This window comes from Photinus pyralis, unplaced genomic scaffold (assembly GCF_008802855.1).
Source record: "Photinus pyralis isolate 1611_PpyrPB1 unplaced genomic scaffold, Ppyr1.3 Ppyr1.4_LG2, whole genome shotgun sequence".
Classification (NCBI taxonomy): Eukaryota; Metazoa; Arthropoda; class Insecta; order Coleoptera; family Lampyridae; genus Photinus; species Photinus pyralis.
In genome coordinates this window covers 14856122-14917069 of record NW_022170403.1, presented here as the reverse complement: position 1 = coordinate 14917069, position 60948 = coordinate 14856122, and the positions used below count along the sequence as shown (strand labels likewise).

General features: G+C 35.8%; 4 protein-coding genes and 1 long non-coding RNA gene across 9 annotated transcripts in view; 2 read left to right on the top strand and 3 right to left on the bottom strand.

The window, feature by feature from the left end:
• The first annotated feature begins 2630 nt into the window (after nucleotides 1–2630).
• Nucleotides 2631–47808, top strand: LOC116164505 (acyl-CoA Delta(11) desaturase-like). Of its 2 annotated transcripts, XM_031478699.1 has the most exons (7): nucleotides 2631–2708; nucleotides 2763–2974; nucleotides 34125–34363; nucleotides 38434–38564; nucleotides 45929–46134; nucleotides 46179–46364; nucleotides 46413–47808. In XM_031478699.1, the coding sequence occupies exons 3-7, from the start codon at nucleotides 34126–34128 to the stop codon at nucleotides 46738–46740; spliced, it is 1089 nt and encodes a 362-aa protein (XP_031334559.1). In that variant the 5' UTR covers nucleotides 2631–2708; nucleotides 2763–2974; nucleotide 34125; the 3' UTR covers nucleotides 46741–47808. The 2 variants fall into 2 exon arrangements, with proteins under 2 accessions (XP_031334559.1, XP_031334560.1); XM_031478700.1 differs by lacking the exons at nucleotides 2631–2708; nucleotides 46179–46364 and having other exon boundaries at nucleotides 2719–2974.
• Nucleotides 19324–26612, bottom strand: LOC116164503 (ABC transporter G family member 23-like). Of its 2 annotated transcripts, none has more exons than XM_031478692.1 (8): nucleotides 26164–26612; nucleotides 25932–26103; nucleotides 21047–21403; nucleotides 20543–21001; nucleotides 20314–20491; nucleotides 20149–20264; nucleotides 19764–20100; nucleotides 19324–19718 (listed from the first exon to the last, which is right to left on the bottom strand). In XM_031478692.1, the coding sequence occupies exons 1-8, from the start codon at nucleotides 26313–26315 to the stop codon at nucleotides 19417–19419; spliced, it is 2073 nt and encodes a 690-aa protein (XP_031334552.1). In that variant the 5' UTR covers nucleotides 26316–26612; the 3' UTR covers nucleotides 19324–19416. The 2 variants fall into 2 exon arrangements, with proteins under 2 accessions (XP_031334552.1, XP_031334553.1); XM_031478693.1 differs by having other exon boundaries at nucleotides 25944–26103.
• Nucleotides 34413–35010, bottom strand: LOC116164507. The gene is made up of 2 exons (XR_004143919.1): nucleotides 34745–35010; nucleotides 34413–34694 (listed from the first exon to the last, which is right to left on the bottom strand). It is a non-coding gene; the product is annotated as an uncharacterized LOC116164507 (long non-coding RNA).
• A 7380-nt stretch (nucleotides 47809–55188) lies between the features above and the next one.
• On the bottom strand, nucleotides 55189–58067 carry LOC116163051 (zinc finger protein 2 homolog). Of its 3 annotated transcripts, none has more exons than XM_031476890.1 (6): nucleotides 57043–57806; nucleotides 56831–56930; nucleotides 56528–56782; nucleotides 56333–56482; nucleotides 56156–56283; nucleotides 55189–55842 (listed from the first exon to the last, which is right to left on the bottom strand). In XM_031476890.1, the coding sequence occupies exons 2-6, from the start codon at nucleotides 56858–56860 to the stop codon at nucleotides 55263–55265; spliced, it is 1143 nt and encodes a 380-aa protein (XP_031332750.1). In that variant the 5' UTR covers nucleotides 56861–56930; nucleotides 57043–57806; the 3' UTR covers nucleotides 55189–55262. The 3 variants fall into 3 exon arrangements, with proteins under 3 accessions (XP_031332750.1, XP_031332751.1, XP_031332749.1); XM_031476891.1 differs by lacking the exon at nucleotides 57043–57806 and having other exon boundaries at nucleotides 56528–56705; nucleotides 56758–56782; nucleotides 56831–56945; XM_031476889.1 differs by having other exon boundaries at nucleotides 56831–58067.
• A 2104-nt stretch (nucleotides 58068–60171) lies between these two features.
• The window catches only part of LOC116163050 (alpha-aminoadipic semialdehyde dehydrogenase), a 3015-nt gene continuing 2238 nt past the window's right edge, over nucleotides 60172–60948 (top strand). Inside the window, exons 1-3 of the mRNA XM_031476888.1 lie at nucleotides 60172–60405; nucleotides 60507–60723; nucleotides 60786–60948. The exon at nucleotides 60786–60948 is cut by the window's right edge and continues 55 nt beyond it. Of these exons, the coding sequence (XP_031332748.1) occupies nucleotides 60226–60405; nucleotides 60507–60723; nucleotides 60786–60948 (560 nt within the window). The 5' untranslated portion in view covers nucleotides 60172–60225. The remainder of the gene's footprint in view (nucleotides 60406–60506; nucleotides 60724–60785) is intronic.

Sequence of the window (60948 nt, the reverse complement as noted above, 5' to 3'; positions counted from 1 at the left end):
CACGAAAGTGACAAGTGCCTGTGACAGATGACGCAAGTTATAAATGCCATTCTCCTGCAATATTGCCAAGTCGTTATGTCATCGGAATGGTTCTAGGAGCTGATTGATCGGGCTTATTACGTCACAGAGCCCGCCATAATCATATCGTTTTGAATAAACCTGTAAAACCGCACATGTTCATTATTTTTTGCTAATCACCCTATATTTTTAAATAAACTTTTACTGTCCAAAAAAATGTTTCATGGTTTCAGGTACACGCTTATTAAATTAGAACTGCGGAATTCAACTATACTGTCTGACTATCACTTTCAGATTCAGCGGATATTTTTACATATAATACAGTTGATTTCGTTGAGTGAGATGACAACACCCAGCCCAATCTGCCCAAATCGTAATTTGACTGGACTGGACTAAGTACTTTTAATATTGACACAATTAAATGCGATCGCGTGGCATTTGACGTCACTTTCATTCGTCCAATACTGATGCGTTTCGCAAACTTGAATTTCGTTTGCTTATTTTGCACTTTTGAATTAACATTTTTTGCAATTACTTAAAAATAAACTAAATAACAAAATGATGGTTTAAGTATAATGCCAGGACAATCAATATTCGCGGGAGAAAGAATCAAATACATTTAAACCACATGCATATTCCCTGTTAGTTTATTCAACGTAATTCGCCAGCAAAAAGTGTAAAAATATAAAAAAAGTTAATGATGAGAAAATAAGATAAGGCTGCTGGGAAAAGAACAAACACTGATAATATTTCTAAATAATTCATAAATTATACAATAATACGCGAAAAAAGAGGATACATAAATCAAAGGAACTCCCCTTGAGTTCAATTATATGTATACAAAGAGTTAGCCAACTTGGGCATTTCACATAAGCGCATCCACTGCCGCCCCAAGCGATATTGCACACTTCATATGGGATTTATTACATAAGTATGAGGGAAATATTCCAATTAATATATTATTTATTACTCCGTTGAAAATAAAACAACAGCATGGATCTTGTACATTATTAAGCGGTAGAGCGAAGTGATGCAAGCTTTATAGGGGAGTCGACGGAGTCCCTCTGTCCGTCGGTCCGTGAACACGATAACTGTCAAACGGTTGAACCGATTTGGTTCAAACTTTGCACAGATGACAGGACACAAGTAATAAGCCATTTGAAAATGAGTCAAATCCAATGATCCCTTCGGGTCACGCCTCTCTGTCTCTACCAAACGCTTGAACCTATTCAGTTCAAACTTTGCACAGTTGACCTGCATGCCACATGTATTAAGCCTATTGAAATGGGTCAAATCTAGAGTCAAATCAAATGACCCCGTGGGGTCACGTTTCTCTGTCCCTGCCAAACGCTTGAACCTATTCGGTTCAAACTTTGCACAGTAGACTATGCCACATGCCAATTGAAAATGGGTGAAATCCCATGATCCCGTAGGTTCACACCGAGATGCTCTGTCGCTTTTTAGATGCTCTTTAGGGGTTTATTTTAGGTCAAACTGCAAAATATCGGCAGCATTTGAGTTTAATCAACAGACACCAGCGATATTGCCAAAATTATAACCTCCATTGTTATGTGGTTGTAAACAAGCGCGGATTCAGGTAAATGCATTTTGTGCGCATGTCCGTGTTGGACGAAATTTGCACGATGACGTCCGTCATATTTTTTACTGCATCCAACTCCCCCCTTTTGTAGAAGCTGGATCCGCGCTTAGTTGTAAATCATAATTTGTATGTCGATTTCTTTGTTGTGGTGTACCTAAGGGTTGAATTCCCTTGTATTCTCCAATCCAAACTAATTGTAGATTTGTCGCATAGCGAATTATGGCCCACTGTTTGTAATAAGCAACAATGATAATATGTTAAATTTCGTCTTATTGCTACGGTCATTGCGCTCTTGTTTTTAATCAATTATCCCCATTATCCGCAATTTTTAATCGATGGCAAATTTCCATTATCGGGCGATCTCGATTTGTCATCAAACCTCGCTATTGTCATTCATTCTTATCCATGTTACAAATTGCATGAAGTGGTTCACTTTGAAATGAACACCCCGTACACCAACCATTAAAGGGAAACAAAACCTGGCTAATGGCTACTGCATTAATGATCGATTAATGAATAAACGTGTAGGTTTGGTCAATAATCCCTTCAAGCGGTAATTAAGTGAAATTATTTCCCACATTATTATTTAATAACCCTTCGACCTTTATGGTTGTATATCTTTTAATTGGTAAATTAACTGTGCGGAACAAGAATGTTATTTTTTGTTTAAATAGTAATTATATTGGAGTCTTATGCAACGGCCACGTTTGCGTGATGTTTTTAAATTGTACTATTATATTCCTTACAAAATGTAATGTTTTGCTCGGTTACGCAGCAAAATATTAAGCAAAATGCGTTTTAGGATTTATACACATTAAGAAATAAGAGGGTAGCTTAGAAAAGAACGAATATTTTATGCTTTGTGGATGCACACACCTTTTTGTGTGCTCTCCAAACACCTTATGCAGATATACCCACGCGCTAGGAAATGATGCTGACCCCTACGGCCATGGTCGAACGACTTCATACATCCATTTCTAAACGTGACGGTACGTTTATTAATGAAAATACGGGTTACGCATGTTTCAAGATCATCATCCACAGGTTGCGTAAATAATTTGAAAGGCGTGGAATGGTCCTACGCATACGCGTAAGTAAGGGGTAATAGGCGACAGTCAGTCGCATTTGAAGCACCCTATTTCAGGCGCCTATCCTACAACTTGCGTCGCGGCGTTTCTCGAGAACGTCGCGTCTAAATAGTTTAGGCGCGTATTAAAGAAACGGGGATCAATTCGGAATTTTTTATTCGAGATGCTGTTTCATTGCAACATTGACTTGGAGTGAAAATTATACCTACGTGCAAATTGTGTGACTATGTGCAAGAATTGATAAAGATTGTGAGGGGTAATTAAACAGGTGAGTGTTAATAAACATCACTTCTAGCCCAAATATCGAAGTTTTCCGCTCTAGTGAAGTGCGCGAAAACATTAAATTCTCTAATTTGTCTATCTATTACATAATCCAATGCTCGAGGACAGTGTTATAGCACCAGAAATGTCTTTGTTATGTGGGTATATTACGTCATTTCAGTGGAATTAGATTTTCCGCGCGGAGAGTGAAAAACAGATTAATCACTCGAACTTCTATTGGAAATAACGCCTTTTGACATTCAATTAATGTTAATATTTTTACTGCTGTAAACTAAACAAATTGCGGCCTGACCTATATTAATAGGACCTAATTGCTGTGTTTCATTTGACCATGGAAAAAATTGTAATGGATGGTTAAATCTAAATGCAATATAAAAATTACGTGTGTGAAGTAAACTGAGGATTTGGATTCGTTTTTTAGACTTCATTCCAAACATAATTTTTGCAGAGTGCGAAGTTAGCTTGGGATTCGCAATTGTTGAAGTTAAGCAAGCCTTTTCTCACAGTAAATGAATTATGGCACATCCTTGTTACTAAGCAGTAAAAAACCTCGGTATATTTCTACTTACCAGGTGGTAGACAGAACGCCCTGTATTTTATTTTTATCGCATTCTCGAAATTTACATAATAGTATATTAAGAAACAAGTGTATAATCAAGTCTTTAAAGCACACGCAACAAGTTTAAGGGCACGACGCGCAGCGGAGTGCCTTTAAACGTTGCAAGTGCTTTAAAGACCAATTATACACGCGTTTCTTATGGTATTTTTTGTTATACCGGCAATATAATTTAAAAATAAGAGAAATAAAATGAAATCATATTGATGTTATACTGGAATACATGTCTAATTAAGTGGGCTGATTATTTGTCATTCCATGATTGCCATGGAAATGTCACTTGACATTCGCGTATAATAAAAATCACCATCTTTGTAAATAAAATGACTTCGGTTGAAGAAGACAATACACCGTCTATTCGGTGGCTTATTGCTGCAGCAGAAGAACCTGTAAAATCAAAATGCAAAAGCCATTTTATAAAGAATATATGAAAAACTGTTGGCGTGGATTAATAGGAAGCATCTTTCAAACATGGTCTTAAATGCATCGTTCATGCTGTCATATATGAAGGAAACGTCAAAGGTCGGTATTTAACTCTTCTACCCTTCGGGGCATTCATTCAAAACTTCAATCAATACTGCGATTAGAAAATGCAAGAAAAGATTTGGCAGCATACCTACTCTAAACCACGTGCGTTTGTGAAAGCTTCCCACACAGGATACGAGCCAAAGACACTTTTTTCATTTGTAAAAAGCGATCCGAGAGGATATTTTATTTCAATCTGAAATTACAAATATAGTTTCATATGTCATATTTGAAGTAACGTTACTTATCAACCTTTAAAGCTCTGCGTGTTTTAACCGCCTCTTTACGCACGCTCAGGGCGTGTTTTAAAAAGCGATTCTTATGCAGGTAGGTATAATAAAAAAAATAGTAGTCTTCCAAAATCTACAATGCTGGCTTGATGCTACATGAGAATGATTTAAATTTTGATCGTCCTTTTCAGGGTGTTTTAATTAATGGTAAATTTGAATAACTTCAAACCTTAAATGCGTCTTTTAAAAAAATCATCCTTTTTTCCAGTGCTTATACAATTAGAGAATTAGAAGCAAGATAAAAAGAGTCGCATATTATTTTCAGTAGGGGATCTGACATTCCGAAGCAGATCTTTTAGTTCGGCTCATATTCAATAGCATTGATCCTTGAAGTCGTAGAAATCGATCGGGGAATGTTTGACATCGCTTTTCGTTCTGGAGGAAAAAACAGACAGACGGACAAAACCATCACATAAGGGTAATTTTTTTCTTTCGAAAAATTCCCCTAAAAATGTATGGCAATGTTACGTACAGGCTCCTAATTTTTATATCCTCTGTACTGATGAAACAATTCAGTTTAATGCATCTTCCAACGTCCCCAGCTATTCCCAGAACTTTGACGATTGATGACATTGAGACAATACATGTAGTACAGAGAAACATAAAGAGATTATTCCTTCCCGTTTTCAAAACTTTTGCGGATTGATGACGCCTGGACCACGTGGATAAGAAAAACACATAAAAAATTAGAGTAGCATATATCATTTTTCCCACGTGTTTATAGGCTGTTTGAAAATAATTGTAAAATGTTTCTCATTACCTTCATAACTTTTGCTGATATCTGTCAGTGCACCACCAGGTAAGTAGAAATATCATTTTTTCTCGATCTGTTTATATAAGAGGAAGTGCAATTTTCTCACATTCCACATATTGTGCGAATAGATTTAAATACGATTGTGAATTTTTTTAATACACGAACCGCCAGTTTGTAAGCACCGAAATGCTGTAAAAAAAAGCAACAGTAATTTGTGGCTATTGTTGTCTATACAGGCTGAGTCAAATTCGAGGGTACCATGGATATCTCGGAAACTGTAAGAGGTAGTTTAAATTTGGCGAAGTTGTGTATTTTGATGCTTAACAAAATACCGTTTTGAAACTGAAAACATTTCGATTACTTTCGGAAAAAAAGGAAAATTTGCAAAATCGTTTTTATTTTTTACCGCAGATATTAAAAAAATATATTTCAAAATAAATGACACGTTATTATGGCCGCACTTTTTTCCCTCTACAAGATGCTAATTTTAAATTTTATGTCTGACGTTTCGCCTCCGGTTAACCATCATCAACTTTGTTTTTCTTATAGAATCGATAAAATAGAAGTCAAAAACGTATTTCACAAAACTCTTCACCCTTCAACTATCAACGCAACGGTCGCGGCTGACACTTTCTGTTGTTTAGTGTCCCCCTACGACACGCAGTGCCCTCTGCGGTAGGGTTATTGTTTCCCGCCCTACACATGTAGTGTATGTATGTATGTATAAAATCGAAAAAAATTAGGGCCATACTGAAAAGTACGATTACTTCATATAAAATGAAGTCATTCAAAATCGGGAGAGCTTGAGAAGCTACCGTTTGCGTTGTAGCATCTGAGCTGCCACTATCAGCAAGCAATAAAATGGTTTTGAAGAGCCGCGCACTCGGGACAAACGAAGCGAATAAGGTACACTGTCGGGTATAAATAAGAACATAATATTACATCATAAAGATCTATTTTTATTTTTATTTTATTTTTTGATTTGTGAATTGGGTAGTTAGTTGGTTGTCTTTTCGACTCTTATAGATCTTGAATAAAAATTCTTTTTGTAGAAAATCGACATCTTAGTCAATTAGGTACCTTGACGGGCTTTACTTACCCATACAATCGGCATGTTGTATACGAGCACTACGTTTATGTTACACTAATAAGTGGATAGCAAAAAATATGTATACGGTTTTTTCTGATGGGCGAAAGGTAAAAAATACGTGTGCATTTTGCTTTCGCCTTTTTACCCGTGCATTTGTCAACAAATGAAATAAATACATAGTTTTCATGCCGACTTTTTTGCGAAGGGCGTCGGTACAGTGATCGATTTCAAGGCGCCAAGAAATTATATGTCCCGGTAATTGAAACAGTTTCTTCTAGATACAGAATTCATGGTAGTTAAAACACCTGTGGAACCTAATAGTAACTAAACATTGGCCGGGGTAAGTGAATTTTTAATTCATTAAAATGAAACATGAATACCTACTTCGAAAATTGGGAAAGGGACAAACAAGATCTATGTATTAAAGAAATATTAGGCTTATAAGATGAAACTGAATATTGCCAACTATTCAAAATGGTGTGTGGACAATTTGCGCCCGGAATTCGCTCCAGGACAATTCGCTCCCATAACAATGCGCTCTCGGAAAATTCGCTCCCGGAAAAAATGCGTGTTGAGACGAAATGGTTTGTGAGATATTGAAAAAACAAAAGTTGGAAACTGTTGGTTCCAACAGGGTGGTGCATCCGCGCACAACGTGCGAGAAATACCTATCGCACAAATTTCCTGGAAAATGGAATGTCCGATTGGCGCGATGTGTGCGTGTGCACAATCCTGTTGCATCAACAGCTTTTGTTTTCTTTGTATGCCGTATATTGTGTTGTATTCGTAATAAAAAATTGCTACTCAATACAGTGTGTACTTTTTTTACCGGGCTATATAAAAAAGTATTGATGATTTCTCTGAAATGAAACGTTGAATTGAAAATCTCTCAACGCTGTCTTGTAGAGCTCAAGAAGTGGGACTAAGAAAGTTTTTTAATTTTCTGTTAATAACACTAGAAAAAAAAATAAAAAAGAAATCGGGAATTTTCGGGTTTTCTTTTAGCAAAATAATAACCGTTTCTCTAATTTGACCATGTCGTATCTTCTATTATTTGGAAGATCCCAATGATTTTTAAATGATCCTTAAAATCCGAATCATCAAAGAGCTCGCGCCAAGTGAGTAAAAAACTAATAGTTACGTATATCTTGCAGAAAGTTGCAGTTATCACTGGTAGCGGTTTCAAATCGAATACAGGGGTAATTCAGAAACCAGTAAAAATGTCAACTTGACAAATTCAAACTGTCAGTATTCTCCACATGCTCTACATTCCAAATTTCCTATAGGTTCTGATTTAAGAACATACCTTGACGAGCACGAAGAAATGCAAAATTTCATCGTAATCGGTCCATCCGTTCTCTTTTAAATCGATGGACATGAAGCCATTGAGCGAGCAAGCGATCGTACGATTGGAAGAAAGCTAAACCGCCTCGTTTAAAATTCGACCATTGAATAGCAAAAGGTAAGTATATGGAACAATAGGCAAATATTTAATAATCATAACGAATAACTTATTCGTTTTTCACCATCTTAGGACGGTAATTATTTATTATATTATTACAACATGTACTGTAAACCATATTTTCAGCACGGCCTGATGATGAGCAATATGCCCGAAATCGATCGCCATTAAAGAACTTTTTAAATATTTGCCTATTCTTCCATATACTTACCTTAGATAATGTAATTGTTTAAGTCCTCATACGATAGGTAGATAGATATACTATTAATGGCAAATGATATAAACTAAAACAAGCTTGTGGCTTCAGTGTCGAATATATGTAAGTACAAACGATGAAATTGAAAAAAATTTGTAGGTATGCCAGAGAAGGGAGACATTTATCATAGTGTGTCAGTTGCCTTTCCATGTCGTTAAAAAAATAAGGAGTTGTTGCTCAAGTGATTTCGGTTTCAATGTGTTTCAAATGTGTGCTATCACAAATATTGATACATTTTTAAAAATAATAAACCAGAAAAATAATCGCGCCTCACCATTAAATTTTCACGTTTGACTTTAATTTTAAGAGCCTTTGGCAGCTGTTTCTGTAAAGCTTTTATTTGTATATACTTACAAATATTAACGTTTTGTCTGTTTTTAAAAGCTTTTATGCAAATGCATTGATAAATAAATTGAAATTAAACAAACGGTCTCTACGTGGCACGGAGCACGCTATTCTCAACAATTAATTGTGGCAAGTGGCAAATCGACTGTAATTATAGCGACTTATAACAGGGTTCATAAGGAAACATCACGGTTTATTGACATGTGTATAAGTTTAAGGTTAAGTGGGTACAATTAACTATATTCGTGCTTATATACGACGTTATTACTTATAGCAAACAACAATCGCATCGATTTTCTAACTATACATACCTGTCTCGAGACAATGTTTGCTATATATCACAAACACCCACAGTTATTTGTCATACAGAAAACGCGTACAAGGGTCTATTTGAAATTTGGCAATCTTAATAGGTCATTTTTCTTCAATATCGTGCCTATCGTAAAGTACTAAAAACTGTTTCGGTAGTATTTGTAAGAGAAATCAAATTAAAGTTTTTTTATTAAATTATAAACCTCTCTTAGCATGAATTTCTTTATTTAAAGGTTATAATTTTTCAGATTTCAAGATTGATCATTATAATTATGAAGTTTTTATTTTCACTTTGGAACCGATTAACTAATGTGAAGTGGCCACCACTGACAGATCAATATTGTTAACGACTAGGCCAAGGTCAGAGGTGTAGTTAGAACAAAGTTTGGGGGGCACTCGCAAAACTCCAATGATGTCAGTAAACTTGTTTTGAAGATAATAATATTTTTCCCTTGTGGGTGGTAAGGGTGGAATTGGCCCATCACCCTCCTGGAGATCGCAAAAGGCGATCGACTCCTGCTTATCCCTCTTTCCTTGACTAATACTGGTGATAGTAATGGAAGAGGACTTTGCTATGGGTTCGGGATTTTCGAAAACGAACCTTACGATGCAGGGTTTAGGATGGTCCCCAGTGCGGGTCGACACAGCGCTGCGAAGCGGGAGACCTCACCCAAACGTTATAAAACGGCGGCTGGGAGTCGATGTTAGGTAGCCAGGAAAAGGGGACTCCTTAGCCTAGGTTCTTAGACTTCCACTTCGATGAAGTCAGTCCATTTTTTCATTTCGAAAGTATTGTTTGGTGTTATTGGTGAAATTAAAAGTATAAGAAAGTGGTAGTGGTAAATGCAAATCAAGACCCCAATCTAACAGGCTAGTGAATAGAAAAATTGCATTTCTATCGGTGATTGTTACTTTATATTTCTAATCCCTTTTAACTTCCTCACGGTTAAATAATATACCTACCAACTTGGGTAGTTATAATTGAAACAGATATTTCCTTCCAATGCAAAAACACATACAGTGTATCCCAGGTAGAACGCATCATAGGGAAACGGCAATGTATTTTTTGCGAACGATCCACGAGGCCTTTGGAATTAGCGTTTACCATACTACTCCAATCTTTTTTATGCGAGATTTGGTTTCGGGATATTAGAGAGGTAAAGCGTACCGCTCAAATGATAGTTTTTTCCCAAGTTTAGAATAAGGAAGACTAACCATTTTGTTCCCAGATCACTAGAGCGAAAACTGCTTCGGGCATAATAAATCAATTTCTGATTTCGAGTACTTTTTTATCGAAACGGAAATATTCACGCGAGGTTCGTTATATAGGTAAAAAAAAGGAATACCTATAAGCGATTTAGTTTTATCCACGCAGAAAGAAAAAAGGATGATCGTGAAATTACAAGGAATTTAATAACTTATAACGTCGAGTAAAAATCGGTTCGCCGGAGAAATTACCACAGCCATACTCGGTCAAGGATAAATTAATTAAGCGCGCCTATATATTTTTACGCTACAAAGAACTATTGTTAGAATTCAGTGTTAAATTATCTCAACGCTAGTGAAACCAAAGGGAAATAAATTCTGTCAGAAATCGTGACGATAAGATGGTGATACTTGATTCGTTCAAATTTCAAGAAAGGAAATCTCCAAGCAATGAATCCATTCTGATCTGTAAGGTGAATTGTGTATTAAAATATTGCTCCGTAGACTGTTATTAGGTTTGATATCGAATTATGGGTAGTTAAAAAGATCGGGGCCACGAAATTCATAGCGGATACATTTTATTATTAATTTTTTCAATATGTTCAAACCATTATAGCAATTTTGCATTTAATTTTGCTAGCAAGAAGGTTACAAAATCAATTATTAAAATCCATTTTCAGGAAGTAAAAAGACGAACATTTTCATTCAACCCAACAACATAAAATTTAAGTAAAGGGTTAGCCGTGGATCAGAAAAATGTTGCTGAAAAACATCAACTTCATCTATTTCAAAGAAGGGGGGATCAACTCCCTTAAAATGCAACCCCGTTGTAGGATCCCAATCGGGACGCATACCTACATTCAAGGTGCGCGAAGTGTAGGGATGCCTTTGATTAGCGGACTTTTACCGCATGCAGTGCAATTCTGCAGTGGAAACATCCTGTCCCCGTTTCCACACAGGGTTGGACTGGAGATTTTAACCCCTGCAAAAGAAAAAAATTCACAAATTTCGCAATCCATGCAACCATCGGAGACATTTTAAATGATAACCGCGGTATACCGCCATATGTAAAACGCAAATAACTCTTATTCAATCAAATCACACGTCACCCTTCTGAGTAATAGGCGTCGTATACATACTCACATACAGTGAATTTTTTTAAATGCGAACATAGGAGTTTGTATGCAATGTAATTTCCCTATGTTCGATTTTAAAAAAAACACATCAATCTATTGAGTAGTTCAAATGAGTAGTAGATACAATTGACAGCTGTCACATTTTTAAAAATACCGCCGTCCAATTTAATTACGAAATCGGTTAGGTTATTGCTTAGAATGTCAAGGAGGACACTTCGAACATTTATTGTAATTGTTTTCGTTACTTATTTTCTTCATTTATGTATTGAATAGATCAAATTAGTAGAATACCAGGTGCACATGACCTACAAATAATTGAAGGTTGGTTCACAATCAGTTGTCGTGTCAGTGCGTGGCCTATGAGGTCAAGTTATCGTAAGTTTAAGAAAAATGTATCCTAAAGTTGCTATGGCCTCACATGGCCTCTTTAAAAAAATCTTACCGAGTGCTCTTCATCATAAAGATTATAGAGTTGCTGTTCATAGTCACACAAGTTGCGCGTTTTGGGAATGTGAACCGCGCACATCTCATGGATTGATGTGTTTTTTTTAAAATCGAACATAGGGAAATTACATTGCATGCAAACTCCTATGTTCGCATTTAAAAAAAATTCACTGTATATCACGGGAGATGTGCGAGAATGTTAGATTGGAATTAACAAAACAATTGGAAGTAGGTACCGATACCGTATGGACAGTATAGGTACGTGACTTTTCTCTCACCTACCGATCACGGTCGAGTGCAATTGTCACTTGATGCGACACCAAGGGGGAGAGAACATCCCCCCCCCCCCAACTTATTGATGATTTTTTATGTGTAATAAATAATTGAAAGGCTTTAGGTATTATGCCTAAGAGATCGACATCGTCTAATTTCACATTCACTCAGTTTATATCGGAAGCCATGGACATTAACAAGCAGGTTGGCTTTATTTTCACGGATTGAACAAAAGCACTCGACTGTATACATATAAGTGAACACATGTGATACGAATGTTCCGAGTTTAAGCCCGTAAGAATGAATTTCAGACGAAACGAATGAATATACGAAAATGCCAATTTGATGAATTAAATGGACAGAGCACTTTTTGAACAATCCTGAAAGATCGTTTGGTTTTGGCAAGTTTTTTTTTCGATTATCATTTATTACACTAACCTCGAATCTTGCATCGGTTCCAATCAGGGTTCCAATACATGAAGATTTTTTCCAAATGTAATTTTCCCTAATTTCGCTATTTGTTTCAAGTAACCAATTAACAGTATTTTTGCTACGCGGCCCCGAATATAATTTTTTCGTTGTTGATAATGCCATTAATTTTTTCGTCGGAATTATTTTCTTTTCCTAGCTTCGCCTAAACATCGTATAAAATCATTATGGCGCCGTTCGTGTTTTGGAATGCGGCTATCTAAACCGTCATCTTTCAGCGTCTCGCTATTTTTGTTTTATTTATATCATCAATTCCACTTGTGGATAGTGGATTTTTTACTCTAAGGTTTATTATTTGGTTCTTTTTGTAGTCGACCTCGAACTTCGATTAGTTATGTTAGACGGTGATGGTTGCTACTTAACGTTTTAACTTTAGAATTTTGTCAGGAAAGGAGATCGACGATACACGAAATTAACTCTTTATTATTAAGTACCTAATTAATTTCGTGTATCGTTAACCTCCTTACCTAACAAAATTCTGAAGTTAATCCAGTAAGAGATATGGAAAAATTTGACACAATTTTGATTAAACCTCTCGCCAGGAAAGATTGCCGGTCATAGAACACTTGATCCCGGTCTACAATCTATGTTTTTCTAAAGATGTGAGCGACTTCCGGGATAGTATCGTGTCAATGTTGAATAAAAGGACTTTTCGTTCAACATTGGCATGATCCTATTCCGGAAGTCGCTCGCATTTTAACAAAAACTTAGACTGTAAATCGACACAAGGTGTGCTGTGACCGGCAATCTTTCCTGGCGAGAGTTATATTTACCTTATTTTAGGATGTTTAAATGTTTGATAAAATAATGAGAAATGCAACTGAAACAGAACTAATTCGCATTTGATAGATGAGAAAAAAATCTTCTTTCGATTGGGGTCATTTCAAACCCTCTAAGTTAACCGGGGGAGCAACGATCTGCAAAAAAACCTTTTTCCCATGTTAAATGCCTATGTTCGGTTTTGAAATATTCACCCGGTATACATATTATAATTACATCAATACATATAGCAATAGCATGAAGACTGAGGGCATAATGGGATGGCAATCCTTTACCTATCCCCCCCTCTCATTACACCCTCGGACGTCGTGGACTGCTTTATATGTCTCATATGACAGATATATAATTGGCCAAAATAACGCAGTGCCAAGAATAAAAAATAAAGGATCTTAGTAGCTTCTGTACTAAAATTTACGACAACCCCTTAATTTTAGCAGAAAATTTCTCGTTATGTAATGAACTTTTTTTCTACTCATATTAAATAATAGGTAGAATACTGATGGGCTTTTAATTGAGAAAGTTATCCATTATTCAATATATTTTCATTGTGTTTCATGACTGTTGTCAGTCAATCGTATTCCGAATTTGTCATTACTCTTCAGGTCACATTGTAGGGTTGCCTTGGAAACATGTATTTAACAAAAATCAGGATCTCGGATCCCCATAAATTCAGTTGTCAAACATTAATGTCAATCAAACAAATTACGAGAAATCAGTTTTGTGAAAATGGACAGTAGTGTAATCATGATGAGCAGTGAGGGCAATATAATTCTAACTCCTCCGGATGTTGAAAAAACGGCAAAGCACATTACCCTTAATTTACTTCCTGAAAAATGTCGCAAGAAATATGAAATGGTGTACAAAACATTTATGGATTGGAGCAACACAAAATCGATAAGTTCGCTTTCAGAAAATGTGCTTCTAGTATATTTTGGCGAATTAGCCGAAAAATACAAATCTTCATCTTTATGGGCCCGTTGCGTGTTGAGAAGCACCATTAGCATTCATAATAATAGTGTGAACATCGATAGCTATGCAAGATTGCGCACCCTTTTAAAACGAAAATCTGAAGGTTTTCAAGTTTCAACCCAAAAAATCAAAAACGTTCACTCCTGAGCAAATTAACACATTTTTACGTCAAGATTTATCTTCGTGAATAATTGCTAACTTTCTCACTCATTGAATAATATACTATTTTTTTCACTACTAGCGTCTGATGACATGATTATTAACCTTTTTTCCACTTGTAAAGTAGGCTTTCTCGGCATTTGTTCAAAGTGGTTAATAATGTGGACATTATTAACTAGTAGTCAATAATGAGAACTGTCACGCTGTCACTTTTAGAAAACACAACCCGAAATTTCGCTCAATAAACGTTTAGACAAGTTCTCAAAAATGAATAATTGCCACCATCCGGCATTTCCAGAGTAATTACATACCTAAAATTATCACATTTTGAAAAAATTCGAACGAAATTACTCTTTGAAAATATCTCAATGACAGAACAAAATACGGCCTGTTTGACTTGTACTTCCACGTACTTGATTGACATGTTAAATTAAGAAACAAACAATTCTGTCCAACCGTTAACTCTATTATCAATATAATATGTTAATTTAGAGGATTTCAAGTGCTAGTAGTGAAAAAAATAGTATATATACCACGGTAGAGAAGTCTATTATTGCCTTCGCACCTTACACCCCTCGGCGCAAGCGCCTCGAGATGTAATCTTGGTGATCAAGCAATAATACTGTATGTGACGTAAGCGACTACTAGAATTAGAATGTTTATGTAGATTGACAGATAATTTTGATTAACGTATGTATTTCATTACATACATTACATATTTAACTCTTAATACGCTTTTATTTAATATCTACGTTCATTATTCTACATGGTGGCAGCATGAGTCGTAAGAAAAATAAGAAGAATATTGATGAATCATTTGGTGAATTGCAAGATAATTCATCGGTCGGCCGTCGACACATCACGTTTCAACCACCGGCTCAATTTGACTTCCAGTGCCCAGAAAAATGGGAAAAATGGTTTAAAAGATTCGAAAGATACTGGATGGCGTCGGGGCTTGATCAGGAACCAGAAGAAAAACAAGTGACTTCTTTAATTTATTGTATGGGGGAGAATGCTGAAGATATATTGACTCGCTCCCAACTTCCTGAAAAAAACTTAACTCCTATAAAACTGTAAAGGCCGCATTTGACGAAGCTTTTATAGGGAAGCGGAATGTAATTTATGAGCGTGCTAAATTTAATTCTCGAAACCAGAAAAAAGGGGAGATCTTTGAACAGTTTCTCACCGATATCAGCTTGATGGCCGAACGTTGTGCTTTCCGGGATCTTAGAGATGAACTTGTTCGTGACCGTATAGTTGTCGGTATTTTAGATAAGACTTTATCCTTACAACTACAAGAGGATGCTGACCTAACTTTGGAGAAAGCTATACAAAAGGCAAAACGGTAGTTTACGACTATGTGTAGACTATACAGATTTGAATAAGAATGTGAAACGCCCAAAAATCATATTACCAGATGTTGAAGAAACCTTAGGCCAGATTGGAAGCTCTAGAATATTTTCAAAATTGGATGCGCAATCTGGGTTTTGGCAGATAAAAATGTCACCTGATACTGCTAAATTAACAACATTTATTACACCATTTGGAAGATTTTTCTTTAAACGTCTACCTTTTGGAATCACATCAGCCCCAGAATTTTTTTCTGCTCAAATATCTAAACTATTGGAGGGACTAGAGGGAGTCTTATGTCTAATGGATGACCTACTTATTCATGGGAAGACGCCAGAAGAACATGATTATCGATTAACTCAAGTTTTGAATAGACTGAAAGATGCTAATGTAGTTTTAAACAAAGAAAAATGCTCTTTTTCACAAACATCAGTGAAATTTCTGGGTAATATAATTGATTCTCAAGGAATAAGGGTTGATCCTGATCGTGTGCGAGCCTTAGAAGATTTACCTACTCCAAAAGACATATCAGGAATTCGTCGTCTGAATGGCATGCTAAATCAACTCAACAAGTTTGTTCCAAACCTTGCAGGGAAAACGGAGGCTTTTCGTGAACTTACGAAGAAAAATAGAAAGTTTTGTTGGACCCAAGATCATCAGAAAATTCTTTCAGAAATAATTGAATTAGTTAAGAAATCAATTTGTTTGACACGGTATGATGTAACAGCAAAAGCAACTGTTATGGCTGATGCATCAGCTTACGGACTGGGCGCAATTTTACTACAGAATGAACATGATAAACTACGAATTGTAATGTGCGCATCTAGATCGCTTCAATCAGCTGAAAAAAGGTATGCCCAAATAGAAAAAGAAGCTATTGCAATCGCTTGGGCAGCGGAAAAATTCTCTAAATTTCTAATGGGGAAGAAGTTCACAATTCTAACTGACCATAAACCCCTTGTTCCATTATTAGGCAGTAAAGACCTGGATAGCATACCTATACGAATTCAACGATTTAAGATGAGGCTAATGAAATTCGATTACACCATTGAGCACATTCCAGGAAAAGAAATGTTTACAGCAGATACTTTGAGCCGAGCACCTCTTTCTGATTCGGAGGATGATTTCACTGCAAAAGTCGAAGCTCATATCAAGGTGGTTTCTTCGGGATTCCCAACAACTCCATCCAGACTCGAGGAAATTAAAAACGCCCAAAGTCAGAATCGTGAATGTCAACTGTTAGTCGAGTATGTTGAGAACGGTTGGCCAGATCACAAAAAGATGTACAGGAGTTGATGAAGCGATGGTTCGCATTCCGTAATGGTATCACAATTATTGATGGTCTAGTCTGCTACAATGAAAGAATGATTATACCAGCAGAGCTACGTGAAGAAATAAAGGAAAAACTGCATGACGGTCATTTCGGGATAAACCGTACACTCCTGAGGGCTAAACAATCTGTTTTTTGGCCAGGTATCACTGAAGAATTAAGTAATGTGGTAGAAAATTGTAACATTTGCGCCAAGCATAGACGCCAATATACCGAGAAGATGATCCCTTCTCCTACTCCTTTGTACCCATGGCAAAAAATAGCTGTAGATTATTTCGAATTCCAAAAATGTACTTATCTGGCTGTGGTGGACTACTATTCGAGGTATTTGGATATTATCAATGTCACAACTATGTCTGTGACAGAACTAATAAAAAAAATGAAGAGTTGTTTTGCCCGCTTTGGGATTCCAGAAGTCGTAGTCTCCGACTCTGGATCCCAATTTACAAGCGAAGAATGGAAAACATTTGCAAAAAATTATGATTTCAAGATTGTGACGAGCAGCCCCTTATATCATCAGTCGAATGGAGAAGCGGAGCGATCAGTCCAAACTCTCAAGAAGATTCTTTGCAAGAATAAGGATCCCACTCTCGCCTTGCTAGAATATAGGGCCACTCCCGGGCTTTCTGGATACAGCCCAGCAGAACTCCTGATGGGAAGGAAGTTGCGCACTCGGATTCCTCTCCTGACCAAAGAACTTATTCCAAAAAACGTGAACTATAAACAATTTCGTGAGTGGGACAAGTGCTATCGTAGTGAATAGGCAGAATACTTCGACCAACGTCATCGATCGAAAGAAGAAGTTCCTCTTGAGATTGGTTCCTCAGTATTCATCCCTGATAGGCAAGAAGAGGGAACAATTGTAGAGAACGTAGCTCCGAGATCCTATACCGTAGCTACAAAGGAAGGATTATATCGTCGAAATAAAACTATGTTGAGACCACTTTCTTCTTCGGATAACCCTACATCAACAATTTCCTCTAGACGCGCTATCAAAGCACCACAAAGACTAAACTTGTGATTGTGATGAAAAGGGAAACCCGGGAAGAGGAGATGTGACGTAAGCGACTACTAGAATTAGAATGTTTATGTAGATTGACAGATAATTTTGATTAACGTATGTATTTCATTACATACATTACATATTTAACTCTTAATACGCTTTTATTTAATATCTACGTTCATTATTCTACACTGTACTTCTCTACCTTGATATATAATGTACTATTATTACACCTTTTAAACACTCAAATGTGTGCGAAAATAGTTATTTGTATACTTAGGCCGCGAAGTCATTCTTTAACGTACCGAAAAGAAGATTGACGCCGAGGCCGCTTGCGGCCGAGGCAAGGCAACTTTGAGGGCGTTAAAGAATGACGCGGCCGTGGTATACACAACATTTTTTGTGCAATTGCGTAGAATCGTCAATAATAAAAATGAGATTTCAAAAATAATAATTTTCTTCGCAAATAGAAAGACGGCCAGTTTTCATTTTACCATGGAAATGAGATAAACAATGAATAATTTTTCGTGAAAGAAAAGTCAAAATGTGTGACTTCGAAAGTGATTCTTCGATATCCGGAACTCCTCCGGAAATAAAACTTGTTGTGAATTCTGCTGTGTTGCAGTTATGAGTTAGTACCTGAAAAATCGAAGCGGCAGTACGAAAAATGCTACAAGGACTTCAAGTGTACCTGTCAGTTTGAGTTCTAATGAAAATCAAAATGTTACAGTTTCAAAGTATAACGCTTCTAACACTTTAGACTTTATTTCAGGAGTAAGTATAAGTAACAATACGAACTGTAGGCTTAATATTAACATTTATCCAAAAGATTTGTAATTGCCTACATGCTGATTGTCAAAATATATGTGACATTGTCTTACTTTAACGGCCGTCGCTATGACAGCGGCCGCGAAAGTGAATTTCGCGGCCGCCATGGCGAACGCGAAGTTGTTGTTTCGCGTCCAATTGCACAAAAAAGGCTTTTAAGTGCTTTAAAGTTGCTAGGTAATGATACTTCAAGTATGACTTTTGACGAGACTTTTGAAATTGTCATCTGGGTGAAATAAAAAATCCTCTTAGGTCGCTTTCTGTAAATGCAGAACACTTCTTTGGCTTTTGCCTATCCTTTGGTTGAAGCTTGCACAAACGCGCGTAATTTAGGGTATGCTTCAAAATCTGTTCCACTTTTTAATCGCAGCCTTGTTTGAAGTTTTGAATGAATGCACCAAAAGATAAAAGCTTTAAATACCTTTGACATTTCCTTCATATATGCCAGCATTATCGATGCATTTAAGACTTTATTCGTAAGTAACTTCCTATTCATCCATGGAAATAACTTTTCATATTCTTTATAATAGACTTTACTGAATTTGGATTTTAGACCTACCAACGTTTGTTTAAATTCTACAATAAGCGATTTAAAGTAGTTAGAGCGCGTTCGGCTGAAGTCGAGTCATGTACTCGGCCTACCTATTACTTACGGTAAACGTCCCCAAAAAAATGTTGTTATGAAGGAAATGGAAGATCCGGAGAACCGGATCTAAAATTGTAATATTTGTATTTATAATTTTTTTCTTTCCACTGCACAGATGGTAAGTTTCGCCTTAGTAGCGTCAATACATACTTTTCAAGAATTTATTTAGTATTTCTTTAGTCTTACTGCTATTGTACTGAAAATTAAAAATATGATAATCCAAGTTATAACACATATCACAGTTGTATATAATTGTGGATTGCTTAAATCCCAGCCTCTGTGTAAAATACTTCTCGCACTATCGGAAATTCCAGCGAATGGTAGCACCTTGGCGATGTATTGTATAACTTTAGGCATGGCTTCAACTGGCCAAATTAAACCACCTAAGATACCGGCCGGAAAAAAGGAACCCAATATCATGTAAGTGGCTGCTGCATCAGTAGGGCATAGTGTCGCCATTGTGAGCCCTGAAATTCAAACTTTACTTAGTCGTAATATACCGTCTTACTAACCGAAGCATAACCCCCACAGCGACATTAGCAGACACATCAGAATTATAAGGAGTATTGATCCATGCAATGGCATATCCATAACTAAAACTACACAAATAATAACAGCCACTATGTGGCCGACTGTCAAAACAAATTCGGTAATAAAGTGAGCTATCAACAGATAAAGACGGTCTACTCCCATCACCAATGACCGTTCAGTTACTCCAGATTGAAATTCCGTTAATATTGACGAGGCCATTGCAATAGCAGAAAAAAAACCTATAGCAGTCAAGACGAGAGCTGGTATTGCAAACTGTGTAAAATCGGGTAATTCCTTTCCGTAAATGTGCTCGTTCCACTAAAAACACATATTTTCTAAACTTTGTTTTAGGACCCTGCAAGATACCTTAAATGGTAACGATATGAGTGTTCGTCTATATCCACATGATTCGAAATAGTCGCCGATAAATCTATTAAAATTGTTCATAATTTCTTTTTGTACAAACATTGGCTTATTATATGCTAAAATCGGTAAAATATTCAAATTGTTCTGCATTGCCTACTTACAGACTTGATAAATCTCGTAGAATTTCGATAGTTGAATTGGATGCATCCCAGTCATCTAAAGTACGCGATAATTTGAGACGTTTCTTCAAAGTCGACGTGTAATAAGGGCTGAACACGATCGACGCATCAGCGTTACCCCTAAACACTGCTTCAAGAGCATCATCCATGTTATCGTAATACAACTAAAAGGCTTAAAGTTTTCACCAACGTATAAAGATGTTCTTGTGAGTTACCAAAGTAACCGCTGGAGTTTGAAGATAATGAAGAAAGTTGCAACTGAGCTGATCACTCTCGCATGTCGGTACGCTGCAGTTTGTGAGATTAGTCTCATAGTTCGCTACTGCAAAGGTTAGACTGACAGGGTCATGGCCTATTGCAAATTGAAATAGAATCACTTGCAAAATGGGAATAATTATGCTAAAAAGTAGTAATCCTGGATTTTTTAGCAACCAATGAGCATTCTTGCGCAGAAGTGGTGATAAATGACTATGTTTTATTTTGGCCTTCTTCAATACGGTTTGCTGAATATTAATCGGTCCCTCAACACTGCTTTTGACATCATAGCCGCTACATTTGCATTGAGCCACACTTAACGTTAGAAAGGCCTCTTCCAAAGTTGCAACCGATAACCTCGATAACAATGCATCTGGTGCTTCTTCCGAAAGAAGAACTCCCTCGCGAAGTAGTGCAACCTTAAATTCAATATAACATATTTCATTTATTAGTATTTCACTTACTGTATTAGCTTGACGAGCTTCATCAATGTAGTGAGTTGTCAGTATAACTGTTGTGTTAGATTTGCACGAAAGTTCCAAAAGATAATTCCAAATACTTTCTCTCAAGAGTGGATCTAACCCCACGGTGGGCTCGTCGAGAATAAGTAGCTCGGGATCGTGCATTAAAGCTACCGCGAAAGATATTCTTCTTCGTTCGCCCCCACTTAAGTTTTCTAGGGGTGTATCTACATCTGGTAACATTAGCAACTGCTTGAGGAAACAAATCTTTTCGTTAATTTTCTTAAAGCTTAGTCCTGCAATTGCTCCAAAATATCGCATTGTTTCAGCCGTTGTAAATTCCAGCTGCACTCCAACTGTCTGTAAATTATATATAGGTTACAGTACGTAATGTCCAATGCATCGTTTTAATGAAGATTTACTTGAAAAAAGAGTGCGCCTTATCAATGATGTTTTGCGAATTCGGATCTTAACGATTTAATTACAAAAATGTGGGTTCATCTTTGTATACGTAAAACTATGCACCTCCGACTACATGTCAATGCACTTTTATGTATTTTTGTACACCAATAGTACAGCAAAGGAATGGTGCGCGTGTGCTTACAATAGTAGATACTTGGCAAAATGTATTATGAACATAAATATCATCACAGGCGAAAATCAATTAAAAGTTGTACATTGTACTCGTATGTATATAATGATGGTGTGATGGACACGAGATTTACATTTGGTAATTTGGTATTGAGAACTAATTACCCATTTAACTTGCTAATAACTTGTTCTATGCTAATAATTACCTATGTAGAAATTGTCATTCAGCGTTTGTTAACTTTTTATATCCAAAGTCCAATGCACGTCTTTAACCGAGTAATTCTCACTTCTGTAAATATGTACCATGTATTGTGCAAATCGTAACGACTGCGCTTGAATGATTCATTGATTGATTATTTATTTATTTATTTATTTATTCATTCATTCATTCATTTATTTAATTTTGATCCCTCTCTTGTTCTGAGCCCTCAACAGGCTTGCGCCAAATTACAGAGTGACCCGCATAATGCTTTTTTGGAGGTACCCCTGCAGAAGGTCTGAAGTTCTTCAATACTACTCCGGTATTTACCTTACGGATTAGGAAAACTGCAGGAAAACCTAATTTGGAGTAGTCGGCAGAATCCTCGAAACTGGTCTAAGGTAATTCCCATCTCTGCCACGCCACAGATGAAAAATTCACCTCAACCCAGGTTCGAACACCCGACCTCCGGATTTATAGTCCAACGCTCTATCACTAAACCATAAAGCTAACTAATAAATCTAATTGCTCTTCTAATTGACTGCGCGATTTCCGATGGTTGCGCTAACTGAGGATGACTGCACGCTTAGAGCTGGCGATTTACATTGAATGCATAGCAATTGCGTGGATTGCACATTGATTACGAACAACTGAGCTACTTAATTATGTCCGTGTATGAAATATCCAACGTTCAGTCTTTCCTTGCACAAATATAAATATGTAAAAATGACAAAAGCGCTTATTGGCGACCTAATGTATAAATTTTCAGGAATATTCAGGAATTGTGTGTGCAATTTCCTTGAATATTAAAGAAATCAACATAATATTTTTCGGGATTCATGAAAAAATAGTTCATCTCATAGGCAACACGATACGAAGAATGGAATACGATTTTACGTAGGGAAATTCATTGCTACTCAGTTCGCAACCAGACTTTTAAGCCGGCTTATATTCAATAGCACTGATCCTTGAACTCGTAGACATCGATGGGAGAAGGTTTGACATCGCCGTCTCTATTCGTTGTTGAGTTAGACGAGAAACAGACGGACAGACGATCAAACCATCACATAAGGGGAATTTTTTTCGTTGGAAAAATTCTTCTTAAAAGTATTATGTGTACATATTGCCATATGGAAAGAATATTCTCAATTTAAAAGTAACAATTTTAGAATTTTATTTTTATTTTTTGGATCTATTTTGATTCTGGTAGAATTCGGTGTAGTGGTGCAATCACATTATTGGTGGCGCATTGGCCGATGCGTGCCAGGATGCACGCGCAACTCGCTTCTCGTCCTCACTCGCACTAACACACGGAAATGCTGACTTGGTTACCTCTTTGTACGTAACGTCATTGATTATGTGTATAAATAATAATCAATGGTAACGTCAAATACGAAGGGACCGTCGTTTTATCCACGACTTCATAGTAAATGACTGCACGAATATTCAAGGATTTCATAGATTACAGAATGATTTCTCTGATTGCACAGATTGAGCTGACTGCACAACACACAGTGTACACGTATTGCGCAAGTGAATAACCCCTCGGGTTAAGTAAACGTAATCGGTATTGATAATTAGCAGTTCTTCAGTACCTAGTAGTAATAACTTCAGGCAGATGTAAGACGTAAATTAAATTATATGACCGGAGAAAGAATGGTTCTTTAATGGAACACAAGTTTATTGCAATGGAACGAGATAAATGCAAAAGCCGAAGTAGAATCGGAAGGAGAATCACATCACAGATCACAATATTAACCTTTTTTTCGAAAAAATTCAAAAACCAGTCGATTTTTATTCCGATGGGGCCAATTATTGTGCAAAAATAATTCTTGAAATTTTAATCGTGTGTGCTAGAGATTGCAACTCCCCACAAATTTTTAAATGGGACGATGCTTCAAATGACCAATACTTTGGCAGGTGTTTTCTTTGCGTTTATTTTTATTTTTTAATCGATCGACCACTTGTGTAAAAATGGCACTTTAAAGTTTCAAAGTTTAAAAACTAATAAAATCCCCCAGAAAATGTATTCGTCGAAATGACCTCCATTATCTTCTATAGTTCTATAAAATAATAAAACCTTTATTTAAACCCATATCTTAAGGTTCTCAATACCTCGGAAGTTATTCGCCGGCATGCGGCTACAATTCTTTGAGGTAGTTCTACAAATTCACATTGGGATACCTTGTGTATACATTTATTATTATTATTATCGATATAGGTAAATATGTGTACCTGTACCCATAAAAGAATGACACTGGTCATGGTATATTATTGTACCGTATCTCACACTGCATAATTCAACAAATTAAGGATGCAGCACCTCACACGTTAAAATCCCAGACTATTGTGCATCTTTTTTCGTAGAATATATGAGTTAATTTCCAAACAAACAAATACATGAAAGGTATTTACCATTTTTTGCATATTACAAAAATATAATGAGGTTGTTTCCCTTTCATCAAAACCGCATTACCATGTTTTTACCCTTGTCGCTATACATTTTCTGATTTTCTGATATCGTTGTCTGGTATCATTTCTGATACTAGATGGTGATTTCTTAAATCAGAAACAATACAAGGAAATGTCTCCGTGACATTCTGTTCTACAAGAGGTAGACAGAAAACATGTCATTAAATAATATTTCACGTTGTGTTCGTACGCGTTTGCGTTATGAAAATATCATGCCCCGGATTAGAAATCAGGTATTGGAGTTATATGAATACCATAAGTAGTGCATAAGTTAGCACAGTGCAAAAATAGACACGCTAGGCCTTAATGCCTAGAAGGTGTTGCCAAACAGTTGCGATTTGCGAACAGCAGATGTTCTATTTCAAAAATCAATAACGCCAGTAGTTGAAGCAAGGGGTAGACATTTTTAGTGGAAAGAACATTTTATGATGAAACCTGGTAATTTTACACAAAGTACCAAACGTCGAGATCCAGAGATCTTTGGTATGTGTAGCTCCTTTCTTTATGAGAAATGTAAAAACCATAACAATTGGAAACGAAGGTAATGAACCACTTCCCAGCTCGGCATGCAATCTACTATTCCGTGACAGTAGCAGTAACACTTTCCCTGCCTCCTATCACATTACCAGACTCTTGTCAAAACTGACACACTATTAATATTAATAATAAAAAGTTCTATATGAAAATTGAAATGTTATATTAAAAAAGACGATTTCGGGTAATACAAAACCGTCAGCAAAATGACACTATACCACTATACGGCAGCGGCAGCGTCATACCTGCCAATAATATACCGGGGCGCTTTTATTAATAATAACTAAAGTAGGAGACGATACAAAAAAATCATGTGAAAATACATTTAAATTTTTGTTTTGTAAGTAACGACGATGACCATCGACGGACTTGAAGATGCTTTATCTAACAAAAACTGAGGCGAAAATACATGACGAAGAAACTTCTGTTCCCAATACTCCAATCTTTTAAATGCAATGCCTATCAAGCAATTCAAATATCATTATCTTCTTTGATTCTTGCGTTTCTAGGTTCGACTTCGGAAGCAGTGTTGGGCCTTTTTATTGTATTACAAAAAAAAATTGAAAAATTAATAAACGATAGGGAACTAAAAATGTTCACCAGCTCCTAAAATATGTATATAGGGCGGCAAACCCTGATCGCGCCCCGAGCGCCAATGTGCTACGCTACGCCACTATATGTATATCATTCTTTATGGCACAATTACATTAGAACTACACAGATAAAGCAATCAGTTGACCTTTTCCATTAGAATGGCATGATGCCCTCTACTTAATAAATATAGATGGGGGCGTAATACTCTTGCACAAATTTTATCAGTGTGCGATAAATTTGCCCCGGAATATACGCTCCCGGAAGATTCGGATCCGGAAAGTTCACCACTAAAATATTCGACCCCACCGAAATATATCCTCGCCAGTAACTAGCATCAATGGAAATTCACGTTCAGGAAAGGCAGACCTCTGGAATATTCACCTCCGCAAGATTTGCCCCCAAAGATTTTCCCCCGAACATGGTTTTGGAACCGGAATATTCCCCGTAGTAGGCAGATCTTTTTCATAAGAGTTGCAAATCAACAACCTGTGGTTTTACCTGTGGCTTTACCTGTGGCATGTATCCAATTTTTGTACCTGGAACTTGACTGTCTTTTGTACCCGGCGATCCTCCCATTACCCACATTTTTCCCGAATTTAACTTTTTCATTCCAACAATACATTTTATTAAAGTAGTTTTTCCACAGCCGCTGGAACCTAATAATCCATATCTAAAATTGTAAGTGAAGATGTAAAGATGGTTAGACGTTAGAGGAATAGGAATCACTTACATTGCTCCTTTTGGTACAGTCATGTTGAGATTTTGTAGGATATGAACCATTTCCTTTCCAGAACCATAATATTTGCACGCATTTCTTACTATTACGCTTGCTTCTTGTGCGTTAACGCAGAAGATGGTTTCACTTTCACTTATATTATTCATATATGCTTGAGTTTTCAACTTCTGGTCACGAAAGTTGAAATTTGCGGTAATTTATCACGGGTATACAGGTATACGTGATGTTAATTTACGAAGTTAAGATTGAGTTTAATAGCTGTGAATTCTTTTTACTAACTAATCGTGTGGAGAAACAAGTTTCTATAGCAAGGTGAACCAACTCATTTTAAGCACGTATTATTATAATATGATATAGGTACTGTCTCATATTTGAAATGTAAATGGAATTCAATAATATGCATAAGTGGAAATAAACGCGTAGCATTTAATACAGACTTGCGATAACGGGAGCAATTATTAAATAAATAATTACCAATATTAACAGTACTAAGATAATATCTCTCTTTCTCTCTCTCTATCTCTCTCCATAATGTGTTCAGAATAATTACAAGTGTTATTGCCTATTTTACAAAACTTTCCCGAGTTCAAGGTGACTATATTAAAATCAGTATCTATTATTTACAAAAGCATACTGTTTACATTCCTTTTCTATTTAACGTTACAAAAAGAAAATGCGACTATTAATTGTTTGGTATTTCTAAAGTAATAGAAATCCTCATTTTAACACTAATTGAATTTACCAACAAATTAATGTTCTCTGAAAATTGTATCCTAAAGCCCTAAAGGTAGCAAAGGTATGCGTCCTCTAACGCTAACCTACTGTGAGGATTCCCCATTAGCCGCGACAACATTTTACGACACCATGAATTTCCGACATCAACTGGTGATCGGTCGATTTTTAGAGATTTTTACTCAGCTTCTTATTACAGAAGTAGGTACTGGTTTGATTTGGGATGAGAAAGCGATAATCCTATTATACTCCTACTATTGCTCTTCTAGTATAAAAACAGTAAGTCAGTAACGTCAATCATAGCACGTGGTGTGCACAAATTATGCTATAACATTTTCATCTATATCTAGCCTATACGAAGAAAAAGACATAAGTTTTGCAGTGGGTGGCTACCAGGGGGTCGATTTTTGGCCGTTCGTTTCCTTAAAACGTATACGTATTCGTAAAAAAACGTTTATTTGCAATTTTTGACCATACGTTCATATTGCGTATACGTTCAATTGTGTTCGTTTTTCTGCGAGCGGGTAAATGGCGTTCGCAAACGCTCGCAACTGACGTTTTGTGAGTTATGTATCGGTTAGTGTTGAAGTTTTGACTCTTGAGACTTGAGAGGTACTTTTGCGTGGTATTGCACCCTCGCTTTGGCGTGTCCATCGTGTTTTGGGTATTTATGCTAATCAGCGCCTAAAATATTATTATTCTTTAATTTGAAATGACTGAGCAATATCTTCACTTCACCACCTAAGCTCAAACCCAAACGTCAAATAGTCCGCTTTAGTTCTAATCGAGCAACAAAGGCGACGTTGTCATATGCACTGTACGTTTCGGTTCCAGGCAGTTACGAACAGTAGTCAAAAATTGCATTTGGAAAACGTATACCTTTTTTAAGTCTTCGCATTTAAGCGTTTAGATGCGACTGGTTTCTAAAATCGACCCCCTGATACCGTTGTTATACTATATAGAATATAAACGACGTATAAGTGTTTGGGTTTGTCAAACCAAAGTTTTAAATGTTGGGAAAAGGGGAATGTAATACATATATCACACTCGCTATGGATGCGTATTGTATTTATTATTGTACAGGGTCCGGCAAAATGATCTCCCACATTTTGCACCGCCACAGTGCCAGAATCACTGAAGAGAGGGGGAGCTTAGTGTAGTCGGTTGGTAGCTCTGGCCTTGCCATTTCAGTTGTCAGTCATGAATTGGACGGGTGAGCATCGTGCCTTTGTTATTGAAACGTTTATGAAAAGTAACGAATCTGTGATTACGACGCAAAGAACATTTCGTACTCACTTCGCGCTTGGTAGACATGGTCCAGTTCCAGATCGCAAAACAATACTGTTGTGGGTTTAAAATTTTAGAGTTACAGGTTCAGCCTTAAAAAGAAAATCAACTGGTAGACCCAGAAGTGTCCGGACACCTGAAATTGAAATTGAGTGATGGAAACTTTCAGAAATCAGCTTCGAATGTGTATCGAAAAAAATGGTCGCCATTTGGACTCTGTAATTTTCAAAACTTAATAAAAACAAATGGCATAGCATACATTTTCAGTTAATAAAGACAAAATCTATATAACATTTACAATGGCGTTTTTATTACAGATTAAAATGTGGGAGATCATTTTGCCGGACCCTGTATTATTGTATTGTCATGCGGTTGTAATAGTGCGTATTACATGTGAGTAGAAAAATTGCACACTATCCCGCGAAGCTGTACGAGCCACAGTAAATTTTTACCACCCGCACGTAAGCACCAGGAATCCGAGTCAAAAATTCTAGATGATGTCGGTCCGTCTGTACTCTCATTTCCGGAGAAACGGCTGAACCGATTGGAACCAAATTCTTAGACATAAAAGAAAGGGCTGAAAATCATTTGGACAGAACGCGTATGCGCAGGTGTGCGTGTGGTATCTGTGCTAGCCATAGCAAATTATTTCATTACGCACGGGTGTAGGTAATGGGTACTACTATATCATGCCTCTAAATAATACGTTATGATCTCATTTTCAGGGAGGTCGTAGAAAAAACTATTTTCTGTCTGCTCTATCATTATACCTACTGTACTACACCTTATAATTTTCTTGTAATTTTAAACCACCTGGTACCTATCATTGGCTATAGAAACTCAATTAAGCAATTAATTAGTTAAAGCATTTTATTAATCTATAACTGCAACACAATATTGAACTTTGCTTCTAAATATATCTATCTGGACACGTACCTAGTAATGATTCCTTAATGTTTAAAGATCAAGTATTGTCTTGATGGATCCGCATGTAAGAAATGTAAAATTTCCAATTAAAAAACAACCCTGAGTTTTAAGTGGGAATCCTTGTATGACATTTAAAATAGGTAGGTAACCTCTAACCATTGAATTAGCACTATTCTTAGAGTACTATCCGATCAAAAATGAGTTGCTGTCGAGTCACCTTTGGAATTTTTGTTTCAATGGGAAATCGTACCTAACTTGAACTTCCAAAGGCGACTCGACAGCAACTTATATTTGATCGCCCATTATAAGAAATAAAGATAGAGGATGAACACGCTATTCTAACACGAACGTTTGTTTTGATCCAACATAACCCACAGTTTCACAGCTGAGAGAACGAAAGGCAAAGATTAGTAACTGTACTAATTCCACAAACAGTACACTCTTTCCCTATGTCAAAGGGTGCTGATAAATTAATAAACGCAATGGAATAAATTTTAATCTATAAAATGAGCTAAAAATGCAGAGATTACGTTTTGTGGAAATAAACAGAAATCGTCTCATCCATGGCACAATAGCCCTCATCTGTCAAATCGCTACACCGTTACCGTCGTGGCACACTAAAAAAATCCATTTAGATCCTTTCAAATATATGTGTTATTAATTTTCTCTTAAACATCATCTCGCGAAATGTGACTAGTTCGCTTCCTGCAATGTTTATAAACACGACGAGATGATGGACGTTTTGATAAGCAAGCAAGGCATCTCTACCTTTATTTCTTACTCTGAGGCATTATTCAATGCTGTAACCTTAAACTTATTTCACGCAATTTTCCTAACCCTTTATTGGCACATGTTACCCATATAGTTCCGGAGCATTCGCCAGTCTAAAGTAGCAGAAGCATCGGCTGAAGCAACGGAAAACGGGCAGAGATATTTTGTTTTACAATACTCATTTCTTTTGTAATATTCACAAAATTACAGATCAATATAATAGCACTTTCCCGTAAAAAGTAGCCTAAGACACGGACACCCCACCCGGAGGAATAGATGGGCGAAGATATTTTATCGTCTAGGAGTCTTTGCGATAACGTATTTCCTACAAAAATTTTAGATCAATCAATGACTCTCTCCTGTAAAGAACTAGTTCAAGGAACGGGCATAGGTACGGAGAGATTGTTCAAAATACTTACTTTTCCAAATCCAGGCAAGCGCTAAAAACGATGCATGCATTTGGCTGATACCATCACAAATACGCTAAGAGGAAGGATATTCAAGCTGGTTCATTAAGGTTGTGCTGCCTTATTCAGGAAAGTTATGGCGTATCCTGGCGAAAAGAGCACTATAAGATCACTGAACCGGATCACTGAAATTCACCCGACTTAATTATGCATCCTCTATATCATCAGCATAAAGTTTGTGAAGTTCCAGATGCGTTCTTTATCGTCTAAAAGGACATTTATTGTTTGGTTATACGGGATGTCAATTTTAAAACTTGCAGTCGGCCATATTTTCCAAACTAAAGAAGATATTGAAAATCGCGCAAAACTGTTTCGGGGGTATCAAGGGGGAATCAGAATGACGTTATGAAAGATCTCAAACTACTCATCCGAACGCTGTCGAGCATTCTAGAACATTCTCGAACAAACGTTATATTTCTAGGAAAGATTGCGTCACATCCGCCTTCGTTTGATGACTAATCGTTCATGGCGCCTCGATGTCTATGGCCTACTTACACACAAAATTTCATTTAAATATACATACAGACAGACAAACGGACAAACAGACAGACATACAGACAGACACAGACCGAGAGACAAACGGACAATACTGTCAGGTGGACAGACAGACAGACAGACAGGCAGGCAGCAATACAAAATTATAAACGATTTCGAGGCGAAAAAATCGGGTCTCTTAAGATTTAACAACGGACAGAGGACACATCGACCTAAGTCATAGACGAAATGCTTTCTGCGAAAGTACTGGGGTATTATGTATTTAACGATAGTCTCGATTGGAAAGACCGCTTCAACATTATAATTTCAAAACTTAATATTGTATGACACACAGTACGTGTGTTCAAGTAATTGATATCGACACAATTTTACTTTTTTTAAACTGCAATCCCTACTAGATTATAGACCCATCCACCGCCGTACACGGAGAAAAATGGATTGTTAAAATCATATAGTAAAAATTATATTGTAAACAGTACGAGAAGCTATTATTAAATCAAACAAACCTTGAATTCTATACCACTTATAATCATGAGTGATGTTCCAGAGATTTTGAGGGTTGGGCCAATACAATATGGCAGTATAAGTGCAACAAAACTGTATTATATTGATTATTATACCTTATTGTTGCAAATATATCATGATTTTTGAATTTATAATTGTAGGTATATATTCGAAACCAATATGTGTGTATCCTGATTTTTGGTTAAAAAGGAAGGTTTTACACTGCCTTTTTTTGAGCCCGGAAAAAAAATTGTCTCAGATCGACCCGGAAAAAAAATTTTCTTATAGAATGTGGCCTGTAGAATCCATAATTTTAAACAGTTCCAAGATTGGGCTACTAGTTCAAAAGTTACAGCCCTTTGAATTTTCTTTCGAAATTGGTTTCTGGTCTATAACTTTTGATTGAGAAGTCTGATCGAAAAAGTACGAATTGTTTTGGATTCTACGCACCAAAATTAATAAGAATTCCCGAAATTTTGGTGCAGGGTGTGTATATTAATTAGTTGCAATAATCTAAGTTACTTATTAATACAAAGCGGAGATGTTAATTCAACTACTCCCGTATTACAAAAGCATGCATATGAGACGGTTGCCGTTACATACAGTTTTTTTGTATTGGTTAAAACAATTAGTCAAACTAGCTATACACTTGCAACAATATGTATATGATAAATTTTATAATTCTTCATAGCTATCCCTATACGTATTATATTTTTTATTATACCTGAATCACAATCTCCGTTTTAAACACTCAAATGCGTGCGAAAAAGGGCCTTTAAAACACACGTGCTTTAAAGTTGCTAAGTAACGATACTTCAAGTATGACTTTTGAAACTGTCATCTGAATGAAATAAAAAATCCTCTTAGGTCGCTTTCTGTAAATGCAGAACATTTCTTTGGCTTTTGTACCTATCCTTTGGTTGAAGCTTTCACAAACGCGCGTCATTTAGGGTATGCTTCCAAATCTGTTCCACTTTTTAATCGCAGCATTGTTTTAAAGTTTTGAATGAATGCACCAAAATATAGAAGATTTAAATACCTTTGACATTTCCTTCACATATGTCAGCATTATGGATGCATTTAAGACTGTATTCGTAAGTAACTTCCTATTCATCCATGGAAACAACTTATTCTTTATAATAGGCTTTACTGGATTTGGATTTTATACACCTACCAACGTTTGTTTAGATTTTACAACAATCGATTTAATGGACGGTGTATTATCTTTTTCAACGGAAATCGTTTAATTCACAAAGACGATGATTTTTATAAACAAACGTCAAGTGACATTTCCATGGCAAACGTGAAATTACGAACACCCAGCCCACTTAATTAGACATGTATTCGAGTATAACGTCAATATGACTTCATTGTATTTCATATTTTTAAATTATACTGCAGGTATAATAATAATACATTATATATCAAGGTAGAGAAGTACAGTATTATTGCCTGAGCACCAAGATTACATCTCGAGGCGCTTGCGCCGAGGGGTGCAAGGTGCGAAGGCAATAATAGACTTCTCTACCGTGGTATATATACTATTTTTTTCACTACTAGCACTTGAAATCCTCTAAATTAACATATTATATTGATAAGAAAATGAACGGTTGGACAGAATTTTTTGTTTATTAATTTAACATGTCAATCAAGTACGTAGAAGTACAAGTCAAACAGGCCGTATTTTGTTCTGTCATTGAGATATTTTCAAAGAGTAATTTCGTTCGAATTTTTCCAAAATGTGATAATTTTAGGTATGTAATTTCTCTGAAAATGGCGGATGGTGGCAATTATTCATTTTAGAGAACTTGTCCAAACGTTTATTGAGCGAAATTTCGGGTTGTTTTTTCTAAAAGTGACAGCGTGACAGTTCTCATTATTGACTACTAGTTAATAATGTCCACATTATTAACCACTTTGAACAAATGCCGAGAAAGCCTACTTTACAAGTGGAAAAAAGGTTAATAATGATGTCATCAGACGCTAGTAGTGAAAAAAAAATACTATAAGATACACGTGTATAATTGGTCTTTAAAGCACTTGCAACGTTAAAGGCACTCCGCTTTGCGTCGTGCCCTTAAACTCGTTGCGCGTGCTTTAAAGACTTGATTATACACTTGTATCTTAATATACTATTTTGATAGCTATTATTATATTTTTAATTACCTTTAACATACATTTTTCTCCGTGTACGAGTTCTTATACCGAAAGTATTAATAGCTCAAAAAAGAATGATTAGAGCGGTGGTGTACTCCCGCCCTCTCGAATCTTGTCGCACGCATTTTAAGAATCTTAAAATAAAAACTGTGCGGAATCCATATGTTAGAACTATTAGTATACGTTTTTCAACAAACATAAACTGATAGTGGAAAAGGACACAAATTATTGAGATCACTGAATATCTAGAATCTACTCCAACATTTGAATCTAACTAACAATCTCCACAAGTACAAGGAATCGAACTTTTTAATAAAAGAAAATGTGATAGTTTAGTTCAATTAAAAATACCTAAAGTGTGGAAATAAAAAAATGTCCTTATATAGTATGGTCGAGTTTTAATAAGGTAAAGTCAATGTTTTAAGTTTATACGAGTATAATATTAATATTTTATATAAACACACGTATTTCGTTATATAGGTACCACGACGGAATTTTTAGTAGTATTTAGACCTAATAAAGAATGTAATATAGGTAATGTATAATCTTTATAATCTTTCCGTACCCGTAGTGCCTCACTCATGAAAGCCATTTACATTTTTCTCTTGGTTTCAGAATGACAGATGACACTGATGATTTGAAAGAAGGAGTGCATTCAATTAAAACTACAAGTTCTAATGGGTTCCTTCGTGCCATTCCAAAGCAAGACCAATTTAATTCCAAAGTACCGAACGAAGAATTTGTACCGAATATTAAATGGCCAGACTTGATAGCTCAGTTGTTTATTCACGGTGGCTGCATTTATGGAGTGGTTCTTATGTTTAGTTCAGCAAAGCTACTTACTAGTTTATTTGGTAAGTTATACCATTAGGTACATCTATGAATTCAGGAGCTACACGTCTATTAATCTTTACAATTTATTATATCCACGAATGTTGACTAATGATGAATTATATCAGGTTACATAATAAACTAATAATAATAATAAAATACCCATATTCACTAGGTATGGCGAGTCCAGTCAGTTGGGGTCAAATAAGGCCTTTGCACTGCAAAGGGTGGTGTAGTAGTAATTTTTCAATATGTTGTTGAGATCTGGGCATTGGAAAAAAACATGTTTTCGACCTTGGCGGATGAAAAGGTACAGAAAATAGTGTTTTTCCAAATAACTCCGCAGCAGTTGATCTTACGAAAAAAGAGTTCAAATAAAAGTTAAAGAAGGAAAAATTTCTCACATTTTTTGTAAAACTTTCTTTTGTACCTCAATATGTTCCGATTTGCAGCGGCAGAAATATGAACATGTTTGTAAAACCCACAATTTTGGATGGTAAATTTCGTGAGAGCACTTATTTTTAATGATTTTCCCGCACCGCAATTAAAGCCCCTCTAATTTCGTTACTGACAAAAGAAATGGAACAGGCTGCTGTAACTGTTGAGTAAACAGAAGAAGATGTGCTGATTGTCAGGTCCGCGGTGTACTGTTACTCAATATTTGATGCTGTTTTCGTAGTTGACCAACGCGTTAAGCTGCTTGTATTGTCAGAAGCACTCAAAATGATGACAATCATGACGGCAACATAAACTGGCCAGGACGATCAAGGAAAGGAAAACGCTGATAATATAATCGCGTGGTTCAAGGGTCATTTCACGACGTTGTGGAATTTACAAAATTGTTATAATTAGGTAATGATGAGTAAATGATGAGTTTTACAATTTGTTGAGGAAAAATGTTCATATTTCCGCCGCTATAACGCGGAACATATTAGCAGTACAAGAAATGTCGGGAATTATGTCTTCTTTATACTTTTTATTTGAACCTTTTTTCGTAAGACCAACCTCTGCGGAGTTATTTTGAAAAATCCGATTTGTTATACTTTGTATCCAAGATGGCGGCGTGAAAGGTGCTCCCCCAACCAAAGTCGAAAACGACGTTTTTTTCAAGACCTCAACAACAACAAGTTAAAAAGTAATCGTAAACGATTTACAAAAAGTGCATTTCCACTTGCATTCATTTCCCACATGTAAGATGCAACTTCTGTTATAATCGTAAAAATCCGGCCACAAATGTGAAAGATTGCGTTGCAAATGTGTAATCCATTTTTGACGTGCTAATTCAATTTCAGTTTATAAGAAGAATTTCATTTCAATGCTTTTCTAAATAAGAAAATCTAAATTTTGAAACTAACGTTAGATTTTCCTTTGTTCCAAGCGCCTATGCATCAAATTTCGTTTAAATTCTTCCATAAATAAAAAAGTTGGCACTGCGCATGCGCAAAACCAAATTTTGAAACTGGCGTTTGATTTTCCTTTATTCGAAGTGCCTATGTATCAAATTTCATTCAAATACTTGTATAAATATTCGACTCAACTTTTGGCATTGCGTATTATAGGGCTAAAGTTATGCCCATATTGAATTTCATGCAATTCAGTTCATAACTAACGGAGATGTAAAAGCGATCGAACATTTCTAAACAAAGTTATCGTTCACACGGACAGATAGATGGACAGACAAAGGAACAGACGGAGAGATCAACCGGCAGGCGAGAGATAGCAATGCAAAATTATAAACGATCTCTAGGATCGTTAATAAACGGCAAAAGTGTAAAATTATGGAACATGTAAAAAACCGTTTTTTGTTTTTTTTACAATAACTTTTTTTGTAAGCGGCACAGAAAAAATTCCTTCCTTGGTGCAAGCCTCGACACCATAACGAACCAAATAGCGAAAAAAGTGGCCACAATACCTCTTAAGATAAAGAACTAGTAGCGTCTAGAAACGAGCGGAGGGACAAAGTGGCCACAATAGCGCATTTTTTTTTATATTGTGGAAATGCGCTAAAAATTACTACTACACCACCTTTTGTAGGGTAAAAATTGCTACTGATGGATGATAATACGTTCCGATACGTCATACGGCATACCTACTATATCCCTACTTGTCCAAAATCGCCAGGCATTATCTAGTGAATGTCTAATTCAAACGTCAAACAATTGTTACACGCACGGCGACATATTTATAGTATTTTACATTATTAGCCAGGTAAGTAAGTTTTTACTGGCGATAGGAGAAGTTCATCTCCTAGAGCCAGTAAAAACTATTACCTGGCGTATAATGTACAATATTTTATTTGTTACTCATTTGTAAACAATAGTAAACGTAAATAATTAGTTCTTAAATTGATCTCAAAGAAATGTCTAAAATATCATGTTATCCATGAAACAGAGACTTCGCATTAATTCTGGCCAATGAAATGACTAGATTACTAACTTGTAAAATTTTTACAGGTCAGCTGTCAGTTTTACAGGTCAGCTGTCAGTTTTACAAGTCAGTAGCGTTTAAACATGACGTTTACCCGTTTGCGTTTTGTCTTGTTAATCAACGTTTACAACTGAATAACAAATAAAAAAATAAACCAGATAAGACCGTGGTAGATAAATATTCCACTCGCACAAAATTGTTATTAACTTGGATTAAGTTTATGACACTCGCGTAGGGCTCGCATCATAACCTTCATCTGCGTGAATAACAGTTATTATTATATATTATGATCGTTAGTCGTTGAATAAGATTTACTAATAATCGAGACAAAAAAGAAATATAGATTGTTTTACTCGCATACTGTACAGAACAATTAAAATTCGTGGTAAATCAATAACAATTTAATTTCAAAACGCACAGCACGAAAATTGCATAATGCGTTACTTAACAAATTTTCAAAAGGTTTAGACGAAACCGATCTCCTACACAAGTCCATTTCGGTACTCATGTAATTGTATTCCCGATAGAAAAGTCAATATGTTCTCTTGCAATTTCCTTAATTGCACGTCCATTACCGAATCACATTGCGATAGAAAAACATACAGTGTACGTACTGTAATTGATTAGTTAGCCCTTTACGTTTTCCTTTCATGAGTATAATGCGTTCGTGTTTTCATGGAAAGCGTGAATAAATAATGCTGTCCTGAATAGTCGAATAGATTTCTAGAAAATTGCTAGTAGCAAACAAGCTTAATATTTTATAACCACACACCTTGCCTGGGTGTAGCATTTAACTAGTTCTTTGACCACATAAACCAAATAACAAAGACACGATCCTATAAGAATAAATCCCAGATCGCTATTTTCGTGGAAACGTACCTATCTAATGTTCTTTCCACCAATAAATAGCGCTATTTTATTGGTAGACATACATCTCCAACATTATATCTTGCTGAATCACGTTGTAGATATCATTAAATAGACTAGCAATTTGTTAAATTAGCCCTTTTTTGTACTTACTTAGTAGCTTCAACTAAGAAAATCAGAGCCGATAACCATAGGCCTGTAGGAAATTAAGACCCCTTCCCAACGTTCAATTTAAAATATTGAAGGGGAATATTGGTAACGCTGCTTAGGGAATTGACTGCAGAGGTGTAAATTTTGAAGTAAAAGATCTAACCAAAATCGACGTGTTTTTGCGTTTTTTCCAAAAACTATTTGCTTGCGGGTTATTCAGTTTGCTTACGAAAAAACGTTAATTAAGTTATGAACTTTTTCAAACCCATTTAGAATTTGCTGGTTCTTGTAATCAGCATAATAGTAGTATCCTTCGTGAAAAAATACATTGCCGTTTCCCTATGGTGCGTTCTACGTGGGACACACTGTATATGCGTTCATTGTACAAACTAATAACGGGCAAAACGCCTTTGGAAGTTCAAACTAAGTACGATTTCCCATGTAAACAAAAATTCCAAAGGTGACTCGACAGCAACTCATTTTTGATCGCATAGTATACTACTTTATTGTACAAATTTTGTCGATCAGAAAATTAAGGTCTGCGGGCCCTGGGACCTTGCTCTATTACGCAATGTACCGACATATACCTAGGTACGCAATATTTGAAACAATAGGTCGTCTCAAACTAATCCAAAAATTTTTCTTGCAGTATTTGTTACAATTTACACCTCCGGATTTGGAATCACCGCAGGTGTTCATAGGTTATGGTCACACAAGGCATACAAAGCAAAATGGCCACTTAGGTTAATCCTAGTCTTCCTTTTTACTATTACCGGACAAGTAAGTTTTATTATTTCTTATTACAATTATTTGGTAAGTAGGTAAGTAACCTTCAACAATAGCCCAGTCAGAATAGGAAAAATAAAGGAACTAATTCATGTATTACCAGTTCCTTCGGAATTGTGTAAGGAACGTTACCCTAATAATCATAAAATAAAGCCCCCCTGACTACCGGCTGTGCTAAAGGGGGGAGAGGAGTGAAAGCGACTTGGAAAATCCCGCCATTTTATAGTGTTTTGCTTACAACGTGAAAAAGGTACGGTATAGGTGCCAAAAAATTTTGTATTATTAAATTTGCTTTAACTTTGAGTGGATACATAATTGTGAAAAAACGCATCGTTTTTATGTTATTGCCTATCCAAGGTTGAATATTTTCATATGTGGAATATACATATCAATGTAGTATATGACCTATACCGATTTCATGATTCCCTGTAGTTTTTTCCCTCTAAGAAACCTCATCTTAGTTTCATAAAGGAGGATTACTAAATTCGAAAAAGGATCGTGCTTTATTTACATATAACACATATTAACAGTACCTACCTAAGACTAATTTTCTCTGTCTGAAAAAGTGAATGTGTCGATGTCGTCGTCTTCTTCATCGCCATCCTGGAGGAATTTCCTATGTCTACTTTTACACAGGGATTCGGACCGGACCGAAAAAAAACCGAAAACCGGATCGAAACCGGTATTTTTTTCAGGACCGAAAACCGAACCGAACCCGTTATTTCTTCAGAAATTGAATCTTATTGAGAACCGGAACCGTTATTATTTTTTTCGGTTCTTTTCGGTTTTTTTACGGTTCTGAACAGGTTATTGGAAGTTGAAGGATGCGCCGGCCAACACGTTCTGAAAAAAGATAAAATATTACTTTAAGCCGTAGCCAGAAAGGGAAAGGAAAAAGGTAGCCGATAATTTAGCCACAACCATATTAAAAATAGATTTGTTTTGTTGTGCAATTCTCAATTGTGTGAATACTTGTATAGTGAATGCTGTTAATGCGATTTGCGAAGTAGAAAATGGGACGAATATCATCAAACAATGCACATAAACATTTTGTTTATGATATTAATAACAAAATATCTACCTGCAAAATATGTGATGCAAAACTAAAAGTAGGCGACTTAACACCTGAAAGGTCATTTACGATATGTTTGCCTTTACTGCAAGCATCTGTGGTTAAAATTTCCAATAAATATCTTAACAAATAAGAATGTTGATAATGCGCAGCCTGCGCATCGCACATTAATCGTCTAGATTTTTCTTGGCTCAGGTGCTAGAGCCATAAACTACCAAATGCAAAAACAATGAACTAAATATCTTGAAAACTGTAGGAGTAGTTAAGGCCTCGGACAGAGAAAGTGGCTACAATAGCGCCCCCTTTCCTTGGAAATGCGTTAAAAAGATTGGACACAATTACGTTTAGAACTAGAACCGTTATAAATGTGAACCAGAACCGTTATTCCAATAGGTCCGGACCGTTTGAACCGAAAAAAAAAATCGAAACCGGAACCGCAATTATGTTTAGAACCGGAACCCGGACCGGAACCGTTACAAATATTTTCCCGCTAAAAATGTCAGAACCGGAACCGTTATTTGCAATAGGTCCAGATCCCTGCGTACATGATAAAAAGTCTCCTGAAAGACGCCTAATTTTATGCAACCAAAGTAACTACCTACAACAAATGGGGATCTGCCTGCCATATTAATTAATTTGAATATTATCGCGTTGACTTCCCTATTCGAATTTCGGTTCGTGTGCGCTGTATTCAACTAAAGAAAAAGTTGATATTTCCAATTGCTATAGTGCCGATAACAGTTAAAGGAGCTTAAGGGCCGGTTGCACAAACGCAGTTTAAACTTCGTTTAAATTAACGCAATGGATTAAGACATATGATTAGTGGAAATTTGACAAAACGTCAAATTTCAACCAATCCTAGATTTATTTTCTGTGAAGCTAAAGCAACAATATTCAGTAGTAATACCCCGAGAGCTTCAAAATTATCGAATATTTCCCGAAAGTTTGGTTGCATAGCAACGGTGTGGTGACAAATTTGACACCGCCCGTTGCAATGCAGCCAAACAAAAGGGAAATATTCGATTAATTTTGATGCTCGAGGGGTATTTGGCTAGATTATTTTTCAAATTTGGAAAGTAAACCACTTCACCAATTCTTGTCTTAGTTTCAAGATTTTTTATTTGAAATTTAATAATTTATCACCAATAATCATTAAGTTATTTACATTACACAATTAAAAAACTGCAGATTGCATACAATTAATTTAAGTAAAGATTAGTACAATTGAAGGTACAGTTGTTGTAGACATTATTGCTTGTTTTAGGGGCATTATAGCTTGTGGAGGTAGCCGAATTCATTTCAACTGTAGATGTAGGATCTTGCCGCATTTTCTTTAATATTTGTTCATGGTGCTCCTTATTTAGCTGCAAGTATGGTTTTATTGAATTGGCATTGGAGTGCCCGGTAATTTTAATAATTTGCTGCTCCCCAACTCCAGATTTTGCAAGTGTGGATACAGCAGTGGCCCTGCTCGAGTGGTTCGTTATTTTCTTGTCAGTAGTGTTAAGCCCAGCGCGTTTTGCAGAATCGTTCATCCATTTTCCCATAACATTTTTTCCTACAGGAACGTCTTTGTACCAGCCAACACCTTGCAAATCTCTCCAATTGGGGTTTACAGTTAAAAATAAACGGTCCGTCTTTATATTTTTACCTCGAAAAGACAATAACTTCTTTAACAACCTTACCGGACAGTAATTGAGAGCCTCTTCGTTTGCAATTAGCCACTTACTATTTGCGCACTTCCGTTCTCCACCTTGTGTTGTCTTTGTGAACACAGGATTGTATTCAATTCTACCAGTATAAATACCATCGTTTCCCAATTCCTCCTTAAAGTGATGCACGAGTGCCGTTAGTCCTTCATTACCCCTCCAAGCCAATTCCACGGAAATGATAATAAATAGTTTTCGTTGCAATCCCTCTGGTGTATTTTCGTTCCAGACGTTCATCATAGCTATTATGTCTTTTTTGTCCAAAGCCGTTGAACTGGTGGTACGTTTGGTTGGATCGGTCTGAAGTGTGCGCCTTTTCGCATTTCTCGCATCCCTAGCTACTTTAAAAGTTGGGTTTTTGAATGGGTCAATCTCTCTGTTGAATTCGTTGAAGTACTTATCTTGTATCATTTTTGCAGTCTGGTTCCACATAGTTTTCACTACATTTTCTTTATAATTTTCTCCGTTCGATTTTCGCATGTTGAAAGCCCAATCTGTTAAAATATTAGCGAGTTGTTCATTTGAAGTGGTTTCCATTAATTCATAATTCCTGTCGGCGCAAAAGGAAGAAAACTGTTTCCAAACCATGTTTTTCGTTTTAATGGTGTTTAACGGCACATTTTCCTTAGTTTTTTCTTGTATATTTTGTAGCGATTCTACACCGAAACGACTCATTTTAGAGAAAATGTTGCACTAAACTTGTATTAACTTACAAACGTCAAAATTACGATTACTAAGCGTTGTTAAACAAATGTCTTTATAGACATGGGTTGCTATTTGTTTCAAAAATTTTTTCGCTGCCTAGCAACAAGCAGGGGTATATCCGAAAAATATCCGAAATAATTCTCTCCAGTAGCTTTGAATACGGCGTTTTCATTGGTCGACTGTTAAATGTGAAAAATAATCAAATTAATAATTAATATGACAGCCAGATCTTTATTTGTTTCAAGAAGATATTTTGGTTGCATAAAATTAGGCGTCTTTCAGGAGACGTTTTATCATGTAAAAGTAGACAGGAAATTCCTATAGGAAATCCCTATGTCTACTTCTACATGAATATCACTGTATTAATAATCAAAATTGTAGCAAATTTAATGAGTTTGTATTTATATGAAAGGAATTTTTTTCTAAGACGCACCGTTTTCGAATTGTAAGTAAAAAACTATAAAATGTAACCATCAAAGCCACAGTCTCCCCCCTCACCCCTCTAGCACCCGGTAGTCGGGGAGACTTATTATATGAAGATCAGCGTATCTTCTTCTGCTACATAGTTCCGAAGGAATTAGTAATACATGATTTAGTTCCCCTATTTGCACTTTTTTTGGTCTATTCTTACTGGACTACAATATATTGTAGCGAGTATCCCGAACACCGGAATTATTTCCCATTGTGAATGTTCGATAGACTAGCCATATCAAACTCAGAACCGGAAAAAACGTACCGTAAATTATACGTTCCGGTTCTTAGTAATTTTTTCAAGGATATAATTAAGGTTTCGGCAAAGTAACTAATATATTCTTTGGTTTCGGTTTGGAAAAGACAAATGGTTCCGGTACGGTTTTCGGTACTTTGGGTCCGTTCCCGATCCTTGGTCTCAAGGTGTGTATGATGTGACTAGACTGTGAAAAGGGAAAACATTACGAGGAATATATGACAAAAAAGACGCAGACAAGCATGCTGAAGCTAATTTTAGATCTGATAATTTTAAGATCATATGAAGGTATTTTTAATTTTCCGTGAATATCTGAGAAAATTGAATTGCATAACTTCTTCATTGTCATATTCATCTTTTTCTGGAAAAGATGTAATTTTTCCATGTACCGCGTGTTCTATTTTGGTCGAGACTGCAGTGTATCTCGCTGTTTTTAAAGATAGAGACTTGTGGTTCTCGCGATCTTATGCCACCTTTTTCTGAAACTTTTAATACCACAAGCAGAATCAATCTAGCCACGTTTCTTTCTGAGATACGGGGTCAATACGCAAAGTGTCTGACTACTTTTTTGGATCTTCTGTTAAAATTTCGGAAAAATTGGTCCACAAGTAAAAATCCATTCCTGGACACGTATTTTTTTATGTTTGTGGAAATGCGCTAAAAACACCCGAACAGGTAAAATCAAATGAGATATTTACCCGCATACACAAAGGGTGCTAAAGCGAAGTGCTGCTAAGCTTCGTGAAAACATTCTTCCCCGTTTCCACACAAGGTGAAAGTGGAAAATTAATTAATCTATTAAATAAAAGGTTGAATTAAGCATGTTTATACTTTCACATCAAAATTTAATACATGAACGGATTGCGCACCATCAAAAAATTTCTCTAGGTTTTTCCCGAGATTTAATTATGTACTTAATTAAATAACAGATTAACAAAATAGATTAAAAATGTAACAACGTTAGGGAATTTGGAATTGTTAATTGTATAGTAAATTAGATTTAAAAAATATGTGAAATTTACAAACTGTTTCACTTCAGATGGTAGTATACAGCTTTTATGTAACCCAAAAGATCTCCAAGATATGAAGGATAGTAGATATTGAGAATATACAACATAGAGACTGTTCATAAAAGATATACCGGGTGGTGCACGGTTAGTAGGAACATAGGGATTTAACATGGAAAATTAGTTTTATGCAATATCCTGCCCTCCTGTACATTTTAGAGAAAAAACTGTAGAGTTTAAAGTTATTCAGAATTAAAAGGTGCATACTGTTTTTACGTGATTTATTAAGCTTTTGGTATACCTGCAAATTTAAAAATAACTTTCACCATTTCTTTTACTAGTAGCAATAGCCATTATTTTTGTTGTTTTATGGATTGCTCCCTCAATAATTTCTGCAAGTCAGAGCTCCTTGTACATATGGGATTAGAGATTGCAATGTTGTACCTACATGGCATCTGTCTACGTCATTGTGTTCTACGTGTTCTTTCTATGGGAAACAACAGCACAAATTATACGTTTAACGTAACAATAATTAAAGATTAAATGTAATGTAAGACTGTTGATTTTGAACTGATTGTTTTTAAAAAGGCGTCGATAAGTATTTTTGCTGTTCTGTTATTTTAGATCGATAAGTAATTTTGGCGTCGTCGTAATTATAGCAACTGGTAAATTCCACCTACTGTCATGGAAACACGTGGTAAATAGACAGAAATGACCGATCGCGCAAAAAAAGATTTTTACCCTAAGGCGAGTAACTAACGAATTTTCCATGCACAATTTGCGCATGGCCCATTTGAATTTTACAATATAGGATATAACGGGTGGTGACTTGAACAACGCACCATAGGAATTTCAACAGTAATTTTTTCATTTCTGATTATTGGCTTCCCTAACTATTTTAGAGACGAAGTCTATTTAGATTTTCTGTAGAGAAAAAAATACGAATCCATGCATGCTATATAGCTATTATTTTTTAAACTTTGAAACTAAGAAATTGGATAACTAAAAGCTGGCGTTTTTAAGAAAATCGGTGGAGCCATGGCAGTTTGAGATCAAACAACGCTCTTAGTAAGTAATAAACGTCAAACTAATGGCAAATGCGGGCGCTTTTGTTTGATTTCATAATTCCATGGCATTACCGACTTTATCAACACACAGTTTTTGATTTTTAAAATTTGACTGTTTCTGAATTTATAAAATAGGAAACAATAATATTTACGAATTTCTCTACAAAAAACCTAAATAGACTTTATTTCTAAAATAAGTAAGGGATAATTAAGGAATAAAGGTACTAACATGTTATATCATCGAAAAGAGAAAAGAAATCTCTACCAAATGAACATAATGAAAAGGTGCACTGCCATTTAAACAAATTCAATTGTTTTTCGTTACTCATTTGTTTTCTGAAATAAAAACAAATAATGCTGCCTTATTATGGGAAATAAAATGTACAACTTTCATACAGAAAAATTTTATATACATTCGATATTTACCGAGATATATACTATATTCCATACATAATGGGCACCCGCCTGTATATTGAAAACTGTAGGAGTAGTTTAGGCCTTGGACAGACGGACGAACAGAGAAAGTGGGTGCAATAGCGCACCAACTTCGTTATTGGAGAATGCGGTAAAAAATATAATGACATGTGCACGCCTATAGTTTAGGGTTGTTATGTAAATTTTTAATCTAAAATTTAAACGATATCTCATTATTAAGACATAATGGAGACAGATGGAAAAACTAGGTTATCAAAAGTTGGCCTTATAATTTATACAATACAAGAAATAACGAAAGTGCCGACAATATTAAATCGATATACCGCGTTGTGCGTGTTAGTTCTGTACCTATTATGAGCATATAGAGATCACTATCTAGGTTTAAAACTAGAGACCACTACCGTAAAAAGTATTCCATTCGCTATGGCCTTCAATAATGAAGTTTTAACTGATGTTTCACACAAAGGTTTTCTTACCAAATTAAATTGAATTTCAAAATTTTCCATCCTCAAAAGTTTGGTTTAAAAAAGGGATTGTTGAGGAACTCAAAATGAACAAATAGGTTCACTATTTGTAGAATCCCACTTAAATTTATTTTTTATTTATTTAAATGAATGCCTTATATTATATTTCCAGAAACACATTTATGCGTGGGCGCTAGATCATCGTGTCCATCATAAGTATAGCGAAACAACATCAGACCCGCATAATGCCAAAAGAGGATTCTTTTTCTCTCACGTTGGTTGGCTGGTGCTAACTCCACACCCACATGTTGTAAAAAAACGAAAAATAATAGACATGAGTGATCTTGAGGCGGATCCAATTGTAATGTGGCAGAAAAGGTAAGGGCGCCTAAACCTGTGATAGACTCATAACATGTTTTTAGGTATTATCCGATATTATTTCTGTTACTAACAGTTGGCCTTCCCGTAGCAATTCCGGTGTATTTTTGGGAAGAGACAATATGGAATTCCTTTTGGATTTGTTTTAATACAAGATTTTGTATAACATTAAATATAGCATTTTGTGTAAATAGTCTAGCACATATGTGGGGGTATAAACCCTATGACAAGTAATATCATATCAAAGTTAAGTCTACAATGCTGACAACTTTTTGCAGGGACATCAATCCAGTGGAGAATATGATTGTGTCCATTGCTGCGTTAGGTGAAGGTTGGCATAACTACCACCACGTGTTCCCTTGGGATTATAAAACTGGCGAATTTGGAAGTCGACTTAACTTATCTACGCAATTTATCGATTTTTTTGCCAAATTAGGATGGGCTTACGATTTGAAGTACGCGTCTCCCGAAATGATATCCAGAAGAGCAAGGAAATCAGGAGACGGCACTCATATAGAAACGCATCTTTGGGGTTACGGAGATGAAGATATTGAAATTGAAGACAAAAAAGAATTAGAAAACATTGTTTCAGGTACCAGTACTTAGGTAATTCCTAGAAATTTACTCTGAGACAGGAAAAATTATTATTATTATTTTAATAGCTTGTGATGTTAATAGTACAATAGAGAATGTTGTTCCACATGATACATTTAAAATGTATTTTGTTTTTATATAGAGTATATTATCGTAAAAACATTTAAGTCCTAATATAACTGAAACTAATATAGAACAGGCATTCGAAATGTCCTAATGATCTTTCAGGGTGCGAAATCCGAATCAGGTTTCTTTACAAAATTTCATGATGCAATTAAAACATGAAACAAACTCATTTTTAAATGCCAGTTTGCGGAAACTATCAAGTTTTGATCTCCACATTTAAATTGAAAATCTATAAAGTTTCGTACAAGTGTTACTGAAAAGTAATCTAAGTACATATTTCAACTGACTCCATAGAAAAATAAATCCCACTCTTTCCTCTTCAAAACATTATTTATTACACTTATATAGATTGTATATAGTTGTTCTTACGAAATAAATTGTAAGATCAAAACATGCTCATACACAGGTAGATACATTTTTGCATGATGACTAAGAGGGAAATGCTGGAGCAGTCTTTTACGCTCAGCATTTATAGCTTCATTCCTAATTACTTCATTACATTCCCATTCTCTGGCTACAGAGACCCTGGAAATTTTTTAGCAGCCTCTCGTTCCAAAGCCCTGATGATCAAGGGCGTCTGTGGATTATGAAAATAGTTTTCTTTTAATACCAAAAATTGTATAACAGTAATGAGACAGCCATAATATTGTTTTGGGATGGAAAAGTAGGAGATATAACGTAACTCTTTTCATTTTGAATAGAGAGAATAGCTACGGAAATTATAGAAAAAGTCTCTGTAAGTAAAAAGTAATTTTAACCAATTTTGACTAAGTAAGTTACTTATTTTTTAATTATTGACGGTTTTTTAAAATTATGTTAATAATCAAATTGTAACAGCTTTATATTTCTAATAATTTTATAGGCCAGTAAATGAACGTGGAATACGGCGATACTGTGTAATTTTCCGCTTCTCCACCGAATCGCATGAAAATTTGGATTTAGGTTCTACTTACCCTCCATTTCAAAGTTGAACTTGAGCCCAGGGTTGCTTTTACTTGGGGGGTGAATGCCACCCCTTCTCGGGGGGGAAAAAAGATACGTTCAAAATAAGTCCGGAAATTGATAAATTGAGTAATTCTAAGCAACTTTTGTTCTATAGAGTTTTTTCACTAAGTCAATAGTATTAGAGTTATTTGCGAGTGAAAATGTTCATTTTTCAACAAAAAAACCACGTTTTCAGACGGTTTTTCGCAAACAACTCTAAAAGTAAGTATTGTATCGAAAAAAGTATTCTTAGCAAAAATATAGCTTATAAAAAAACAAACAAAATGGTCTATATATGAAGTCTGTAGACCCAGTAGAAACAAAGTTGTAGCTCATGAAAAGTAGGTTCTCATTCGTCAAATTCCAAATCGAGTACTTCAACGTGAAATGACCAAAAAATGAAGCACTTTTCGGGGAAAACTTTTGAATACTTTTTTAAAGTGTTTGAAAAAACCTTTCATTTTGTTTTTAAGTGAGTTACGCTCAAAATAAAGTTGGTTCTTTTTTTTTGGAAAAAAAAATTGAGGAAATCACCCCCTAATTAGCACCCTAATTGTAATTAATTACAGTTTACTTTGTTTATGTATGGTTGACATGATCTGTAAGTTTCACCGGAGCAAAGTGGTTAGTTTTGAAAAAAATTTAGTATTGAAGTAAAAAAAATTTTGAAATTTTGAAAAATTGCCTTTTTTTGCCAAATAATTTTATTTTTATTTTATTATCCCTCTCTTGTTTTGGGCCCTCAACAGGCATGCGCCCAATTACAGAGTGACCCGCATAATTATTAGTGTATTAGTTTAGTTTACTACAGTAGGCAATTTTTCAAAATTTCAAAATTTTTTTTTACTTCAAAACTACATTTTTTTCATAACTAACCACTTTGCTCCGGTCAAACTTACAGATCATATCAACCATACATAAATAAAATAAACTGTAAAGCGGTAACGCCTAATTACAATTAGGGTGCTAATTAGGGGGTGATTTCCTCAATTTTTTTTACCAAAAAAAAAGGACCAACTTTATTTTGAGCGTAACTCACTTAGTTTTGATGCTAGGAACTTTTCTTAAAAACAAAAAGAAAGGTTTTTTCAAACACTTTAAAAAAGTATTCATAAGTTTTCCCCGAAAAGTGCTTCATTTTTTGGTTACTTCACTTTGAAGTACTCGATTTGGAATTTGACGAATGAGAACCTACTTTTCAGGAGCTACAACTTTGTTTCTACTGGGTCTACAGACTTCATATATAGACCATTTTGTTTGTTTTTTTATAAGCTATATTTTTGCTAAGAATACTTTTTTCGATACAATACTTACTTTTAGAGTTGTTTGCGAAAAACCGTCTGAAAACGTGGTTTTTTTTGTTGAAAAAGGAACATTTTCACTCGCAAATAACTCTAATACTATTGACTTAGTGAAAAAACTCTAGAGAACAAAAGTTGCTTAGGATTACTCAATTTACCTATCAATTTTCGAACTTATTTTGAACGTATCTTTTTTTCCCCCCGAGAAGGGGTGGCATTCACCCCCCAAGTAAAAGCAACCCTGGGCTCAAGTTCACCTTTGAAGTAGAGGGTAAGAGGAACCTAAATCCAAATTTTGAAGCTAATCCGTCGAGGCGCGAAAAATTACACGGCAAAACGGTCATAATACTGGCCTATTAAGAATTTTTATGGGTCATTAAGAATCTTTGAGACTACTGTAATCACTGTTAGGTTTTCAAATACCTACCTCCAAAAGTTTCCAAGAGCCTTTTATGAGACTGATACAACCTGTAGTAGTCCTTAAGAGATCTTTGGAGACTTTAAAAGCGGCCAGGTCCCTCAATATCTTGCCGTGCAAAAGTACGAATCTGGTGCGCCTCTGAAATTCTAGTCAGAGAAGTACCGCACAGATACTCAATATGCAGGTAGCTTAGTGCGCAAACTATGAAAATGCAAACACAACAAATAATAATGATTATGATTACGAAGGATTACGAAGGGACGAAACATGTAAGATCAATTAGAGTTAGAAAATGTATTATCGATTAATTAATTAAAATCTATTCCAAAATTTAGAGACAATTATGGTTTGTTCGCGTCCATTATAAAGTTCTGACAAACTTGGCGACTTTTTGAGAACTTTATACAGAAAAGATAAAATTATAATTGCCGTCTAAACATTTTTGGGGGCATTAAAGGGATGGGTATACAGCCACAACAGCCTTTTAAAACTAAAATCGGTGTAATGTATTATTATCAATCATTGTAGGTAACCTATATATACTTATATAATTATTAAACTATATCCCAATCAAAGAATACTAGTTACTCTTTGTCTCAATGTAATATTTAAGACAATGTAATTTTTCTATAAAGACAGCTTTTTCCCTGCGTCTCCTTGTGCAGAGACAGAAATTGGCGGTGTGAAATAAAATTTTTACAATGGCTGCTAAGGTTGCAAATCATGGTTTAAAAGCTCAATTCTCAAATGGAAACGGTCACATTAAAATTATCTTGTTTCTGTTAAACATACAGATAGGTACGCCAATTCCACAGTGAGTCCTATAAGTAACTATGAGACATGTAAGTAGACTTTTACACTTTGTTTTACTTTTACTCTATCCACCTTAATACCTACCAATATGAAAACTGTTCATGTAGAAACACTAAAATATGTAATCGCCTTATATAGGTAAGTAAATTCGCCTGTTAAAATCGTAGGTATATGTTAAAAATTGCCACAACTGAAGACTGTATGGTGGTCTCTTTTTGTAACTGAGGCCTTATCACATATTGAAGTATTTTATTAATTAGATTTATTCAACTCACATTGGAAGTGGTCCAATATAAATTAACTATTTCTGTATGCAGGGTAGCTGTAGTAAGATATTAGAAGGTACTTACATACCTATACACATATAGGTGCTATACGTTTTGGTTAATCTTACCTACTTAGGTAAATGTTGTAAGTAGCAGAAATAGCGTATATAATATGTTGAATGTGTGCCTTGTGTGTGCTATTGTGAAGCACTGTTTTATAATTTTGTTTACCTACGGCTTAAACTACTACTACCTATCTTATGTAAAAAATATAACGATATGTACCTATTTTTTAAATTACATGTATCTGTATACGTACCTACATACCTATAACAATGAATATATAGACGAAATTTTTTAATAAGCATTTTTTATGTTACCTACCTAATGTACCTATCGCCCATTTCCCACCTGAAAGGAAATTTACCTACAAAAGTTGAAACTAGCAAGCAGCTGCAGGGCCGTCTTTACCGGGAGTGCAAGGGGTGCAGGGCACCCGGGCGCAGGGCCTTAAGGGATCGTGATACTACAAATTAATACATTTTTACAAATACGCAAAGGCGCATTCGGCATGTGTTATATCGCTTATACCGCTGAGTTACGATGTGCAAGGTAATTCAGCTGTTATTACGACTTTCAATTACTTTATGTTCTGAAAATATGTCGCATTCAGCAAAATAGTCTGTATCTGTAGCTAATGTTGACGTCGATCTTTGTTATTAATTGCATTTATATTATTTGATTATGATTACATTTGCGGAAACCACTTAAAAAAGATATTCTTCACTTCCAGTGACCGTAGCTGAAGGCGCAAGGTCGTTTTCCAAATTAAAATTAATTAAAAACTATTTACGGTCCACTATGACCCCAGAGAGGTTGACAAATTTGGCCATTATTAGCATAAAATCTGAAATTAATGCACGATATAATTAAAAACTTTGCCAATTCAAAAGCTCGAAATATTGTAACGTGATTTATAAATTCGGGTTCGATTTATATCAATATTTATTAAACAAAACTAAAACACTATAAAAACCGTACAATTTATATCGATTATTTATATCACACACTTCGCAATTTACATCAGATTTTCGCGCTCAATGTTTCATACGTACTCGATCTCGTTCGATAGTAGACTCCCCGGATGTTCGGTCCGCAACCATTTATACACGCAAGCAATGTAAGTCCAGAACATCCGCGTACATTCTCGAATATTCCTACACAAATCCCACTATCGCGCGCGTAGAAAATTCCAGAGCGCCAAAGGCGACGTCATGTCTGGAGCGTTTCCGTTACAATATTGACATTGATGTATGTACCACTTAATTAAATATAGTGTATTGACGTATTGCGATTTTTTCTTCTTTGAGTTGAGATTAATAAATAAATAAATGAAACCCAAACATCACATTGTATTTTTTTATTGATAGGGAGGCGCAGGCTGACCTTTTGCACCCCGGGGCAGAATATGCTTGAGACGGCCCTGTTACCACTATTGTACAAAAATCAGGTGCCAAATTCTTGACAGAACAGCTTCCTAGCTCAAACCAACTTTTGTTTGTGTTTAATACCTACTTATAATTATTATTACCAATAATTCATTCATTTATTAGTCAAGCAACGTTGCTCCTGGTTAGTATTTGAATGGGCAACGCGTTTTTTTGCTCATGCATTTTATTTGCTTTTGCCTTTTATTAGAGGGCGATAACCATCAAAATTTCGTTCAAATTGCTCCATAAATAAGGAAGTTGAGTTTTGTGCATGCGCATACGCGATTTATTGCGCATGCCTTTTAATTACTATTGTTAGAGGGAGTAAGTTGTACTATTTGTTTAAATCCGTGTGGTAGGCGGGAAAAGTCTGAGAGTATATTAACCGAAATTTTTATGCAAATCGATGCATTTTGAAAAAATTGCTAGGTTTTGTACTATTTTAAATTTCGTTTCTTAGGCTATAACAGCATACAATTATTAACCTTTTCAATTAGACCGGGGGGCAGCGTACATATAGTAACCATAGTAGGTATTATTATGATAGTAACTAAACCATAAGCGACAAAATATTAGACAATACGTAGGCTAAAAGTATGTTGAAAACTAGAAATAAAATCACTCGTCTGCCAGTCGTAAGTGGCAGCATTAACATGGGGCGGCGCTGAATATAAAGTGACTTCTTTAGGTGATCAACTAAATTACTAAACTATAAGGGTCACGGAAAAGATTTATATAAAGAAATACCATTTTTCCCATAAGTAGTTTTCAAATATGCTATGGCAGACGATTTCAAGTGAAGCGTTGGCGGCCACAGACACCCTTCATTGTAAGGAAAAACACCCCTGAACTAAACCATGAGGACCGTATAAAAATTATACATAAAAGTTCCTCTTTTTGTCACTATACCTACTTAAAATATATCCTGGCAGACGATATTAAGTGTAGCTTTAACAGTGGCAGACGAAGTTAAAAAGTTTAGGTATAGTATATCCCAGCGAGTACGAGCGTGTGCATAACCAACAGAGATAGCGATAGGATACTGACTACCGAGATCCTTCAAACCATTTGATTCTAAACTTCACATTCACATAGTTCCAATCACTTCAATCAGACGGATTGTAGGTCAGACATTTTTCGGTGGCATTCACCCAAATTGCTATGAACTAAACCATGGTTAGTTATTAGTTATGGTTTATAGTTACTATGTACGCTGCCCTTAGACCATATAGTACATGGACTGCTAAATGTAACTAAAATATAGTCAAGGACATCGCCTGGGTATGTGAGTTTCAGGGTAAACGAGTCTGTCCGAAGTTGTCCGATTAGGCACGATTTGAGACTGTCAACCTATAAATTAACAAACGTCAATTAATTAATCGCCTAGATATGGCAAAAAAAGCAAACCTGTTCTTATTTGTGGACGTATAGAATATAATCAAGAATATTTATTTCATACTCTCCGGTAGATGTTCGATTACACCATCATTTTGAGTCCGGTAGGTGAGTTATTACAGCATCAGAGCCGGTAAGTGTCGCTAAGCAACACTTACCTTACCGGACTGTTACTTGTTTACATCAAATTCTACATCTTCACACAATTAATTAAAAACCCCAACATAAATTTGGCTGTAATTCTTTATTTCAAACATTAACATTGATTGTAATGAAACAATTTGTATTGCCCTCAACACTAACGCCTGGGTTATTACTGGATGTCGAGTTAGTAATGTTTGATTCCTTCTGCTGTAGAACTTCAATGAAATTTTCGCCGCCTTGTATCAGTTGTATCATACGGGCAATCTTAACTTTTCCTTCTACCGAGCCTTCGATGTATTTTTCTGCCGTCGATGAGCTTTTCCATGCCCCATGACGCTTTAACACCGAAACCCAGGCAAAAAAATTCAAAAACTTACTGCATCCAAACAGTATGCCAACATGACGTTTTCCTCTACTTGTTTCGCCCCATGTTCGTTCCTCAATTGGCAAAACACTTAGTACTCTTTTTCATACCTTGCGGCCGACTTCTTAGGAACCAACTTTTCGGTTGCTTCATGAGATTTCGACAGGATTGTATCGGGAACAGTGGAACATCCCACAACGTTTATAGCGTCAATTTTTCAGTGAAAAAAATTCAATGTCCACAAACTACAAACTATAGCAATGGCCGTTGCCAAAGAAACAAGGTAATGCGAATTTTACAATATAATGAAATTTTGTAATCTTTGAAATGAAATAATGATACAAAACAGACTTACAGTATGAAATAAAATACGTTACGATATACGTCCGGTAGTACTTGTAACAGTACTCGTTTAAGACATTCTTGACTCGGCTCCTGACGTCGCCTCGTCCATAATGTCTAACTCGTACTGTTACAAGTAACCTACCGGACTTATAACGTAAATAACTATTAAAGCTTCCCGTACTACGCGGTTACAATAAAAGCTACTCTTTACGCGATCCGAGTGGTGGAGTTTACCCTGAGATTCACATACCCACGACTACAGTGCCCTCTATCCGTGACCACCCATTTTGTATTGAAAGCATAGGGCTAATAGCAATCCATGTACTATATGGTCTAAGACGCTGCCTCCTGGTCTAAATGTCAAATTTAGACAATCTATATGTCACAGCTGTTACCATAGCAACAAAGATTAATTTTGTTTAATGAAAATCGTCCAGGCTAACTCCTACATGTCTATGGGGAAAGTTATGGGAAAGAAAAAAGTTCTTGTGGTTGGATTTGTCGACAGATAAACTAAAGGCATTATTTTCACGTCTACAGACGGTCAATCCTTTTTTATGAATAAAAGCAATGTGAATATTGCCAAAAAACGGAATAATATACTTAGAGTATAAATCACTATAATAAAAATTGTAAATGGATTTTTTTGAAAAGCATCATCCATAATTAACGGGACAGTGTAATGTAACAATGAAAAGAACCAGAACGTTAAGGAAGATCGATAAATGATTGTTATAGGCACTTTATTGTTATTGTACCCAATTAAATGCATTGAATTCAGATAAATTTATTGATAGAATAAAACCAAAACAATAATTCAGTCTTTAATATACAGTCCTATTTATTAAAAAGTAGACACATACATACATAGTACGTACATTATTTTTACGCCACAGAAATACAACTGTGCCTTGTCAAGCCTCGTTTAGAAGTGAACTTTTTACCACACAATTTACAGTCATGCATAATCCGTTGTCCATGAATTGCAATGTGTTCTTTTAACCCATCAGACCTAATAAATGACTTTTTGCAAAAATTGCACTGATAAGGTCTAACACCAGTGTGGCATCGAATATGGACACTTAACATATATCTATCAACAAATTTTTTATCACAATAAGAACAAGTGTGCTTCTTTTCCTTTGTATGTACTCTACGCAAGTGATCATTCAAATTGCGATTACTTTTAAATGTTTTCGAACACACCTCACATACACACATGTCATTAGCATGTGTAGACATATGAACATAAATTGCAGAAGCAGTCCGACCAGCATAATCACATAATTTACAAGGATATAGACGCTCATCACTGTGTGATTTCATGTGCACTCTCATCGCAGTTTGAGAAGAAAACCTCTTTCCACAGACTTCACAGATGTGATCTTTTATATCAGTGTGAACAGTTATGGTATGTTGTGCGAGAGCAGCATTTGAATTAAAACGTCCGCCACACTGTGTACACCTAAAATTTTAATTAAAGTTACATGTACAGTTCCAGAGATTAAATGAGAGCGAAATAAGTAAACTCTACAGCATAGATTTACAACATACCATTACTTTGTGCATGCTAGTTTCCTAAAAGCGAAGTCTACTTTATTCTAATGTTCGCTCTTCTCTCTCAACTGAACTCCTCTGAAATGCCATGATGTCCACATTCAAAAAACAAATCAACTTTCGAAACTATGCATGGACAAAGCATGTACATGGCAGTTACATTGGTTACCTATGTTGCAGACTTTAATTTCATTGCTCAGAAACTATTTGTAAAAGCATACCGAAACCGATCTGAGTGTTTCACTAAATGTAAATTCATGCTACTCTTCAAGATCAATTTTCCACAATGAGGACAAGGTGTACGATGATTTTTATCATGCTCAACCAACTGCTCCCTTGTAGCATAGACCTGAAACAGGCTTGTACAATGTAAAGCATGACCAAATGCACATGTTTACATCAGAACATTTGTCACATTGAAAAACCGGTTCTCCATTATGAGTTATTTGATGGTCCAAATATTGAAAACAATTATCAAATTCAATAAAACAAATATGACATTGGTACACATTTTCAGTTGTAATTAGATCTTCTTTAATTGAAAACTCCTGTAATTATAATTGTAGACGAGCACACTTTAAACGCACACTCACAATAAATTCACTCTCCAAATACTCTTCCTCGGAATCAGAATCAGACTTGTCCTTATAAATAACTGCAGTATCTGAGAGAGGGCTTTCAATTTCAATGTCTTCATCTTTTGTTGATATTTCCTCAATATCTTTAATCGTCGCTTTAATGAGTACCTCATTTGATTTATGGCACATATTTCTAAAAATTTCCCACTGTGTTACATAATGAATGCAAGATGCACAAATATTACTTGATATATTATCATCTCGTGTTATCTAAAACATCGGAAATGTATCGACAAGGGGATGAGCCAAGTTACTTACATTTATCGAGACACATTCATTAACTTTCATAGCTAAATCTTGAATTTCGCTTTCCCAAATTGAACACACTTCTTCCTCTGTTCCTTCAAATAAACATAGCCTACAAATGTTCATCTTACAATTTTGTATAGGAAGAAGAACAAGAGGTATATATTGCAACTTATCGATATTTAAACCTTATAAAATTAAATTTTAAATCTGTAATAACACACTAAAATAGAACATTTGTGCTACTCCTCGAAAAAGAAAACAAGATCCTCAGTTCCCCAAGAAACAGATTTATCCTAAAAAAATACATAAACCACAACAAAAACTCTGTGCCCAGCTGCAATTCTGCTGTGGTTGGTAGTGTAGGCATCGTACCTAATACACCGCCTAATTGCTAATGCTTAAATAGCCGCATTCGTTTATTCGTTACTTAACCATTCATGTCTGTTATATACATTGAAAATGGTTAAATAAGATCAAACTTCTTTATAAATAAAATTGTTTTCTAAAAGATTTGTGTTCTATAATGGGAAACAAGATAAAGGGAAAACTTTTCAACGATTTAAGAAAGCGTATAAAGGTGGGTTCATGCTTCGCGTCATTGGTTATACAGTGTGCTCCCGTTTATACGTTTCCGTTTGTCCGTTAGCCAATCAGAAGACAGTAAATTTTTAAATTGGACGTCGTCCGTTTAGTATCCTTCTATCACCAAATACCAGGAATCGATGTTTGTGGGTGAAGCACTTCCTGTGTTCATGCTTTGACAGGATGCGATGTGGTCTCCTCCTTCGCCCGAAAAGGAAAAAATTCGGGTTTTAAGGCATGGTTTTCCTGTGCAATGCTACTGAAGGTTTTGCACAGCTCGGCAGAGGCGATTTAGAGTGGTTTAATTGCCGAAAAAAGCGAAGCCTTCGTGGTAGTCCTGCACAGAAATGTGTCAGTGTGGGGTAGTTGTGGCAACGGCGACGATTGAAAAAATGTTGCATTGATCTCCTTTTTTCCCCTAAAATGTAGTATTGTTCAAGATACATTTTTACTTTTACGGTGTATCAAATAATTTAAAATAGATACTCTTTTTATTTTAATTCGGTTGTATGATCTTTGCGCATACGAATTTCAAGGATCCGGTGTCTAACATTCGTCTACGAAAACGTTCGCGTATTAAAGTTTTAATCGGGAGTAAATACACAAGAGCTTGATTTTTAATCGGATAATTTTATTTTTACAGAGATTTTTACACGAAAGTTTTGTTACAACTGAAAAAACTAGAATTATGTGCTTTTGATCGAGTTTTTTCTAGGAGGCAACAAAAATTTGAGTGAATTAAAAATAAAATTATCCTGATTTAAAACCAAGATCGAGTGTATTTTAGGGAGATTAATAAAAGACAGTCAATTTTACAACCACTATATGTCTTACGCATTCCTACGCCGATAAAAAGCTACCTAGCGTTTAATCGCTGATAAAAAAGTTACCTAGCTTTTAATCAGGTAAAAAATCATCTGATGCCTTAAGTAAAAAAACTAAAAAATTTACGCGCCAAATTTAAACTATATGCAGTTAGTTTGGATCATCTGGTATTTGTTTGGTTTTTTAACTGTTCTAGCTTCAAACTTTATAATAATTATAGCTACAAAGGTAATTAAGTCACATAAAGTTTTTATGGCACTAAAAAGGGTCTAATCTAATCAGAGCCCTTTCGGTGTGGGTTGACTAGCTACCCCTTGGGGTGCTGCTAAGCAGCTACAGCACAGCGGGAGACTAGAAAGTCCAATCATAATTTTAAATAATCCGTAAATGACGCACCTATACTTAGCAGTACCCAAAGGGTTAGGTTAGGCTACCTGCTCTGAAAGGAGTCAGAGTATACCCCTGAGTGCCATAAAAATTTCATGTGACTTAAGTACTTACTTACCTAATACCTTTTTGGTAATTATGCAAGTTTGGAGCCAAAACACTGAAAAAAATGAAATATATATAAAAATTGGGTAATCCTCGGCTAAATGTATAAGCAACATCTAGGTACTAGGCTTATTTGTGCCCCAGAGTAGTCGACTCCTAATATTCTAAACGTGTTTCACAACCATGGAGCTTAGTAAAATGGTCCAGTCATTTTAGCACGCCACACTTTCGGGGGTTCCAGGGGTAGATGAGTGTGGCACCACGTTGAAGATCATATGGTGCCAAATTTCATAGCTTTACTCAAGTGCGGACTTTTTCTCTAATCTCCAACCCTACTTAATTATTACATGTGTTACATACAAAAGGAAGTACTTAGTGTTCGAAATCAGACACTGTCAATGGGTACCACAAATGTAGTTGCTGTAACTACTTGCTACGCTACGTTTGTATTAGATGAGGCATGGTGAAAACCAGCGTGCCGGCTGTGAATTTCACTTAAAAAATGTTTGATCACTGAATAATATTATACGAGCATATAAAGAGTGCGATTATGACACGAGGTGAAGTTTGCGAGCCAAAGGCGAGTGTTGTAATTTCTTCCGAGTGTCATAATCGCCTTTATATGCAAGTAAAGAATCTTTATTCAATGGTTTAATACAACGAAAACAGACACACGCATGGGTATGATTAACCGAACTAATGGGTGGTATCAAACTGAGATATTTAACCCGACTCGACTGTCTATAATCGACCCATCAAAATCCAGGGTACTACCCCAGGGGGTTAAGGATCGTGGCATTTCAAATTAGTAGCTATATTATTACACTATGTACCTATATACCAATATAATACAACTGATGCCGTAGTGTAAGTACACTATGCTGATGCACAACTGAATTGTTTCAAAAAAGGTTTGTAAATTCCTCAATCATCTGCCACCTTGGCTTCAATCGTCGCCGCCTATACAAATGGGGCACAATTTAGACGCAAACTTTGTTCATGATCGTCAACCTTCATTCTTAGCACTAAGTAAGTGGGTTCGTTTTCTCTAGAAAGAAGCAAAGATCGGCGAGATTTTTAATCATCAACTGCATGTACCCTGCTACGATTATAATGGTGAAACCTAGGGTAAAACCCAAAGTGAATATTAAACTCCCAATATATGGTTTAACCTACCATCTTCAAAAAGAATACCCCAGTGAAAGATTTTTCATTCACGTATTTCGCGCTGTGGGTGCACTCATGTATTGGTACTTAATGGTAAATAGATATACCAATATATATATGATATCTCAGTACAAATATAAGTATAGCACCCTGTGTATGAAAGGTCGTTGCTACAAGCGGACGATATGTGCATATAGTTTCAATAAAGTGGTACACTTATGAAGAGAACTGATAATTATTGATAGATATATTTATCAATTTGCACGTCATAGAATTTTACGGTCTGATAACATACTATCAGTTTGGTTGCTAACGCGCATTAAGTAACATCGTTTCCAATGTCCTTATTTCGATGCAAGCATATACTGTCTGCATATAACACCCTAATTGCTTCCAGAGGAATGGCTTCCGCAAGTAACTATCTCATTAACGATCCAAAGTACTCATTTCTCAAAGATCTGGGTTTAAAACCTGTCAATTACGGTGTATACGATGGAACGTGGAAAGGATCAGGACCGGTAAATATCTTTTTTTTTTTCTGTTTTCAACACTTTGGATTAAAGATCTAAAGCTAAACCACCTCAATCTTACCACAATAACATTCGCATATATTGTCTAGGTCGTTCAATCAGTATGTCCAAGTAACGGCCGTGTGATTGCCGATGTAAATCAAGGTACCATACAAGATTACGAATCGTGCGTAAAAGAATCGGAAAAGGCTTGGAATGTGTGGGCAGACTTACCCGCCCCGAAACGGGGTGAAATTGTTAGACAAATCGGCGACGCAATTAGGCAGCAACTATTGCCCTTAGGACAGCTGGTTTCTTTAGAAATGGGTAAGTACTTCATTACCTAAATGTCTAGAATTGTTCATAATTATATCTAAAACCATTTTTAGGAAAAATTTTGCCCGAAGGAATCGGTGAAGTGCAAGAATTTATCGATATTTGCGACTATGCCGTTGGACTTTCGCGTACGTTCGCTGGAGCAATTTACCCTTCTGAAAGACCGGGGCATGTTCTTCTAGAGAAATGGAACCCACTTGGGATCGTTGGTGTGAT

Coding starts and splice junctions, on each gene's coding strand:
- LOC116164503 (XM_031478692.1), bottom strand. CDS start 26,315: ATGAATAATATAAGTGAAAGTGAAACCATCTTCTGCGTTAACGCACAA. Junction 21,002..21,046: donor AAGCTCGTCAAGCTAATACA/GTAAGTGAAATA, acceptor ATTGAATTTAAG/GTTGCACTACTTCGCGAGGG. Junction 20,492..20,542: donor AAACTCCAGCGGTTACTTTG/GTAACTCACAAG, acceptor TAAGCCTTTTAG/TTGTATTACGATAACATGGA.
- LOC116163051 (XM_031476889.1), bottom strand. CDS start 56,944: ATGAACATTTGTAGGCTATGTTTATTTGAAGGAACAGAGGAAGAAGTG. Junction 56,783..56,830: donor ATGAATGTGTCTCGATAAAT/GTAAGTAACTTG, acceptor CCGATGTTTTAG/ATAACACGAGATGATAATAT. Junction 56,284..56,332: donor AATGTGACAAATGTTCTGAT/GTAAACATGTGC, acceptor AGCCTGTTTCAG/GTCTATGCTACAAGGGAGCA.
- LOC116164505 (XM_031478699.1), top strand. CDS start 34,126: ATGACAGATGACACTGATGATTTGAAAGAAGGAGTGCATTCAATTAAA. Junction 38,565..45,928: donor TTTTTACTATTACCGGACAA/GTAAGTTTTATT, acceptor TTATATTTCCAG/AAACACATTTATGCGTGGGC. Junction 46,365..46,412: donor GGGTATAAACCCTATGACAA/GTAATATCATAT, acceptor AACTTTTTGCAG/GGACATCAATCCAGTGGAGA.